This window comes from Eurosta solidaginis, chromosome 5 (genome assembly GCF_040869045.1).
Source record: "Eurosta solidaginis isolate ZX-2024a chromosome 5, ASM4086904v1, whole genome shotgun sequence".
Taxonomy (NCBI): domain Eukaryota; kingdom Metazoa; phylum Arthropoda; class Insecta; order Diptera; family Tephritidae; genus Eurosta; species Eurosta solidaginis.
The window spans coordinates 160165760-160216357 of record NC_090323.1 but is presented as its reverse complement, the minus strand read 5'-3'; the positions used below and the strand labels follow the sequence as shown (position 1 = coordinate 160216357).

Genomic DNA, 50598 nt, shown 5'->3' with positions numbered 1-50598 from the left:
GGGTTTTTCTGTTTGGTCGTTAAAACAAACTTCTGGTAACACTACGGGCTTATTCAGTCTATCTGATGTCCTCATGGACCGGCCAGTTCAATCTAACCTAACCTAATGATTTTTTTCTCTTCCCTTTCTAAATTGGTGTAAATGCTTTTTTTCATAAACGTTACGCGTAATCAACAACAAGGTATGGAAGTATTATGGACTTTTTTGATTGCAACAACAAATTGCCTCCGTTGTATATCCCGGTTGGTGTGTCGAGTCTTCGTAAATATGTATGTCTTTGATAAACCCTGACGCCAAATATCATATTTTCCAGCAAGGCTTCCCAGTATGCTGCCCCATTATGACTAACGCCCGCCTTAAACGGGGCAATCCTAATCCCTTATTTAATGCATACAAATGACTCCGAAAAGAGTCATATAAAAAGCAAATTATAAGTTATTTATGCGCGTAATAGGAGTCTGATCGGACACCATTTTAGGGGTCTGTTAGCTCCCATATTCAAAAAAATTTACCATCACAGCAATCCATCCCTTCGTCGATCGCGATGTTAGCAGCCCCGGCAATTGTGACACTTCTGTCAGTGTCAAACGGCAGTGTGCTAGGAAGAGCAGGAAATAAACAAATCTCACTTCTAAACCTACACAATGATGCGACTCAGGATGGAACTAAATAAGAGGGTACATTGCTATTTGACTTCTAGTTATTTAACTACCGTTTAGCAGTTAAGTACGAAAATATATAATAAACTGGTTTAATCGATTGCATAGATTTTTGTAAAGTAAATGGCCTGGTCTGTGGCTGCTGTTGTGTGATGATAGCGTGCTTCGCCTACCACACCGAAGATCCTGGATTTACGCCCCGGACAAAGCAACATCAAAAGTTTAGAAACAAGTTTTTTCAATTAGGAGAATATTTTTCTGAGCGGGTTCGCCCCTTGGCAGTGTTTGGCAATTGCTCCGAGTGTATTTCTGCCTCAGCTCTCAATGAAAATTTATCTGCCTTGCAGATGCCATTTGATGTCGGCATAAAACAAAAAGGTCCCTCCGGCCAATTTGTAGGAACAATTAAAAGGAGCACGACGCAAATTGAAAGAGAACATTGGCCTAAAATCTCTTCGGAGGTTATCGTGCCTTACATTTTTTTATTTATTTATTTTATTTAAAGGGCCTGGCAAAGTTGACATATTCTTAATTAACCGGGCCCATTGGCATTGGCCCTAAGAAATATGACAAAATCACAAAAAAGTTGACAATGTAAAAAATTACTTACAAATTGCACAAATAACAAGTAACGTAGTCAAAAAGTATCCAAAACAAAAAATAGAGTATCAGAAAAGCTAATAAACTGACAAACTCAAATATTTATAAATTATGAATATGGCGACAAACTACAAACCAATTGGTTGACTATGGTATTGTTATGGCTAGGGAGCTATGGTATATCACCTATTGATTTCCGTCCTTACTTAGTTACATCAAGTTGAAGCTTGTTCGCAGAGAACATGTGTGAGAGTGTTGTTGATAAAATTCCAACTGTCTATGTGCCCTTCGATCACGACTTGCACATAGAGTGATTCAGGAAGCTTCCAGATGCCTACTCGAATATTCAGGGCCGCATTAACCCTCAACGGGGCCCTAGGCCATCAATTTGGGGGCCCTTTTTTACGTCCGTTCCCTTCTTTTTTCGATTAAAAAATACAAACTTATATCTTTCATAAACATTTTATTGTCACAATGTAATAATATCAATAGAATTACTATCTACATTTTAAACATGTCGTTTTCTACATTTGTTTTCGGCAAATGCAGCAATTATATCATCAATATCGATTTTGTTCAAAAATCTGACTCATGCAAAGTATACCTAACATCTTGAGTCGCTCTTGTCGCGTTATAGCTCTTTCAGCAGCTTTGATTAATTTTAATTGCGAGAAGGATCGTTCGACAGAACAATTTGTGATCATTAATGTTAAAAAAATCCGAAGAGCTATTTCTGTGCTAGGAAATACATCGGCTAATTGATCTTCCATTAGAATCTTATACAAATGACTATGAGTTTTTTGTGCATCTGTGTATCTGGAGTTCACGTAACTTTGGAATTGTTTCATTTCAATGAAAAATTCTTCCAAATCCCTAGAATAAAAACGAACTAAGTTATTTATAGCTTCGTGGAGGTCTCCATCACTTAGTGAAAAGTTGATGAGAAATGCATATCTCTGTGAAACTTCGATATACACTTTCACACGTCGTTTGAAATCACTGTGAAGATTGTCGATGATTTCGAGGAAACCTTTTGTCCTAAAATCATCGCGAGGCGAAAATTCAAGTTCTGGACTTCTGGAACATTTCCGTTATTAGATTGGTTTTTCTACGACGAGTACGTTTTACGATTTCTGTATAACCTACACCAGGTAATAATTGTTTTGTTTTTTCCTCGAAATCATTGAACTTTTCACGGAATGAAACTAAACTCTCTTCTAACAATCCGTACAAAAAACCACACGTTTGCAAATCTGCTTTTTCACATTGCAATGACTTACTGACGGAACGCATAGCAATCAAAATAGAGTTCCATAAAATCAACATGAAACCAAATTCAAATTTTTGCTTTTTATTCGCGATACACGTCGCCTCATAACGAGTAACAGTATTTTGTGATTTATCATCAGCATGATTTCTAGAGCCTCTAATATGATATCAAATTAATCGTAAACTGCATTCGTCGAATTCGAATGTACTTCCCAGCGTGTAGTTGACAATGTCTTCAAAGTTTTCTCATTGCTTATTTTATTTTTTAATACGCCCCAACGTTATGTGGAAACGGAAAAAAATTATATAATGTCTGCATAATGGCGAAGAAATCTACTGCATAAAAACAGCACTTCACAGCATGCTCTCCAACCTAATTAAGGGAATGCGCGGAACAGGAAACATAGATCACATTCTCATTCAAACTCAATATTCTTGCTTGCACACCTTTATACTTCCCGGGCATGTTTACTGCGTTGTCATATTATTCTCCTCTACAATTTTGAATATCTAAACCACAGTCTTCAGCACGAAACTTTAAAGTTTGATTCGCTAGACTTTCACCAGTATGACCTTCCAACTGAAGAAAAGTTGTAAACCTTTTTAATTATTCAATATACTCTCCTTCCACTTCGATACACTTCTTTGCACGCTCATACAATTTGTCAAATGAGTCGGAAATGTCCTTTTTAGGAACCTTGTCTGGTTTGTCGGTCGCCGCCTTTTGAATGCCGTCAATTGAGTTTTATTTATTTGAGTAAAATTTATTTTCAGTTCTGATTATATTTTTCTTTCACTCTATAGTATTGTATGTTTGTAAGACAATTTTAGAAGTATTTTCAAATTTTCGGGGGCCCCCGATTTTAGGGGGCAACTGCCTATTCTGCCTACCTGTTAATCTGGCCCTGCGAATATTTATGTGAAGTAACCTGTTACTGTCAGACAATCAGAATTTTTCAACCGTGGCAGCAAACATTTCGTCTATCTAAGCTACTAGAAAATACACAAGTATACGGAGCGAAGGTACTATATCTCAGCTCCTCCAAACAATCATCAGAAATTGTGTTTCCAGATACGCCGCGAGGGAGTTTACACTACTACGCTACCAATTCTCATTCTCTCTCTTTGGTATAAATACCCTCTCTTCAAGCTGGGCATTTCGCTGAAGCAGTCTATGTCTGCTCATAATTTGTGTGCCATACTATCTTGTTATTTAGTACCTTTCTATAGACAGCCTACACTTAACCCTTTCATAGCTTAAATCTTTGCCTAACTAGCCTACTAAAAAACTCAGCTCCTGGATCCACGTTAAAGGTAGGCTTTGTTAAAGTGTTTATTATTCCACTCATCGAAAGTAGAAACCTTCTTGGGCCGCCCGGGTTTCACATCTACAAATTCCTGGAATTTGGTCACTTCCCGACTATAGGGATTCCAAAGGCATTAACCGTATGTAAATACCGTCCTTAAGAGGTATAAAGAAGAATTTCAGGAAAGGGAGCCTTCTCTAGAATCTGAGCGATGCTGAATCCAGAAATCTTCCCGACAAATTAAAGTCAGCGCAACGTCAAAAGAGCTCTCCTTAGGAGCTAGGAAATTTTTGAATTGTATATTAAGAAAAAAAACACATAGCGCGATTTACCTACCTTCAAGCAGATTTAGGCTGAGCTTCTCTTCCGATTTGCGTCCTAATTTTCCCTACAAATTGGCGGGAGAAGCCTTCATGTTTTATTCCAACTCCGAACGGCTTCTACAAGGCCGATAAATTTTCACTGGAAAGCTTTTCATGGCAGAAATAAGCTCGGATTTTTTCCCAATGCGCTGCCAGGCAGCGACTCTGAAATCTTGTTTCGAATTGAAAATACTTTGTTCTACATTTTTTTACGTTGCTTTTCCTGAGGACTTGAACCCAGGATCTTCGGTGTGACAGCCGGAGCATGCTACCACTTCAACACAGTGGCCGTAAAACTTGAAATTGATAGCTCAGCAGTTAAAAACCCTAAATTGGTATATAAAGGGCACCTTAATGTACACTCGTACAAACATACATACATATATCCAACCGCAAAAAAAGCAGACAAAGCGAGCGACGGCCGGATCTACAAAATTTTTCACGCTTCAGCAACTTTTATTTATTCCATATGCAAATGTTGATACGAATATTTTCCGGTTTCCACTTTTTTTAAAAAAAATTTTTTTTTTGAACTCTTTGTTTTATTGCTATGTATTATATGTATATATGAATATGTACATTAAAAAAATTATTAACTGTAATTTTCGTGTATTTTCCGTTCGTTGTTCTGCGCAGGCCAAAGTGATAGACAATACTGCACCGTTGCTCTTTACCACTAAAAGGCAAAATAAAAAATTGGTGATACCCTCCTGTGTTGGCATACTCAAATACCACCTACAATTTCACACACACTTACATACATATGTACATACATACATCCTACCAAACGTAAATTGGTAGTTGGTATGGCTCACTTTTACTGTTCTGTAATACGAATATGTACGTTTTAAATATTGTTATATTTTTTTTGTTGTTTAGATCAACCACCTTAATAATTATTTGAATTTATCGCCGCTTTGTTGTTGCTCTAATAACATTTTCACATTGTCAATAATTTACTCAATATTTTCAAGCCAGACGCGGAAGTTTTCCCATTTCTTACCAGCGGTAAATATGGGTAATGTGTTCATTTATTTTAGCAAATAAATACGTGATTGTGTGTGCTCATATTTTTTAACTATGCATGTGTGTGTGTGTGACTGTTTTGTAGTCTATGCGCAGGCGTTAGAACCAGGAAAGCTGTCAAAAGCCAGAGGTGGATATTTCAAAGGATTCCAACAAATTTCTAACAAAATATTTTGAAATTACTTATTAGAGATGCGATATTGGAGAGTTGGGCCGCGATTGGAGTAGCCTATAGTCCCGTTTATTCGTTAGCCACGTACCTACAATTTAGAAAATGTTGTAAAAACAATGAAAACTAACCCAAAAACTTACATTATTTATAATGTAGACACGTGATAAATTAAGGAGCTTAAAACCATGACTATATTTATTTTACGAGGGTTTTCACATAAAACCGCTAATTTTTATACTCAGCGTGCTTTGCACACAGAGTATATTAACTTTGATTGGATAACGGTTGGTTGCAAAGGTATAAAGGAATCGAGATAGATATAGACTTCCATATATCAAAATAATCAGTATCGAAAAAAATTGGATTGAACCATGTCCGTCCGTCCGTCCGTCTGTCCGTTAACACGATAACTTGAGTAAATATTGAGATATCTTCACCAAATATGATACACGAGCTTATCTGTACCCAAAATAGATTGGTATTGAAAATGAGCGAAATCGGAGGATAACCACGCCGACTTTTTATATATATAACATTTTGGAAAACGCAAAAAACCTGATTATTTAGTAAATAATACACCGAGAATGTTGAAATTTGACGTGTGGACTGAAAAGTTTTTAAAAGGGGTGTGACACCGCCCACTTGTGATAAAATCAATTTTACAAATATTATTAATCATAAATCAAAAATCGTTAAACCTAAAATTTGGCAGAGAGGTTGCCTTTACCATAAGGAATGCTTTGAAGAAAAATTAACGAAATCGGTTAAGCACCACGCCCACATTTATATAAAAGATTTTTAAAAGGCTCGTGGACAAATAAAACAAGCTATATCTTTGCAAAAAAAGAGCTTTATATCAATGATATTTCATATCCCAGGTGGATTTATAGCAATAAATAGAAAAAACTTCAAATTTAAAAAAATGGGGGTGGCACCGCCCCTTTTATGACTAAGCAATTTTCTATGTTTCGGGAGCCATAACTCGAAGAAAAATTAACGGATCGTCATAAAATTGGGTACCAAATTTTCCCTATAGTAGAAAATATTTCTAGTAAAAACGGACGGGATCGGTTAAAGACCACGCCCACTTTTATATAAAAGATTTTTAAAAGGGTCGTAGACGAAAATAATAAGCTACAACGTAGCAAAAAACAGTTTTGAATCAATGATATTTCATTAATCAAATTTTATTGTAAGAGGAAATGGGGAGACATTTTTTTTTAAACGGGTGGTGCCACGTGTTATGTAGAAAAGTAATTTATCTCAAATGAAATGTACAATTGAAGCTCACGCTGAGTATATAATGTTCGGTTGCACCCGAACGTAGACACCTTTACTTGTTTGAATAAGTATTTATTATTTGTGAAATTTTTTCGTAATATTTTGCATTACATCACATGTTTTAGGTAAAGGCACCAATAGACGATGCCAATTGATATGGAAAAGTAAAATTATTGTTATGCTTATGGCGTTTTGACTATGTCAACTTTGCGGGGCCCTTTAAGCTCAGATAGGGCGTTTCCGAAACGGTAGCAGAGATAGGGTGATATTACACTTAGCAGTCGATATTTTATCAAACTGGAGCACAAATAATTTTTTACTACGTGTATGAAATGTTTTACTTAGACGATTCACAAGAGTGTTATATTCATGTAAAATTTTAAGATTTTAGTTGTTTCCAATATAAAATTTTTGAATTACCTAACGGCTACGTTTTCCATGAGAAACATTTATAATAGGCTTAAAAAAAAAAGAAAAACTCAAATTTTAATATTTTGTCAAGATGCATGATTCAATTACTACAGGTTTCATGGTTCAACTATATGGTTGGCTCATCTGTACAATAACAAAATATGTCTGTTCAAATTGTCAACATCTGTGTATTGGTGTTGGTGCGAATGGTATGGAATGGAAACATAAAACTTAGCAATTTTTGTATGTGTAAGAAAATGTTGCCAATGTGTTGGTTTCATTTTGAGTTTGCCATCTCCTTTTGACAATCCCATCGACCATGCAATGAAATAAATAAAATCAACTGATGAGATGAGCCAACCATATAATTGAGCCATGACAGGTTTGTTCTGCAACAAAGCCGGCCAAAAGTTGCACATTGTGCAATTTCAGTTCGTATTTTCACACCGACACTAACGATGTGTGATCACGATCTACTTAGTTTTATTAATTTTTATAATTTTTTTTTTTATTGAGTAACTTTTTGTTTTGAAAATATATATTTCTATATTTATATTTACTTTGTTTTATTATTCTTTCTTAATGAAAAAAATGAATTTTTTAAGTAAATTTTGCATTGAAGAAACACCATACCTTCTTTTATAAATAAGTTTTATCTGGCTAGCTCGACCTCCGAGTTCTTAGTTATACGAATATAAGTAAATATAGTCAGGATTAGCTTGAAATCAAATAACCAAAGTCCTTTTTAATTTCAAACTTCACAGTCCACATTTTCTTTTAGCACACTGTGGGGAGTTGTAACTCAATTTCTACATACACTTATGCAATTGTTTTAGTATTTGTGTGGCCGGCTCTGTTCTACAATGATGACAGAGCTTTGACACTCCCAAGTTTAACAAGTAAGGAAGGCTAAGTTCGGGTGTAACCGAACATTACATACTCAGTTGAGAGCTATGGAGACAAAATAAGGGAAAATCAGCATGTAGGAAAATGAACGTAGGGTAACCCTGGAATGTGTTTGTATGACATGGGTATCAAATGGAAGGTATTAAAGAGTATTTTAAAAGGGAGTGGGTCATAGTTCTATAGGTGGACGCCATTTCGGGATATCGCCATAAAGGTGGACCAGGGGTGGCTCTAGAATTTGTTTGTACGATATGGGTATCAAATGAAAGGTGTTAATGAGAATTTTAAAAGGAAGTGGGGCTTAGTTCTGTAGGTGGACGCCTTTTCGAGATATCGCCAAAAAGGTGGACCAGGGGTGACTTGAGAATGTGTTTGTACGATATGGGTATCAAATTTAAGGTATTAATGAGGGTTTTAAAAGGGAGTGGCCCTTAGTTGTATATGTGAAGGCGTTTTCGAGATATCGACCAATGTGTGGATCAATCATTGCATCAATATTAAAGATAAATTTCGAAAAAATAATTAAATACTTGAGTATAAGCAAACATTTTCTTACAATTACTGCAATTAAGGTGTCCTAGATGCTATATATTCTAAAATTATAACATTTTATGTCTGTTTAAAAATTTAACTTCAATTTCCCTAAGATTTCCGTAATATGGCCATTAGTGATGTTTGTGTGTGTGTGCACATTCCACTCCATTCTTCATTCCACTCCATTCGAGTGCCTATTTTCACGGCCTGCGAGTGCCTTCCACTCTATTCGCAACATAACCTCGAATTAAGCTTCCAAACTATATAGTAAACAATGCTGAAATCAAACTAACTAAATATTTGACTTTAAGCTGTAGTCATTGGTGCCGTATGTCGTATCCATGGCGGAACGATACAAGGTGGCAACATGGTGACATACCTACAAACATAAATAAAAATTGCATGTACTTTGTTTTTGTAAATTCGATGGACAAATGTCAAAATCGTACTGCGCCGGAAGTTAATATATCAAATCAAATAAAAAAAGTTTATAATCAGCTGTCCCATGCTGCCACCTTGTATCGTTGCGCCATGGTCGTATCGCTGTAGTCGTATCCCTAACGTAATCAGCTGTTTATCGTTACGATGAATCCGAAAACCAATTGGTTTGCTACGATACGGTTACGACCTTAAGCGCCAAATACACGACACGAACATTTCCGCGAACATTCCGCAATCTTGTTCGCAGCTTTGGGCATACACCATACGAACTTTTGGCCGAACATTAGTTCTCTTTCAGACAGCGATGAATACGGACAACAATTGTGCAGCAGCAATATTGCTCGCTGTGGCAATTAAGTGTAAAAAAAGAGAGAAGATCGCAAAAAAAGAATTTGGTGCAAAGAATGGTTTAGAAACGAGCAGTTCTGGACAAAGTGCGCTTATTAAAGAACTGGAATTCACGTCACAAAATGATTTTAAAAATTACGTTCGTATGAGCAAGGCAACATTTGACCAACTTTTACAAAAAATGTTGCCACTCATAACGAAACGGGATACAATAATGAGAGAAGCGATTCCCCCTCATTTATAACTGTATCCTTTGTGGTATCAGGATCTACTTCTTTTAATTTTTCGATTAAAGTCGCATAATCATTATTCTTTTTAATTCTATTACAATAATCTTTGCTTTTTACTTGCAACAATGATGGCAAAGATTTATACATTTCAATAAATTCACGGAATTGATACAGGTGGCAGCATGGTGACATACCTACAAACATAAATAAAAATTCCATGTACTTTGGTTTTGTAAATTCGATAGACAAATGTCAAAATCGTTCTGCGCCGGAAGTTGATGTATCAAATCAAATAAAAAAAAAGGACGTGTGGCACTCGGGGACTGCCGCGGTAAAGCTATTGCATATTATCAACTTATGCAATTATAATATTTATGTAACATTTTGTTTTCTTTGATATTAATTCAAGTTTAGTCTTTGATATTAATTCAAGTTAACCTTTTTAAGCGTGGTGACCGATAAGAAAACAAATTTTTTACTTTTATTGAATAAATGAGAATTTAATATTTAACTTTCACTTTAACTTTAACTTTATTTTTAACTTTAACTTTCGCTTTAACTTTAACATTCACTTTAACTTTAACTTCAACTCTAACTTTAACTTTCACTTTAACTTTAACCTTAACTTTAACTTTCACTTTAACTTTAACTTTATTTTTAACCTTAACTTTCGCTTTAACTTTAACATTCGCTTTAACTTTAACTTTTACTTTGTGATCCGGGGTGGGCGTGAGCTTCGTCATTTTCTGTCAAAAATGTCTCATGCACATACAACTTGTATGAGAGCAACTCAAATTGAATTTGCTGCATGCAAACCTAACTCGATTTCCAATTTTTGTTCTGCGTGACATTTAGATTTGACGTTTGCACACATGCTTTACATTGTCGGAAGGTATGCTTATTTGGGTTAGGGCAAAAAATGCCGGTTGTTTGCGTGCGCTAAAAAAACGCAGTGCGGTTTTATTAGGTTGGCTTGTAAGCGACCATATATGTATACGATAAGCGATAGCACAATGGCTACTTCGTGAAAATCAACGACAGCTCTTTTAGTTTGATTTCGATGGTCGTACGTTGAGGAAGTGTCGCACGCGCGCTTAAATCAGAGTACCAAAGAGTGCGTGTGACACGTGTTCACCGTTCAAGCATTGAAATCAAACTAAATAAATAATTGATTTTGCTTTCGTGCTCGCTACGCGTTCGTGTTTACTAACCCATTCTCAATTTGGTAACCGTGTAAATGTACTGGGGCCCACCGCTGTTTATGATAGAGATCCAATTTTATGTATTTGGCCTGTTGCTAACACCGAACCTTTACGAACCTTTTCGAGCCTTTTCGGATCTTTTTTGACAAATATCCGTTACGGTTTTTTTGATTTAGTCGCCAAGCCCGCGTTAAAATCTATGCAATAGCTTAAAAGTTTATAATCAGCTGTTCCATGCTGCCACCTTGTATCGTTGCGCCATGTGTTCATAAGTAAAAATTATTACAGATTGTGTGCTGAGCAGTGAGTTACTTACTTTCTGTGACAAGCTCAAGAAAACCAGTAACTAGCGTTGGCAAATGTCCCGTATTCATTTTGCACACAAATCAAAAAACAAGATTGCGCATGTAAGCAAAAGATCAGCTGTTTTTTAAGGGCAATTTTTACGTCATTTTCCTTTAGCTCTTGTTTTTTTCTCTCTTTCTTTCATTCGCTCAAGCAGTCAAGTGTGACATAGATGCGCAGAACGAAGCAATTTTGAACTCGTGAATGCGCAATCTTCTGTGTATGATTTGTGCATTTTGCATCAGGAAGTGCTGTGTTTTAAAATAACGTTTTGAAAATGAATTCATAGAATATAGAATTCCCATTAAACACAGTAAACGTATTAATTGTTAGTCTGTTTCATAAAAATATTTGTTATAAATAAATGATTTTAAAAGTTGAATTCTATCTAAAAATGATTTCGCCGAATGGGGTACCCATACAAATATATAGGTGTTCTTATTTTTCAAATGTCCTGGGAAATTCTTAAAAACCCCGGGAATTTGCTCAAATTTGAGGTTTGTCCCGGGAACCCAAAATAAAAATCTGCAATCATACCCGTAACTGGATCCTGCTACCTATGTTATACTGAAAACCCCAAGCGAAGAAGAAAAACGCGAAAAGCTGCAAAAAACCAATGTGCCTGGTACATTCGGGAACAAATTGTATCTGTACCGTTTGCGAGGAGAAAAATTAGTATATGTCTACAAAATACAATATTTTTTGTTTCAACATTCATGTTTTCTAATATATTCTTACAATCCGTAATATAAATTTCATATTAAAATAAATGAATATTTTGATATTTGATGGGTACACGGGTACCCGGTTATGCGCTCGCGTAGGTGTCGACTTTGGGAACTTATATCTGGGGTACCCCTTAACTGAAACCTAAAAGCATTGACTTAAACGATACAGAAATACTGTAGTTTCCTAGATTAGAAGGTTCAACACTCTAGTGACAGTGGTTCTCTCACTAAATTAGTTTAAAGTCGCAACTAGGCACACGGGTACACGGTTATGCGTTCTACGGTTAAGGGGACCGGCACAAATGCGGCGTAAACAACTGTGTACGTGAACTTTTGTCTCCCTCTAACTTATTCAAATCGCATAATAATTAAGCATAGAGCCGGACTGCTCACTTCAATTCCTTTTCCTTGATCAGGGCTGACATTTAAACTATCACAACTATCATAATGAGAAAAATTAAATTTTACTGATTGTTACGAGTTATGGAAATAAGTCAGTGCTGACAGTGATACTCTCACTACTGACGAATGTCAAAGTCTGCAAAAAATTATATAATAAGCATGTTTTTTCACATATATATAAATATACATTTGCGGGTACAAAATGCTTATCATCACTTAGATAATATTTAGGAAACCAATGTAGCGGCAATTATTGAAGGCTCGCGGCAGTTAAATAACTCGCAACAAAACAGGTGTGCTTAACAGCGGTCACACGCACCTCTGTTAGTCAAAGTGTATAACCTAAAACTGTACCGGTTGCGATGAATCGCGGACACACACAATTTTCAGTCATAAAAATGGAGAATAGTGTAGAGATAAAATGGAGAGACAAATTTCATTTGCCACTTTTCGGTCATAAAAATGGAGAATAGTGTAGAGATAAAATGGAGAGACACATTTCATTTGCAACTGAGTATAATGCATACTGAAATTAATTTTTCCCTTGCAGTTCATATAAAGTTTAAGTGCATATGTATATACATGTAAAAAAACACCGCTTATATATCTGTTTCACATATATAATGAAATCTAATGTATGTTCTTTTTGTCTGCAGCAGGTGTCCGAAACTTCCCAGTTTCAGCTCCTTTCCATTTTTTAAAGTAGTAGTGGGTGTGTGCGTATACGTGTGTGCGAACAAGAGAACTACACAAATTCGGGTATCAATAGCTGCGTTTTTTTTTTACACGCGTATAAGTTTGCGCGTAAAAAACGCATATCCTCGCTTAGATAATGCTTGGGAAACTCGTCTAGCGGCAACTAGCAATGCAAAATTCCTAAAATACCTAAAAGCGGAGATACAAACCTCTGTTGTATAGCTGTGTATAACCTATAGCTAAATCGGTTGCAATGAATAGTGGGCAAACGCCATTTTTAGAGGTGATACATAGATTTAGTGTAGAGGTGAAGCATAAGCACTAGGGCGGGTCGATTTAAAAATCGCTCATTGCTCTGTGAAAATCGTATTCTAGGGATCAAAATAAGAAAATTTGCCGAAGAAACCATACCTCTAAAACGAACTCTGATGTCCCCCCTTTGGGTCGAACTTGGTAGCGGCAATTTCAATTCTACGTGCTGTGTCTTGTGGTGGCTTAAAAAAAAACAACACAAGCAATTTTACGATCGGCAATTGTGTCACAGTGATACCTTCATTTTTTAAAACGGTTGAATAAAAAACCCACACAACTATGTTTACGACATGCAAATGCATCACAGTGATGCCTTGGTTTTAAAAGGGGGTTGTAAAAATGCTAATTTCTAATAACTTTTTTAATTTCTTTTCTATTACTAAGTTAAATTCATTTTTTCATTTACATATGTTCTGACTAAATAAATTTCTAAAGAGAAAAATAAACTCCAAAATAAAAAAACATAGGCATTTCAAAGTGGAATTTTTCAAAATTTGCAAGTTCGACCCAAAGCGGGGGACATCAGAATTCGTTTTAGAGGTATGGTTCCTTCGGCAAAGTTTCTTACTTTGATCCCTAGAATATGATTTTCACAGAGCAATGGGCAATTTTTTTGCCTCCCCACAAATCGGCCCGGCCTAATAAGCACATATTTCAGTTGAATTTGAGTATAATGCGTATTGAAATTTAAGCCGGAGTCATTGGTGCCGTATGTCGTATCGCTGTATCCGTATCCCTAGCCTAATCAGCTGTTTATCGTTACGACGGTAAACCAAAACCCAATTGGTTGGCTACGATACGGTTACGACCTTAGCGGCCCAATAATCGATTGCATTGATTCTCATAAGGTTGGTCGAATCAGATGTTATAAGGTTACCGATACGGTTATCGATAAAGCACCAATGTCTCCAGCTTTAGTGGTACTAACGAAAAAAATTACAAACATATTCCACAAAAACTAAGTCTCTTAGTCATAAAGTATCCAAAACAATAACTAAAATATACAAAATGTTAATAAATTCACCAACTTGTAAGGTCATAAATGCAAACATGTTAATTAATTAATAGAATAAGCAAAAATACATCACTGTAAAGGAAGAAAAGAGAAGATGGGGACTTCCGGTTCATTATTGGATTGACGACTGAAGAATAAAGTATTAAGATAATTAATCCGGACGTTTCTGCTGTTTTATTAACCATCGAAGGTAGAAGTCCCTCCAAAAAACGCGAGTACTCTATAAATAATGTAAGGAATACCCCTTTGGGAGTATAGGACTGCTCCAAATCTAATCTATATTCATACAAAAAATGTGCTCCAATTAACATTGCGATGTCCTAGGAGAGGAGTAGGTGATCCCACTCTCGCTTTGTTTGTGAGTATTCCATAGAGTACATACGTGAGAGTACTTTCCAAAGTACTTTCACTGTAGTACTCCATGGAGCACCCACAGAGGATCATATGCCAAAGTACTAAAGAGGAATTGTGTCGGAAAGAATTATCGAAGCGAATTTAATTTAAAATGAAAATAAATGAAGAGGGGCAATAAAACTTTTATATTCGTATGTTATTTAGCATTTGCGTGAATAAAGAAACTAATATAATACGCATACGCATACGTGAATAAAGAAACTAATATAATATGTATACATAAAACCAGTGCGCTGTTGCATTTTATCAGAGTTGCCAAAGTAAGATTTTATTATTAGTTATTTGCATGCAATATTTTACTTTTGGCAACTCTGTTCGATCGTCATCGTGTCGTGATCACTGTCGTTAAAAAACGAGCAATGATCGGCTGATGGTGGTCCGCAAACGCATTGCAAAGGAGTATTGTTACGGTACTCCAACATGAAGAAAATGGAACACGTAATCCAACAAATTTTACATCTCAGGTGTGTTAACGAGCTTTGCGCACTATTATAAACAACTATTTTGTAAAATGGATGCTCGAGAAGGCATTATTAAAGTTTTAACTGAAAATAATGTGGATTTTCCTCCAACTGCCAACATTATACAATTACGCAGATTACTGCAAAATATAGTTGGCGTGGGAGATAATAGCTCCGCAAATACGATGAATACCACTTCGAACACAAATATATTGGAGAAAATTCCGGACGAAATGATTGAGATAAACGCTGCCGTTTCTATTGAGTCCTTTGCAGCCATCGATGTTTTGGTTGAATTCAATTCAACACCTGCCGTTCACGATGTTTTTGCTTCCGCCACTGCCGTCTATTCTGCCGCCGATACCGTCTGCTCTGCCGCCCCATCAAACTCTGCCCCAATTGACGCAAGAGCCACGACCATAAGTGTGGATGACGAACTGGTGACGCTACAAAAACGTATGGAAATGTTAAAATTAATGAAAAAAATCGACAAGCTAAGAGCTAGTACTGGGGTACAACAGCAACGTAGACTAGATTTTGCCGATATAGAGTATACCCAAGTTCAGTGGTGATGACATATCAGTGACGGTGGGACATTTTCTTCAAGATTTCGAAGAAGTAATGGAGTCGTCTAGAGTAGACGAACGATTTAAATTGCTGGCTTGATGAGTTGAAGGTATTAGTGAGCCGTTTTCAAAGAAAATATTTCAGAGTAGAACCAGACTAATATTTGTTAGAAATTAAGTTATACTGTATCGAGGTCGATTACAGTGTCAGATAAGCCGAGCGGTAACTCTGAACACAAAAAGTAGTGTTGGGAACTATCGAATGAAAACTATCGAGTTATTCGATGGTTCACTAATTTTCATTCATTCGATAGTCATTTGAAATTCGTTCATTACTATTTTTTCGAATTACTAGTTTTAGGTATGAATGATTCGTTTACTACTATTTTTTCGAGTTACTAGTTTTAGGTATGAATGATTCGTTCATTACTATTTTATCGAACTACTAGTTTTTGGTATGAATGATTCGCTCATTACTATTTCTTCGAATCGTTCGTTCTATTTAAATTTTTGCTGCGCATATATCAGTGTTAAAAAGATATTAAAATAAATTTAGCATACGTCAACCTAATCGACAAACGTTTTAAGCGTGGTAATTATTAAATATTTTTAACTGAGGAAGTGGTTTTAACGATTTAATTTGTGTAGATATTTATAATGCGGCCTGGATTGAAGAGATCTTCCGTTTGGGAGTTTTTTACCAAAAATGGCAATGAAGTTAAATGCCATATATGGAAAAAAATTTTTAAATTTTCTGGCAACACATCAAATTTAAATGACCATCTACGCCGTAAGCATCCATCTTCCTCAGAACATAGGAATCTAACTTCAGGAGAAATAGCGCCAGTAATTTCAGAAGAGGAACGTAGTTTCACTTCTCTTTCGTCAACTACTGCAGGGAGTGCAGCGCGCAGTTCGTTAACAGTACCTACCGAAGACATTTCCAATAGTAGATGTTTGAGAAGGACTGTTCAAACAAAATTATTTGTTGCCAGCACACGTTCTGAGCTCTCAGAGCAAGAAAAAAATAATATTGATGAATCTCTTTTAAAGATGATTACAAAAGACTTGCAGCCGCTTTCCATCGTTGACCACGTAGGATTTGTAGAATATACAAAAAAGCTTCAGCCATTATATTCCTTGCCAAACAGAAAAGTTTTATCAAATACAATGCTACCTTTTAAATACAATGAAGTAAGAAAGAAACTGCATGACTTGCTCAACATTGTAACACATATTTCAGTTACAACTGATATGTAGACTTCTGATAGTCAAAAATCTTTTTTGTCAGTTCGGGATAACAAAATGATTTCTGCAGTTTTATCAACAAAGGAAATCTTAGGAAATCATACCTCCCAAAATATAGCTACAGAATTGAAGTTAATATTTGATGAGTGGTCCGTTTTTGACAAAATAGTTACTGTAGTAAGTGATAACGGGGCTAATATTAAAAAGGCTATAATTGAAATTCTACAGAAGCACCACCACCCATGTGTAGCGCACACATTAAATTTATGTGTAATTGATGCCATCAAAGCTGTTCCACAAGTTACTTTGCTCATAACCAAATGTCGTGCCATAGTCACTTACTTTAACCATAGTTTTCAAGCGACGGAAAAATTAAAAAATATGCAAAAGCAAACGGGCGTTACTGAACTGAGGTTAAAACAAGATGTCCCTACCCGATAGAATTCCACCCTTATAATGATGGAGCGCATATGCTTGGTAAGAGAACCACTCTCTGCCATAATAACTTCTTTACCAAATGCTCCTGATTTCCTCAATTCATCAGAATGGGAAACATTGTTGGACTACAGTAATCTTTTCAAGCCCGTAGAGGCCATGACAACCGAATTGTTAGGAGAAAATTATCCCACGATGTCACTGGTAGGGCCCCTAATAAGAGGTCTTCAATACGCAGTACGAAATCGCAAAATGAAAACTGTAGAGGGAGAAAGTTTGAAGAGCAGATTGTTATAGGTAGTTTGGAGACGATTAGGGCAGTTGGAGTCTGACAAAATGTACGCCAAATCAACATTCCTAGATCCTAGGTTTAAAAAAATTGCGTTCGGTAATGAAATTAATGCAAATAATATAACAAAATGGCTAGTGGAAGAAGTAACTTCCCTAATACGGCAACAAAACACAAGTGTTTCTACCAACACCCCAAGAGAAGTATCGGTCGATAAAAGCGAAGTATCTCTCTGGGACCTTCTCGATGAAAGAGTTGCTGAAGCAAAAACAATTTGTCAAAACGCGCCCAATGTCAATGCAAATATTCAGTTGGAGCAATATCTAAGGCAAAATTTTATTGATCGCTCAAATAATCCCCTAGACTATTGGAATCGTAGCCAGTCAACATTTCCGGAACTATATATGCTTACGAAAAAATATTTATGTATACCCGCAACATCGGTTCCGTCAGAACGAGTTTTCTCGAAAGCAGGGCAAATAATTAAAGACAGGAGAAACCGACTTAAAGGAGATAAACTAGATATGATAATATTTTTGAACAGCAATTTAAACATTGAAGGTATTTTTCATGTCAACTCGATGTACATACTTGCATTATTTACTTTACAATCAATTTTTTAGGGGTTTAGTAACACAATCAGTTGCCATCTCTGCGGCGAAATTTTAAAATAGCCCCTCATGCACTATCCAATTTTGGCTAGAACAACTATAGCGACTTTTAGTATTTAAGTGCTTGAAATATTTCTTTTATGTTTCTTTTATAAGTGAAATTTAATGTGCAATTTTTATATTAATTAAACGTGACCTGAATTTTGAAAAAAAACAGTAGCTTATGTATAAGTTAAGGCAATCAATAATGCCTCTGAAACAGATTTGAATAATACAGATAAAAATCCATTTTAAGTAACCTTCTTTCCTGTTGTTGTTGTTGTAGAGGCATAAAATCTCCCCACAGGTTTGGGGGAGACCAAAAAAACTCAGTGAGTTGCGAACCAAGGTCATTTGCATATCATTCATGCGCTTTGCATAACATGTAACAAAGGCATTTAAATTGAATTCCCATAAGGTTGGTCGAATCAGCTGTTAAAAGGTTACCGATACGGTTACCGATAAAGCACCAATGTCTGCAGCTTTAAGCTGGATCAATGCAATCGATTATTGGTGCCGCTAAAGTCGTAACCGTATCGTAGCCAACCAATTGGGTTTTGGTTTACCGTCGTAACGATAAACAGCTGATTACGTTAGAGATACGGATACAGCGATACGACAAACGGCACCAATGACTCCAGCTTTAGTCATATTTAACGTTTTTGTTACGTTCCAATGTAGCGTGATCCAGATACGGATAGAAATTTAACATACAAATGCAACAGCAAATTGATCCATATGGTACACATTGTTGTCGCATTTGCATGTTAAATCTCTAGCCGTATCTAGATCACGTTTCATTGGAACACGACGGTTTTTGTCTTATATAGGTTTGTTCTTTAGCTACCCCGAGGGGTAACTAAAACAATCCAGAAATTGTTATTTTGGCTTCTGGCAAGCTAAAGAACAAATCAAATGAATGAATGAATGACTGAAAAAATTCGTTCGATAGTTAAAATCATCCAGTAACTAACTATCGATAGTTGAATTCATTCGATAGTTCCCAACACTAAAGCGCCAAATACACGACACGAACATTTCCGCGAACATTCCCGTTATGTCATGTTTCTGCGACCTTTTCTGTCGTGTATGGTGGTGTTTGCCAGTTCGCGCAAATGTTCGCCAAAAATCAAAATATTTTAATTTTGGGCGAACATTTGCTCGAACTGTTCGTGCGTGTATGGCGAAATAGCTCATAATCGTAGTAATTCCTGAACGGAACGTGAGCGGAAAAGTGAAATGGACAATAAAAAATTTCTGAGTGAATTTATTGAAATGTATAAATTTTGTTTACGCTTAATTGCCACAGCGAGCAATATTGCTGCAGCACAATTGTTGTCCGTATTCATCGCTGTCTGAAAGAGAACTAATGTTCGGCCAAAAGTTCGTATGGTGTATGGCCAAAGCTGCGAACAAGATTGCGGAATGTTCGCGGAAATGTTCGTGTCGTGTATTTGGCGCTTAACAAAAAGCGAATTGTATTAGATTAGGTATTAGATTTAGATTAGGTATTAGATTAAGAAATTGTTACGGTCTGCTGTTATAGTCTACGGTTACGGTCCACTTGGGAGCGTTTTCGTGCGAACACACCTAGTGACTGGTGATGGGGCGAAAGTTGCGATACAAAAGTATCGAAAACAAGGAAAAAAACAGATCTGCGATCACTAGCGAAAATTGTCACGAGTTTCCTGGGAGAAAAAATCGAGAAGAGCAGTACAAGTCATTGGGGATAGTTTTTTTGCATTTTTGTATTGCGGCCATAATTTTATAGCCCCGAATTTGGCTCGAGTGTGTTATTCACTGGCAAGGGAGTGGGTCCCACATAAAATCCTTAATCGTCCAGACTCTGCACGCAACCGGGCTTGGTTACATATTTTGGTTTGTTACGCAAGGACAAATTGGTGATTTGTATGAGCGTTTTTATATATGTAAAAAGAGGAGGCCGGGGCAAATAAGAAGCGCACTGTAATTGATTGGAAAGTTGATATAATAAATTCTACGCAGTCCCACCACATAAAACGATTTGACATTTTACAAGCAACGCACAAGTGTGGCAGCTTTTCCCAGTATAGCAACCAAACCCGCTACCAACCGCTATAGCGCCAATGAAACACCAGTCGGGCCCACCTTGCGTGCAAAACCGTGCACGGCCACTAGAAACCGCGCGCAACCATTAGCGTGGCGCCAACAACCCCACGAGGGCAACCACCACCCACTGCGCCAACCACCCTTGTCAGTGCCCGCCACCTCCATCGGCGCGCCTCCGCGCGCACGCTACCATATTTGACGCGTATCTTCGAGCGCGACAACCATCAGCGCACGCTACCCTACTCGACGGCGCCATCTTCGAGCGCAACAACCACCAGCGTGCTATCATCATCGACGGAGTCATCCAACAGCGCCAACAACCCCCAACCACTGGCAAAGACAACAACAGCAGGGCCCCATCCATAGGCCTGCTGTAGCATCGACTGTGGCAACAGCAACCATCAGACCAGCCGTGACATCAAGACCAGCACGAAAGCGGTGAGTTCGTTCCGGATACGGAAAACATTTTCAGAAAAAAAAGAAACTCTACAAACTTTGTTTTGCCCTGGTCTTTATATTGTCTAATTCAGTTAGGCCTAAGCCAGCATAGGAAGTGATACAATACACACATGTTTTATAAAGTGCGTCTTTTAAAATTTATTAATTCTTTTTCAAATTTACAAAAGCGAAATATTAAATTATACCTTCTTGAAGTTTTGAAGTTAGTTCCTTATCGAAATCGCTCTGAGTTTTCGAGGAATCGTTAGAATATTGTTTTGTTGCATCGAAACGCGACTTTATTAACAAAAGGAAGAAAAATAATTCCTAATAACTGGCAAAAGGAGATGAATTTGTTGTACCCACATGGATATATCTTCATAACGTCCAAAGACCACTTACAATAATTAATTAAATAAATTGAAAAGAGAAGTTCTAACTCAACTTCTGACTCATAATAAGACGTTGATACTGATGATGTGGGCGACATCTGTAAATCCTGTATATATAAAGAAAGTTACTATTCGATTAAATGAAATTTTAAAATATTTCTTAAAGTAGGTGTTTTTGAAACAGTTTTTCTGTAAATGCTTCTAAAATTTTACTTTTTTTTTTTTTTTTTTGTCTTAATAAGATTTATTTCTTTACTCAATGTTGTATTGTAGTTGCAATTACTCAAATGCACTTCCACACAAACGAAAAATACGCAAATCAATAAAGGTTTGAGTTTGCGCTGTCATCTTTGTTTAAAAGCTGTTGAATACTAAATAATTATTGTTTGAGAAAATTTTGTAAGAACCTCCTATTAAGGTTATCGTCTCAAGGGGTATATTTACGATACATACATACATACATACATATAAAGTGTTCAACAAAAAAGTGTAATAATGATTTTGATAAAATGCGCCTTTCCACTATTTTGTCTAGCTAGTATATACATATATACGTACATCAAATACCTATAAATTTAATTTGTAATTACTTGCTATGTATAAGTTACTTAACGAACATCTGCAAAATGATAATAGTAATAAAAGATAAAACAAGCGTTAATTTGGTAAAACTTAAATAGAAAAAAATTAGAATTAGAAACTAAGATTTAAAATAGATTTTAACTGGTAAAATAAATTAACTTGTTTGAATAGGAACAGGAAAGGAAAATTTAAAGTTAGAAACAAGAATTTTAAATGGATTTGAGATAGGAACATAATTAAACTTAATTAAATACGATTTAAGATGGATTTTAAATGAGAAAATAATTCAAACTTAATTAAATAAACAAGGAAAGAAAATTTTAGAGACAGAAATATAAGATTCGAAATAAGAAGTTAATTAAATTTAAATAAACACAAACAAAAGGGGAAATTAGAGTAGAAAGCTAAAGTTTCACAAATTTAGAATAGGGCAAACGATACTTAATAGAACTTAAGAAAAGTAAAGCTTAAACAAAATTAAAATAAGGTGGACCTAAAATAAATTGGTAACCAAAAGAAAGAATAAGACAATAATTTAAGTTTTCTTTGGCACAATATATATATGTCTATACAAATATATAGACACATCTATAAGCATAGGTAAAATGAACTACATTAAAATTACACTAAAATTACCGAAAATAAAATAAACTATAAGAAAGTAAAATACAATAAAATAAAACTTAATAAAATAATAAAGATTATAAATATTAATAATAAAAATACAAAATGAAATAAACTAAAATAAAATTAGATCAAATCAATTACAATAAAAATTTAACTAAATGTACCAAAAATAAATGAACTATAATAAAATGAGGTTTAATAAAATAGTAGAGATTATAAAATAATAGATATAAAAGAAAAGTAAGGTTTACGATTAATCTAAATCAAATTAAAATAAAATAAGATTAAAATTAAAATACATAGCTACAACAAGCACAGCCAATAAGGTATAGAATTCAGTCTGATGACAGATAAAACTTTACGTCCTACTTTACCTTGACCACAATGGTAAATGGAAAAGAAAAACCAACCAATAAAACAATTAAATTCCTACGGCACTGACTGTAGGAGTTAAAGTATGGCGTAAAATTTCAACTTATATCTTATATTAGTTTGACATATTGATAGACTTTTGGAAAACTTTTGAATTACCTCGTTGAAAGAACTTATCAAAGGCGGATTTCTTTCAAAAACTTTTTTTATATCCTTTCAGGAATTTGTTAGTTGTAAGCTGGGAAATTGGAAAATAATTGTAACCCTTTTCCAATTAATCTAACTTAGGGAATAAGAGCGAAAAAGGCAAACGTCCTAAAATTATGGAACTAGCAACCTTTCCTTCAAAAGGAAATGTTTTTTTTTTTCTAATACTACTTTCTTTACTTTTAAGTTGGTAGCATTGGATAACGATTGCACAGAATTATAAGGGCCTTGTTCAAGTACATTCTATGAACTTGTGCTCTAATAAAAGCTCCATTTAAGATTTTTTTTCTTTGTGATTGCTAAAAATAGTAAAACCTTGCCAAAATGATGAAGAAAAGGTTTGCCAAAAAAATTGAACAGATTAAAACAAACCGTGAACCGTGGGTTTTAAGGTCAAGGCCAGATTATATTTGAAAAGTGGTTCGCCAGGCTCATAATCAACCACCACTTTATAAAATTTCCCTAAATTAATCGCAATTTCGAAATTTAGAAAATTTTGGCTTTAGCCGAAACCTGCATTTCTTTTCTTTTTCTTCTGCGCAACTTGCAGTATTCGTAGTTGTGAATTCTTTAAACTCCTAACTTTTCGAATTCGTCCGAGACGCGTTCCATTGCCAGCACTTGCTTGTAGTATTTTACTTCGGTGGACTGGGAAGCCATTTATGAACGGCGCATATAAGCAATTTGGTTTTGCCCTTATAGCCCATGCCGAGCACTTTTTCTCTTAATAACCTTTGTTCATCTTAGTTTTACTTACGTAATGAATACTAAATAAAATTTGTAAATAAAATGGGAATGCTGGTGTTCTTGTTCATTTAGAAGGCACGTAGGGTTTACAGGTAAGGGGCCACCGAAATTTAGGTACGTCGGTGGCCATGGTTTTTGAGGGTGGGCAAAGCCCCGGGCGTCGCAACACCACCCGCGGCGCCCCCTATATATATTTGGCCCTCTTTGTTTATTTCCCTTTTGTTTTCTTTTAATTTTTCAGCAGTTTTTTTTTTTTTTTGATTTTGATTTTCAGCGTTAGTAACCGACCATGTCCGGTTCGGTAATTCTTTTTGCGTCAGTCTTTTTTTTTTTTTGAATTTGAATTTAAATTTTTGAATGTTAACGGTCTGTCCGTGACATCTTTATTTTGTATTGATAAGCGTTTTGAGTCGGTCTCTGCGCTTCTGTCGGTTTTTTTTTTTTATTTGAATTTGACAGCTCTTAGTTTTGATAGGCATGATATGACATTTTTTTCTGATTATGGCGCAGGAACAGTAAGGTTGGCAAGGACCCGCCCCAGCCGACTTTGACTAGCCACTGTGCACCACAACATCTTGCCGACCGCCTTCCTTACTGCTTCCACTGTAAATGCGTAACCATAACAAAATGTACGATAGTGAAGATAGAAATTAAGTTATAATGTATCGACCTCGACAGTTTCAGGGGCCCTATTCAGTAACTGTGAGTTTTAAAATGTACACTTTTTCTTCATATAATTTGTATTAAAGAAAAATGTACATTTCAAAACTCATTGTTACTGAATAGGGCCCCAGGCTGGCCGAGTTGTAAGATCATAAATGCAACCATGTTAACTAATTAATAGAATAAGCAAAAGTACATCACTGTAAAGGAAGAAAAGAGAAGATAGTGGACTTCCGGTTCATTATTGGATTGATGACTGAAGAATAAAGTATTAAGATAATTAATCCAGACGTTTCTGCTGTTTTAATAACCATCGAAGGTAGAAATTACAAACTCAAATATTTTTAGGTTATGTATATGGCGAGAAACCAAAAACCAATTGGTTGGCTATGATATCCCTGCTAGACAGCTGTCAGTCATTTGAGGCATCAATTGACAGATATGGCTGATCGAAATTTACATCACAGCGTAAAGAAAAGTTTCCATCAGGTTGTTAGAAGCGACATGACAAACCTGATGTAAACATTGTGTATACGTGTATGCATACACATACACACCATGGTTTTCCATACGAATAAAAGGAAAAATGTATGCGAGTGTATTAGTGTTGTCCAACTATTCTGTTAATGGGTTGGAGTTTCCGTCAGCTCTGGTTAGCAGGGATGATTATGGCTTTAGCGTTATGGTATGGCACCATTAATTGATTACATAGATTTCCATATGGTTGGTTCGATCACCTGTTTTATCTGGTTATGGATAAGTCAAAATTAATTGGCCCTTTAAAAAGCACAGCTAATGTTTACATCAGCACTGTCAATTGCCGTCTTTCAGTGAGTTTTACAGCTCCGGCTCACGCTCAATTCTCACGGGAATGCTCTGGATCATTGAGACTTGAGAAGCAGATGTCGTGAAATTTTCGCACACGTAAAATGTGATAGGCAGATGTCGCCGCTGTTTTTCATTTAACTCATACAGCGAAAGGCTACGCAGCGACATCTTGTTTTGAAAAAGTAGGTATATTAAAGGCCACGTTGCCAACCTAAAAAGAAGTAATTAAAAAATTATCTGGCTCACAAATTGAACCAGATTTCTATCTGGATTTATCTGGCTCAAATCGTTGTTGTTGCATTTACATGCAAAATTATTTATTTGGCTCAGGATTTTGCCACCGGATGATAGCTAATGTAATATCAGTTTTCTTGTAGGGTAAGTAGTTCTTTCAGAAAAAGTTCTGGTAATCTAATGGCAACCTTTTTTTGCCGGCACAGCTGACAGTAGAAGAAGCAGAATCTGCATTTTGTTGATCTTTGTCGGATTTTCTTATAAATTTTCAAATAATTTGCTAAAATAAAGGAATATACGTTGCAGCCAAGTTTAAAATAGGTTTCTCACAGGTAACTCATAAAAAATGACAGCTGTACCACCACCATCGAACGTCTCCACATTGCTACCACTGGGTAAGTATTGGTTTACTGTGACCATTTCGATTTATTCATAGAAATTTTATGTGGCACCTTCCAGAACTAGTGGACAAATGCATTGGATCACGTATACACATAATAATGAAGAACGACAAAGAGATGGTTGGTACATTACTAGGATTTGATGATTTCGTGAACATGCTGCTGGATGATGTGACTGAATATGAAAATACGCCGGAAGGTCGACGTATAACAAAACTTGATCAAATACTACTCAATGGCAATAACATAACCATGGTAAATCAATGATAATTTGCTCTATCAAATATGTGAAGTTAATATATGGCTGTTTAATGGTTTCAGCTAGTGCCGGGCGGTGATATACCAGAGTGAAGAGCGGCAACAAAACTAATCAAAATATGTAATGAAATATATTTAACTTTTACCTACAATGAATTCGAATGAAAATATTAATTTATAAACTTAAGAAAATGTATATATACATTACACAATGCTTTTCTTTTATTTCTTATGGTGGATAAATTTGTAAACAATCACGATGCAAATTACCCAATTGCCCTTCGTATATTATATCATTAATGGCTTTTTTGGCATAAATCTGTTGGTCAGGCGCCAACTTTTGTAATTCCATTGCCCATGTTTCTGCCAATTTAAGGTAATATTCTCCTAATATAGTACTTGATTTTGTGGTGGCGGTGGCGATAGTGGTGGTTGTGGGATTCACTACAACGCTTGGTAACACTATTGGTTCGCTTTTGTCTATTTTAGACGTTGTGTCAGGTTCTGATGATGATGAACACTCATTTATGATTTCTATATTAAGGTGTTCCTCGTTGTCGCTCAGAAATTGCAGACTCTATTGCAATAGAAAAAACAAGCATCATAATTTTGATATGACAGATATATGTACAAATGATTCAAGTTACCGACGTTTCCTTTGCACCCATCACGTCTTGTAAAAATTTCATTTCATAAAAGTACCATAACGTAGAATTGGGCCGCCCCTTTATTGACATATCCCTCAATTCTTTGCGATAGTTGGTTCTTAACGTATTTATTTTTTGAGTCACCTGCTTCCGATTTATATTCGGATATTTCTCACGGAATTTCGCTACTAATTTACAATATCCTTCATCTTTTTTCTTTTTATTGCGATATTCTGGCGACTTAACATCCCACAATGACGGCAAGGATTTATAGACTTTCAGACAATCTATAATGAAGGCCCTTTCTTCTTTTTTATTTAGTTTCCTCATTTTGTTTAAAACAAATATTTCCGGTAATTATTTATCATATATTTTTGTATTTTATTGTACAATAATGCGCCTAAATCAATTCTGCGATGAAATTGCACATTCGGATAGAGATGAAGCGATCATTGTTTACCATTGTTTACTATATAGTTTGGCAGCTTAATTCGAGGTTATGTTGCGAATAGAGTGGAAGGCACTCGCAGGCCGTGAAAATAGGCACTCGAATGGAGTGGAATGAAGAACAGTAGGAAGACCAGAGTTGCATTGGATCAATCATTGCTCAATATTAAAGATAAATTTCGAAAAAATAATTAAATACTTGAGTATAAGCTAACATTTTCTTTCAATTACTGCAATTAAGGTGTGCTAGATGCTATATATTCTAAAATTATAACATTTTATGTCTGTTTAAAAATTTAACTTCAATTTCCCTAAGATTTCCGTAATATGGCCATTAGTGATGTTTGTGTGTGTGTGCAAATTTTGAGCGATCAGCTGTTAGTTGCGCTACTTGGTAAAGTTTACAATGGGAGCGATACTGGTATATACCACAAAACACACACGGAAGATCGTGCACATTGTTTACTATATAGTTTGGCAACTTAAACAGAGGTTATGTTGCGAATAGAGTGGAAGGCAGTGGACTAGGCAGTCGAATGTCATAAAATGAAGGAATGGTGTTCGGAGTTTTTTCAAAATTAAAAAAAAAATTGATAAAAGCTTTAATAAAAATAAAACTACTGTTTTAATAACAACAAAAACGCCTTATATATTCTATGTACATAAATTCGTAAAGACTATCTCACTTTAAAATTTGAGTTAAATAATCTAAAATTTTGTTTTGAAACTGAGTCGAGAACTGTTCGTGTGAATGAGCGAATTTTCACCGATCAGCTGTTAGTTGCGCAACTTGGTAAAATTTACAATGATCGTGCATTCGCGAGTTCAAAATTGCTTCGATCTGCCATCAGCGTCACACTTGACTGCTTCAGCGAATGAAAGAAAGAGAGAAAAAACAAGAGCTAAAGGAAAATGACGTAAAAATTGCCCATAAAAACAGCTGCCCTTCAAAAAACGCGAGTACTCCATAAATAATGTAAGGAATACTTCTTTTGGGAGTATAGAACTGCTCCAAATCTAATATGTATTCATACAAAAAATGTGCTCCAATTAACATTGCGATGTCCTAGGAGAGGAGTAGGTGATCCCACTCTTGCTTTGTTTATGAGTATTCTATAGAGTACATACGTGAGAGTACTTCCAAAGTACTTTCACTGTTGTGCTCCATGGAGCACCCACAGAGGCTCATATGCCAAAGTACTAAAGAGGAATTGTGTCGGAAAGAATTATCGAAGTGAATTTAATTTAAAATCAAAGTAAATGAAGAGGGGCAATACAACTTGTATATTTTATACTACGAATATTCTTATGTTATTTAGCATTTGCGTGAATAAAGAAACTAATATAATACGCATACGCATACGTGAATAAAGAAACTAATATAATATGTATACATAAAACGCTGTTGCATTTTATCAGAGTTGCCAAAGTAAAATTTTATTATTAGTTATTTGCATGCAATATTTTACTTTTGGCAACTCTGTTCGATCGTCATCGAGTCGTGATCACTGTCGTTAAAAAATTGTCACGTACACCTACTTTCGGCTCTTTGGGGTACCCTTTACTAGCTCAGTATAACAATGGGTGGTGGTCCTTAACCCTACCCCCCAAAGAGCCAGACGGACACATATTCATATCTCCTCTTCGTTCATTTTTACCCACACACCTTCAAACCCCAAGAAGCCCACCCAACCTTGGACCGCTCGCCTCATTTTTTTGCGGTCACCCTAATTCCATGCTCCACCCACCTCTACTTACCTCTTCATCCTGCCATCCTCACACCCCGCCCAAAAAGAAATCAGCAAGCCATACTACTGCTCTTTTCAGTTCAATGACGTATTTTAATAATTAACATGATCTTCAACTCTACACACGAAGGAAATAAAATCTTACTCACAAAGACTCAAGCTTCGTTTAAATTAAACAATATTTTCCTTCAAACCCTTAACTTCCATATACATACATACATGCAACTTTGAATTTACCACATCTGGGTTTTTTGCTTTATCTCGCAAAAAAAAAACGTACATATATAAATTTACACAGATTTATAGGAGCAGAAAAATAAACGTATGAAGCTGTATTCCTGACGTATACAAATTTTATAATAAACCAAAAAAAATCACAATGTACATGTAAATTCCGTATATAATAAAAATATCTATGATCAATATTCTTTTGGGACTATGTTCCCGGGTCTTTCCGTCACCAAAAAATACCAAACTCTTGTCTAACCAGCTGGAGTTATGAGAAAAAAGGAATAGTTTTAAAACACACCCTAATGCCTACCTAAAAGAGCTCCTTTATGTGGGGATTGGGGGGCTTGTTGATGCAGGGTTCATAACCTCTGCCATAAAAAAAAAAGTAAAACAAAAAAAAACAGTCTAAATCGTTTCGGTATCTGTTGTGACTGACAGACACCTTACAATTTTCTAGAATTTCCGATATACTAGGAACATTATGTTTAAGACTAAAACGGACTATTGACTCGGACGCATGCCAAGGCACATCCAGATGATATTCAGATTTTTACAGCAAGTACAATTTGGGATACAAAAAGAACAATTTTAAGATTACCCTGACTTGTTTATTAATTCCTATCTCACCTAAAAAGCTTTTATACAAATTACACTATGGTGAACTTTTATGCTGCGTGCTATAACGAGGTAGGTCGCTCCAACGTTAAGGTAAATGGCGAGACGAACAAATAAATCCAATTGGATGCAGCTTTCCGAGATGCAAGATTTGTTGTAGGGTTTTGAATAAATCGGCGATCGAATGTGTAGCGGATTTGCCCGCAATAACGCCGAGTACGTATAAAAATGACGTCGACTACGTAGAACGAATAGGGACTTTGCATCAAAAATGGTGTTGAATTTTCTCAAAAGGTTGATACTCGCAACACTTTGACGTCGAAGTTGCACAAAGAATTGTTGTATTTTAAAAATTTTTGATGCCGAATTCGTCGAAATTCGTAGCTTCGTAAAATTGGATTTTTGTACGATACGTGATTCGCAAAGACTGTGATTTGTAAAAAATTCGTGATTTGTAGAAAATTCGTGGTGCGCAAAAAAACTGTGATTCGCAAAAATGTGATTCCCTGGCGCTTCCAGAAGGCTTCACTGGCCACTTCCGGTTCCCACTGCTTATTAATTATTCCACCTCTCTCTGCCGCGATGAATCCTATCCTGGTAGTTGGGTTTTGTGTTGCCCTTCTCCCTCCCGATTATCGACCGAAACCGCGTTCAGAACCGAAGGCACTTTGTCTTATGTCCAAACTACCGAATTGTTATTCTCGGCACTACACTGACCCTTTCTGGGTCTCCGCGCACAGGGAATGTTAAAAAACTTAAACCACACACAAATTTTTCGAGGATATCTTTCTTACAAAAAAGCGGCGCGCGCACTTCAGCTTGATATGCTGCTATACTTTACTTTTCTTTGTTCCCCTTCAGTTACCCCCTTTTATACCATCCGAACCGCTGAAAAGAACCGTTTCCTTATGCCGTTTCCCACGGTCTTTCTTTTGTCTATTCCAATCCTGACCACCCTATATCCATCCCTGTCCTTATTCTCACCATATCAAGCACGCCCATCTGGCAATCTTCCAAATGAAGCTTTTTTCATCATTGTGAACTTATGTGAGTTCAACATGGTGTTGTATTTTGGGACATTTCATTTGACATTTCTCGTGTTTACATTTTTTTGTAAACACAATTTTATAAAATTTTATTAAAGTTTTGAGTTTAGGTGCGAGGTCGACTGCTACCAAGAAGGTCGAAAGAGGTGTCCCACGACGCGTATTAATCTCGCGGACAATATACCCAAGGCGGAAATTAAAAATTGTATCTCTATCCGGAGATATTTGCGGTGAAAGTTTGTGCTCTTCAGGTGCTTGTTGTTAAATACCCACCAAAAAAACTGTGAACATAAGTGTGTTGTGCGGATATAGTTTTGGTCTCCAAACCGGTGTTGGAACCACCCAGGGTACTACTTTCTACGCGCGGCCGTAGGCCACCAACGTAAAGAGGTGTTCTGCGCAAACCTACTGTGGATACCACCCCTGGTTTAGGAGGGGGACCCGAGGGTAAATCTTTGGTTTATTTGTTCATATATTTTGAACAAGGAAAACTTTAATTCCATCTTGCTGTTTTTACCAGCGTACTCCACCTCGACATGCGAGGCTCCCTACATCCAAGCGGGCCAAGGTGTAAGTGAAGCCCAACGCAGGGACGACCCACGACCTGACACTGTCTCCTGCTTCGCGAGCTATGCCGGGCATTGTGTATATACTGGATATTGGATCTCTCCGGACGACTTGACCCTCATCGCCGGAGATAGATTTACGGGAAGTATTATTATCTCTACAATTCACATATAAGCGAGTTACTTTGTGGATACTTTGTTTATCCTTTCAGGTTGGCCGACATCATCGATCGGTTGTTGCTCTCCGGACGACTTGACCCTCATCGCCGGAGATACATCAAAATGGACAGGAGTCTATTGTTTTAAGTCTTTGGCGTGCCAGGCGCCTAAACTACGTCCAGAAAGTGTTTCTAACAGGTACATGTTCTTCCCGAGTGCTTTCGTTATCCTGCATTTCGTAAATTTTTTACAAAATTTCGCGCTAATATTATTTTTGAAGTCGCTTAGCACAAAATTCCGTTTGTATACTTCCTGCCCGGGTACGAAACGCGTTTCGCGAATTCTTTTATTATACCGTGTCGCATTTGTTCTATATGCCTCATGTAAGTTATCCTTAATTTTATCCCGCATAATCCGAAGTCGATCAGTATTGTTCAGCGATAGCAATTCGTGGTCATCAAGTGAACTCAGTTTTCGGGCCAAAGCATAATCGGCACCACTGGTGAACATGTGCATTCCGAATAGGGCAAAGTAGGGCGATACACCCGTGGCCGAATGCACTGCGCTTCGCAATGCGCATTCAATTTCCGGTAGGTAGATATCCCAATCTCGGTGGTCTGTTTTCAAGTATGCGCGGATTGCGGCCAAAACCGATTGGTTGACCCTCCGCTGCATTAGACTGAGGCGAATAAAAGGCGGTTTTTAGGTGTTTGATGCAATACGTCTCTACCATTTGGGTAAATTGCTTTGACGTGAACTGCTTCCCATTGTCAGAATGTATTGTTTCCGGTACCCCGAACTTGTAGAAGATTTCTTCGGTCAGGAATTTCACGACGTTGGTCGCCGTTGCTTCACGCATTGCCTTTAAAAAGGTAAATTTAGAGAAATGATCCACAACTATAAAAATATACGTGTTCCCGCTCTTAGATCTGGGGTACTTTCCTAAAAAATCTACATAAATCTTTTGGAAAGGTCGTTCCGTGATAACCTCTGACCCTATACCTGGCTTCAAAGTTACATTGCTAGGCTTACTTTCCTTGCAGACCTGGCAGTCACGGACAAAATTCCGGACTTGTACGACCATGTTAGGCCAGTAGTACATGCGCCTCAAACGATGCAAGGTTTTGGTCATTCCTCCATGTGCGGCTGTTTCAGCACAATGCGCGTTTTCAATTAGCGCCGATGTTAATGACGCCGGTACCCATAGCTTCCACTGGCTTTCTTCAAACTCGATATCCCTAGCTAGCATTTTCTTAAAAACAAAACCGTCCTCTACTTTTAGATCGAGGAATCGCTCAGCATTTTTCTCAATCGTGCCTATTAACCCTAAGTATTCCTCAGATTCGAATTCTATCGTATCCATGCCTGCTATTAACGATTGCGATATATCTTCTATACAGCGAGATAGCGTGTCAGCAACTATGTTTTCCGACCCTTTTCGATGTTCGATTTTGAAATTAAATGCCTGCAGATGCAGGGACCACCTCGCTAGTCTGCCGCTCAGATCTTTAAGTGACATGAGCCACTTTAGACTGGCATGATCCGTCACTACGGTAAATGGCATAAGTTCAATGTACGGTCGAAATCTTCGCACTGCCATCACCGCCGCGAGACATTCCTTTTCGGTTGTGCTATATTTCCGTTGACACTCGTTTAACTTCTGAGAGAAGTACGCGATGGGATTTTCAGCATTATCATCCGTCTTTTGATACAGCACCGCGCCAACGCCATAGTCAGAGGCGTCACATTGGACCCAAAAACGTTTTGTGAAATCCGGGTGCTTTAGTACAGGTGCGCTCGTTAGTGCTTTTTTCAAATTATTAAAGCCCTCTATGGCTTGCGATGTCATTTGGAACTTGTTCGATTTTTTTAAGATATCAGTCAGTGGTGCAGCCATCATTGCAAAATCCTTTATAAACCGTCGGTACCACCCAGCTGTTCCCAGAAAACTTCTAACTTGTTTCACCGTTTTCGGTAAGGGGATATTTAGGATCGCCTTCACCTTTTCAGGATCCGTCTTTAACATACCTCCGCCTACAATATAACCTAAATATGGCAATTCTTTGAAACAAAACATTGACTTTTCTAACCCAATAGTTAACCCTGCTCCTTTTAGACAACCAGCCACTTCTTCCAAAGTTTTCAAATGTGCGTCGAAATCTGGAGCAATGATATATAAAAACGTTGGACTTTAACCTCTGCGGTATGACGCGGTCCATCAAACGGCACAACCGCTGTGCCGCATTGCATAAGCCGAATGGCATAACTACAAACTGGTACAAGGGACGTCCCGGGACGGTGAAAGCAGTGTATGGTTTGCATTTATCCTCCAATTCTATTTGCCAAAAGGCGAACTTTAGGTCTACGCTGCTGATGTAATGCGTATCATCGATGCGACTGATTATGCCTTCTATGTTCTGTAACGGGTAGGCGTCTTTAACGGTCAAGGCGTTCAACTTCCGCGCGTCTAAACAAAATCGGTTTTTTCCAGGTTTTCGAACAACAGTCGTTCTGTTACTCCAGGGACTTTCGCTTTCTTCGATTACTCCTAGTTCTAACATTTTGTCTATTTCAGCATATACAATGGCTTGCATGGCCGGCGACAATGGATAGTGACGATCTTTCACAGGCACGGCTTCGTCAACTAACTTAATGGAATGTTTTTCGAGCGGCGTGCGACCAAGTCCATCCTGTTCAAACGTCTTAAAACTATCTTTGACTTCTCGCAACCGTTTTTGTTGTTCAGCGGTTAAGTCATGCAATATGCGCCGCTCGTGTCTATCCTCCACTGTCACCATCTGTTGTTCTAATCGCGAAAAATCAATCTCATCGATCCCTATAATGCTCGGAGCTAACTGAAATACACGCCAAAAGTCAATCCCCAGATATATATTTTGCTCGAGGTATGGACATAGATAGAATGTAATGTTATTTTCTAAATTATTGTATCTTACAGGTACGGTTAGCTTTCCCAGTACCGTATGTGCGCCACCTCCCGCCGTCGTTACACTTGAGATAAACCTTTCAATAGGTACCCCTACCTTGCTGACTAGCTCGCGGCATCCCCGTCCTAGAATACTCACCGATGCCCCCGTATCCAACAATCCGCGCAATTTCATCCCCTTTACCTCTATATCAGCGTATACTCGCGGGTCATTTCGCTCTGCTCTCTTAACCGTGGCCACAACTTCCCGACGCACAAGCTTTCTTCGTTGAAACCGTTCTCTAGCCTTTTGTATCCTGCGCGATGCCACCCGTCGACCCAGCAACACGCTGTCGGCAAAAATTCGTTCGCGAGCTTCTCGATACCTTCGCAAACGCTCCTCAAGCGAAAGCGTAACTGGACGGTTAAGGGTATTTTTGTTGTTTCCATTTTTCTGTCTATCAGGGTTTTGATTAATTTTACAGTTTTCTGCGACCTGTTCATTTTCACCTCTGGCGTCTTCAAAATCTGTGGGTGTGTTGGTTGACTTATCTATTCTTGCGGGGATTGTGTGGAGCGAGACACCCCCGTCGTCATCGCGTTCCGTTTCGCGTTTCCCGTCACATTACATACGGGACATTTAGGTGTTATAACATCCGACTTTCCGCATTTAAAGCAAAATATACGTCGCTGTAGGGACATGCACTCAGTGAACAAATGACCCTCAATTCCACAATTCCAACATACTATTTTACGGCTGGTCTGGTCGCGCGCTGGAGGGTGTTTCATTACGCGCTGATATCGGACTTCCTCCACAGAGACTTGACCCTCGTCTCTGGGAGCTTCCTGATCATCACTCTGTGTGAGTGTGACCTCGTTTACCTGATAAGATCGGGGCACGTATCCGCCTTGCGGCATACGTTCGCGATGGGGGAAACACCTCTCCACCTCCTTACATTCCATCCGCAACTGCTCAACGGAGTACACCGCGATGGGGTAAACCATTTTCGCCAACGATTCTCTTAAATTCCCCTTGACCAGACGTACCATTTCGTATTCGGGTATTTGGTTCCTTAGCCGAGAACGAAGTACCCCTATAGCATGAAAATATTCGTCAATTGTTTCTCCGGGCTTTTGTTTCCTTTCATTGATTTCCCTCATTAGTTCAAAATCTGTGAGTTGGGAGGCGAATTGTCGCTGTAACGCAAATTGCAAAGTTGGCCAATCTACGCTTCGGTTTGTACGAATGTACAACCAATACCACTCTCGTGCTTCGCCCCCCAGCAGACGATGGAAATCACGCAAAATATCTCCCCATGAACACCCATATTTTTCCTTTAAATATTCCAATCTAAATAGAAAATCCTCAATAGTCATGTAATCCCGGAATCCTTGAAAACTAATTCCCCACTTTTCTATGTTAAGTTCAGATCTACCAACTGCCGTTCTAACTTGACTTTCGACTGGTACGCTTTCCGAGAATGAATCCTGCCTAGCTGGCTGTGCTGCTTGGATCTGACGATGATGTATTTGCCCTGTAAACGCCGGCAAGGGACCCACCGCAGGCCTTACATGGTTAAGGGTGTCCCTATTATCTCTATTGCCATTGCTATTGACATTTTCATCGGCAATTCCATTTCGAGGAATCGACCGCCTCGACTCCATGGACTCACTGCTAATGTTGTGCCTCCTTCGCTTGTATGGAACACGCGATCTATTTCCTCCCCCAACAGCTCCCCCCTCACCGTTTGAGTTTCGCAAACTATTCATCATCTCCTGCATGTTGGTTCTCATTTCCCCTAAAAGGGCCTCTTTCGCTTCACCCATCATTTCTTTAATCATAGGTGCAACTTCGTCACGAATGTGCTGGGTTTTAGATCGCTGGGCTGTGGCGTGATTCGAAAAATTATGGAAGGGTGGCGGGCGCGGGAAAGATAATACGGGTGGCCGTACGAGCACGGATTGAGTTACCTGTGCTCCGGTGTTCTGCTTGGGCATCGTCCCGGTTATACTGCCTGTCATAGGTGTCGCACTGCTGGTTCCCTCCTTGTCCCTTTTCTCTCCCGTTTTATCCCCACTACTCTTCGCCCCTCCCAAACGATCTGACAAATCTATGAATGATGCATCCTCTTCAACCGCGGTGTTCGCGTTTGTGTCATTAGATGCCATGGCTGCAATCTTTGTTTTGGCTCGAGTGTTATGTGCAGGTGGTGTATTACTCATATACAAGAAATTATTTTCCGTGTATCTCAAAACAGAATAATAGAAATTTTACCGACTATGGACCCCTATATTTTAGCTAACATTTGTATAAAAAACTAGAATATCTCTGGTCGCCTATATGTGCTAAACGGCACGCCTTGTTCTCAAATATTTTAAAAGAAAAAACTCAAATATAAGTAGGACTAATCTTTCATAAATTCAAATCTATAACGATGTGCTAATTTGCGGGAGTTTGGATAGCATGACACCCGAAAAGGTTTTCCAATCGGAGGGTTTGGAGCATAGATTAACGTTCCTGGGTTATGTAGTGTGTGGCTATTTATCAACAAAAAATTTTAGGCATCACATCCTCTGCATGTTACCGCATGGTTGTGGTCACTAAACAACTTTGTATGTGTGCTTATGTATGAAGCATCACAAACTTAACTTCCAGTTTCGGTCTCCATACACAAGGACTAAACTGCAGACTCAAATCATCCAACTACGATAAAAATTTTGAACTCTAAATATGTATTGTGTTATGGTGGTGCAAATAGGTTAATGTGCCGGTAGATACCTATGTCACCGATTGACTATTGTTGGGAGGACAGATGAGTTGACCCCGACGCACTAGGGCAATTGAACTTTAGGAAAAGAAAACGCTTAAGCAAGTCACCTGGCTCGACAGGATGACAGCTTCCATCCACCCCATTGCAATGAACGATTTGGATAAAAAGGTTTAAATAAAATTTGTTGGAAAAGCAAGGAGTAATAATTTAAAAAAATGTGTTTATATATACCTAAGGCATACTGCTTAGGATTATAATTGCTTTGTTCATGGGCGCCAATTTAACCCCTTTCAGCGCTGATTTTATTTTAAAAAAACTAAGTGCTACTCAGCAGCACACTAGCGAAGTTTGCGTTTTAGTTTGGGCGCCATATATATATTGTCACGTACACCTACTTTCGGCTCTTTGGGGTACCCTTTACTAGCTCAGTATAACAATGGGTGGTGGTCCTTAACCCTACCCCCCAAAGAGCCAGACGGACACATATTCATATCTCCTCTTCGTTCATTTTTACCCACACACCTTCAAACTCCAAGAAGCCCACCCAACCTTGGACCGCTCGCCTCATTTTTTTGCGGTCACCCTAATGCCATGCTCCACCCACCTCTACTTACCTCTTCATCCTGCCATCCTCACACCCCGCCCAAAAAGAAATCAGCAAGCCATACTACTGCTCTTTTCAGTTCAATGACGTATTTTAATAATTAACATGATCTTCAACTCTACACACGAAGGAAATAAAATCTTACTCACAAAGACTCAAGCTTCGTTTAAATTAAACAATATTTTCCTTCAAACCCTTAACTTCCATATACATACATACATGCAACTTTGAATTTACCACATCTGGGTTTTTTGCTTTATCTCGCAAAAAAAAAAACGTACATATATAAATTTACACAGATTTATAGGAGCAGAAAAATAAACGTATGGAAGCTGTATTCCTGACGTATACAAATTTTATAATAAACCAAAAAAAATCACAATGTACATGTAAATTCCGTATATAATAAAAATATCTATGATCAATATTCTTTTGGGACTATGTTCCCGGGTCTTTCCGTCACCAAAAAATACCAAACTCTTGTCTAACCAGCTGGAGTTATGAGAAAAAAGGAATAGTTTTAAAACACACCCTAATGCCTACCTAAAAGAGCTCCTTTATGTGGGGATTGGGGGGCTTGTTGATGCAGGGTTCATAACCTCTGCCATAAAAAAAAAGGTAAAACAAAAAAAAACAGTCTAAATCGTTTCGGTATCTATTGTGACTGACAGACACCTTACAATTTTCTAGAATTTCCGATATACTAGGAACATTATGTTTAAGACTAAAACGGACTATTGACTCGGACGCATGCCAAGGCACATCCAGATGATATTCAGATTTTTACAGCAAGTACAATTTGGGATACAAAAAGAACAATTTTAAGATTACCCTGACTTGTTTATTAATTCCTATCTCACCTAAAAAGCTTTTATACAAATTACACTATGGTGAACTTTTATGCTACGTGCTATAACGAGGTAGGTCGCTCCAACGTTAAGGTAAATGGCGAGACGAACAAATAAATCCAATTGGATGCAGCTTTCCGAGATGCAAGATTTGTTGTAGGGTTTTGAATAAATCGGCGATCGAATGTGTAGCGGATTTGCCCGCAATAACGCCGAGTACGTATAAAAATGACGTCGACTACGTAGAACGAATAGGGACTTTGCATCAAAAATGGTGTTGAATTTTCTCAAAAGGTTGATACTCGCAACACTTTGACGTCGAAGTTGCACAAAGAATTGTTGTATTTTAAAAATTTTTGATGCCGAATTCGTGGAAATTCGTAGCTTCGTAAAATTGGATTTTTGTACGATACGTGATTCGCAAAGAGCTGTGATTTGTAAAAAATTCGTGATTTGTAGAAAATTCGTGGTGCGCAAAAAAACTGTGATTCGCAAAAATGTGATTCCCTGGCGCTTCCAGAAGGCTTCACTGGCCACTTCCGGTTCCCACTGCTTATTAATTATTCCACCTCTCTCTGCCGCGATGAATCCTATCCTGGTAGTTGGGTTTTGTGTTGCCCTTCTCCCTCCCGATTATCGACCGAAACCGCGTTCAGAACCGAAGGCACTTTGTCTTATGTCCAAACTACCGAATTGTTATTCTCGGCACTACACTGACCCTTTCTGGGTCTCCGCGCACAGGGAATGTTAAAAAACTTAAACCACACACAAATTTTTCGAGGATATCTTTCTTACAAAAAAGCGGCGCGCGCACTTCAGCTTGATATGCTGCTATACTTTACTTTTCTTTGTTCTCCTTCAGTTACCCCCTTTTATACCATCCGAACCGCTGAAAAGAACCGTTTCCTTATGCCGTTTCCCACGGTCTTTCTTTTGTCTATTCCAATCCTGACCACCCTATATCCATCCCTGTCCTTATTCTCACCATATCAAGCACGCCCATCTGGCAATCTTCCAAATGAAGCTTTTTTCATCATTGTGAACTTATGTGAGTTCAACATGGTGTTGTATTTTGGGACATTTCATTTGACATTTCTCGTGTTTACATTTTTTTGTAAACACAATTTTATAAAATTTTATTAAAGTTTTGAGTTTAGGTGCGAGGTCGACTGCTACCTAGAAGGTCGAAAGAGGTGTCCCACGACGCGTATTAATCTCGGGGACAATATACCCAAGGCGGAAATTAAAAATTGTATCTCTATCCGGAGATATTTGCGGTGAAAGTTTGTGCTCTTCAGGTGCTTGTTGTTAAGTACCCACCAAAAAAACTGTGAACATAAGTGTGTTGTGCGGATATAGTTTTGGTCTCCAAACCGGTGTTGGAACCACCCAGGGTACTACTTTCTACGCGCGGCCGTAGGCCACCAACGTAGAGAGGTGTTCTGCGCAAACCTACTGTGGACACCACCCCTGGTTTAGGAGGGGGACCCGAGGGTAAATCTTTGGTTTATTTGTTCATATATTTTGAACAAGGAAAACTTTAATTCCATCTTGCTGTTTTTACCAGCGTACTCCACCTCGACATGCGAGGCTCCCTACATCCAAGCGGGCCAAGGTGTGAGTGAAGCCCAACGCGGGGACGACCCACGACCTGACAAAATGAGCAATGATCGGCTGATGGTGGTCCGCAAACGCATTGCAAAGGAGTATTGTTAGAGTATTCCAACATGAAGAAAATGGAACACGTAATCAAAAAATGGTTGCAGGGTGGTACTCGTTACCTAATCGATTACTTAATCGTCACCGATAACGAAATGAAATGAAATGAAAATGAAATAGTGTACGTGTGACTCGCTTTCTCCCTCTTACCTACTGTGTTTTCGAAATTCCTTCTCGCTCGATGTTATTTACATTTTGAAGTTACTTCAATAAGCCGGAGTCATTGGTGCCGTATGTCGTATCGCTGTATCCGTATCCCTAACGTAACCAGCTGTTTATCGTTACGATGGTAAACCAAAACCCAATTGGTTGGCTACGATACGGTTACGACCTTAGCGGCACCAATAATCGATTGCATTGATTCTCATAAGGTTGGTCGAATCAGCTCCCTTCAAAAAACGCGAGTACTCTATAAATAATGTAAGGAATACCCCTTTGGGAGTATAGGACTGCTCCAAATCTAATCTATATTCATACAAAAAATGTGCTCCAATTAACATTGCGATGTCCTAGGAGAGGAGTAGGTGATCCCACTCTCGCTTTGTTTGTGAGTATTCCATAGAGTACATACGTGAGAGTACTTTCCAAAGTACTTTCACTGTAGTACTCCATGGAGCACCCACAGAGGATCATATGCCAAAGTACTAATGGGGAATTGTGTCGGAAAGAATTATCGAAGTGAATTTAATTTAAAATGAAAGGAAATGAAGAGGGGCAATGCAACTTTTATATTTTATACTACGAATATTCTTATGTTATTTAGCATTTGCGTGAATAAAGAAACTAATATTTCTCTATACATACTTTAGTATGTATACATAAAACCAGTGCGCTGCTGCATTTTATCAGAGTTGCCAAAGTAAAATTTTATTATTAGTTATTTGCATGCAATATTTTACTTTTGGCAACTCTGTTCGATCGTCATCGTGTCGTGATCACTGCAGGCATGCTTAACCAACGAACCGATATCATTTCGTTACGATAATTAACGTTAATAAACGAAACAAAGTCATTTCGTTTCGTTTATTAACGTTAAAAACGTCAAATTAACGAAATGATTTCGTTTCGTTTTCTGCCATATCAAAACGGAATCAAATCGTTTATGTTCATTATTAATTTCAAACTATGCTGGCAAAGCTGATTGATGGCGGAGTCATTAAAGGTGAAAGCAATAGCCAAGCTGATTGCAACTTTTCTCATGAATTTTGACAGTACGAACATTTCTCAGAGTGTTTTTGACATTACCACCAACGAATTACACAAACAAATTATATGGAGTTTGTGTGTGTATGTGCGCTCGTTGTTACCACCTTACGGCTTCACCATGGCTATAGCATTGCCAGCACAATTCAAACATAAAGTATCACGTTTCTGTTAACGTTTTTAACGTTAACGAAAGCTTTTCGTTTCGGTTAAAAACGAGATACAATTTATCTTGATAATTTTTTTATCGATAATATTTCGAAGTGTTTCAACGGAAACGGTGGAAATTTTTTGATAAACGATTAGCTTAACGTTAAGGTGCATCCCTGGATCACTGTCGTTAAAAAACGAGCAATGATCGGCTGATGGTGGTCCGCAAACGCATTGCAAAGGAGTATTGTTAGAGTACTCCAACATGAAGAAAATGGAACACGTAATCCAACAATTTTTGCAGGGCTGTTATAAGGCTACCGATAAACATTGTTTACTATATAGTTTGGCAGCTTAATTCGAGGTTATGTTACGAATAGACTGGAAGGCACTCGCAGGCCGTGAAAATAGGCACTCGAATGAAGTATAATGAAGGAATTGATGTTTGGAGTTTTTTCAAAATTTGTCTGAAATCCTGAATCAGAAAAGGGAGTGTAGTTAAGTACGAAAATGAAAAAATGTAGTTAGGTTTTACTCCTTTTTTAGCAGGAGATTTTAATTTTAAAAATGTAATATATAAACCAATGGGGCTTCACATATACTTTATAATAACATGATTTTTATTTTCACGATTTATTCCTCAATGAAAATAAATGAAACACCTATAAATGTAGTCATTAATCAAGTTTTTTACTTCTTACTTTATGTTAAAAATAACTCTGTGTTAAAAATAGCAGAACTAAAATCTCAATGTCGTACTACTTTTATATAATAAAAATTATTTTATGCATGCAAGCATTTAATACCTGTGCATTATATCTTAATAGTCCGGGAGCCAGCGACATTTTTTAGTGACCAAAAGTACAAAAGCTGAAAAATTGTCCTAAGCTTTACTTGGCATCGCTAGTAAGTGAATGGACCACCAGCTGGCGCACTTCCGGGGGGTGTAGCTGCGGCAGCCTCCCACACACGTAAAATAACAATAAAAAAAAACGAATACCGCAAAAGCTGAAATTTTGTTAATATGTTTATTATGTTATAAATAAATGAAAAAACGTGTCCAGCCGAATTTAGAGTGGGGGATTATGCTCCAGCTTTTCACGTAAAGAAGTGAAAAATATGCGCTGAGTAAACTGATACTACAAAAGCTGAAATGCGCAGCATCCTTCACTGCATCAGCTGGACACTTTTCCCCCACTAAATTAAAAGCTGGATGTTTTTTTCGTTTAAGTTATTAATTTAACTATTACTTTACAAAATTTCAGCTTTTGTAGTATCAGTTTACTCAGCGCATATTTTTCACTTCTTTACGTGAAAAGCTGGAGCATAATCCCCCACTCTAAATTCGGCTGGACACGTTTTTTCATTTATTTATAACATAATAAACATATTAACAAAATTTCAGCTTTTGCGGTATTAGTTTTTTTTTATTGTTATTTTACGCTACACCCCCCGGAACCGTGCGAGCTGGGGGTCCATTCACTTACTAGTGATACCAAATAAAGCTTAGGACAAATTTTCAGCTTTTGTAAAATGACTAACCCTAAACTGTCGCTGGCTCCCGGACTATAACTTTCTCGCTATATAAGTTAACAGCCGTTTTCACCATCTTCGGTTAACGCCAACAAGCAATTTATTTGAAAGAAATCGTTCAGTGATTTGTCAAATAAAGTGTCACTTCGAAAAAAAGCACGTTAAAAGTTTCCCAGCCGCAGATAGATCGACAATTTATTGAGTATTGCACTGCGACCGTTGGTCTGTTGTGCCCTCATCAGATTGCGTCGTATTCCAGTAGGATATGTTCCGCCGTCTCTGCAGATCGATCACAAAATCAACATGAATACAAAATTGTGTTTTTATTTAGTTGAACGGCGATAGAAACTCGGTTTTTTTTTTTCAGAAAACGCAGGAAAATTCAAGAATATATGGAAAACGCTAGAAAAACGTAAGTTTTTTAATTATTTGTGTGCTGTTTTGACGTTGGCGTTGCGTTGCTTATGGATTGAAAACACAGCAATTAAAGCGCATGTGTTCAAAGTCAGATGTAGATGCAACGCAAGCGCCAAAACAACGCAAAAGTCGCCTTAAGCTTCGTTGCTTCTCGTGTTATTTATCATTAGCTATCATCCGGTGGCAAAATCCTGAGCCAGATAAATAATTTTGCATGTAAATCCAACAACAACGATTTGAGCCAGATAAATCCAGATAGAAGTCTGGTTCAATTTGTGAGCCAGATAATTTGTTAAATACTTCTTTTTAGGTTGGTAACGCGGCCTTTAATATACCTACTTTTTCAAAAATAGATGTCGCTGCTTAGCCTTTCGCCGTATGAGTTAAATGAAAAACAGCGGCGACATCTGCCTATAACATTTCACGTGTGCGAAAATTTCACGACATCTGCTTCTCAAGTCTCTCAATGATCCAGAGCATTCCCGTGAGAATTGAGCGTGAGCCGGAGCTGTAAAACTCGCTGAACGACGGCAATTATTAATTCAAAATGTTAGATCTCGTAAAAAGTTAAACTTAGGCAAGACACACACGAGGCGTAGCTTCGTAAACTTTCTTTTAAGCGATAATTTTTATTTCAATTAATAATTTTGTTATGGAATCGCATTTTCTGTGAAAGCAGTAAGGAAGGCGGTCGGCATGATGTGGTGGTGCACAGTGGCTAGTCATTGTCGGCTGGGGCGGGTCCTTGCCAACCTTACTGTTCCTGCGCCATAAACAGAAAAAAATTCCTATCATGCCTATCAAAACTAACAGCTGTCAAATTAAAAAAAAAAAAACGACAGAAGCGCAGAGACCGACTCAAAACGCTTATCAATACAAATTAAAACGACATCCGGTCGAACCGGACGCCACGGACAAACCGTTAACATTCAAAAATTTAAAAATTCAAAAAAAAACTGACGCAAAAATAATTACCGAACCGGACATGGCCAGTTACTAACGCTAAAATGAAAAATTAAAAAAACAACGCTGAAAAATTAAAAGAAAACAAAAAGAGGCCGAATATACATAGGGGCGCCGCGGGTATTGTTGCGACGCCCGGTGCTGATCCCACCCTCAAAAACCATGGCCACCGACGCACCTATATTTCGGTGGCCCCTTCCCTGTTTTACCCTATGCCTTCTAAATAAAGGGAGACGTCAGCATTCCCATTCTAATTACAATTATTTAAGATACATTAAAAAATAATCATGGTTACAAAATTCATTTCAATTTTCCATCTACTCTACTAGCGAAACAGAGCCTAAATTCTTGTTGTACGCTTTTAGCTGTAGATTTTAGTTGTAAGCTTATTGGTAAGTACAATTGTTAATAATTAATAAAGGGGGCGGAAGAGTATATAAACAAAAAAAAATTGTTTATTTTTTTAGTTTATTTTATTTTATTATAGTTTATTTTATTTTAGTTTACTTTATTTTATTTTTGTTTATTTTATTTACGATTTTCATTTAATTAAAACTACAAGTTATTTGGCAATTGATGGATTTGATTTCATTTCTCACAGAATATATAGTCATAAAATGGCTATGTTTTCTTTCCTTTAATTAACATTTGTTTGTGTGCTTGATTTGTTTTGCAGGTTTGTGTTTCTAGTCTACTTAACGCACAGAAAAAATTGAACGCAAATTTCCAAACTCTTTAATATTGGACAGTGATTCAGAAGATATCTTATACGAGTAGTTATGTATTTAATAGTAAAATTTTTTTTTTTTTTTTTAATGTAAATACTAAAGTAGATAACCGTTCTATAAACGAGAAGTACGTAATAGTATCTCATTTAGCTGATCATTGTTATTATTAAACTTTGGCTTAAAATTTAATAATCCGAGACTTTCAAATTAGGTATACCGTAACTATTTACGCTTCTCAAAACATTTAAGTACTCTTTTCAATCATAATTTACGTTTTAAGGATAAAGTTGATTGCATTAATATATAATTTAGTTGGATTTATATGTTGAAAATATATTTACGATTTAGCGAAGTCTACCGCCTTGATATGACAATCTATTTTCTGGCAGATAATTCCAATGTTCCTTTTTTTTAATTGGCTTATGCACATACACAGCATGGTAGTATGCCGAGAAAAATATACATAAATAGAAATTGCATTGAATCATGTTTCCGAAATTTTACTTAAAATCCCAACCCATTTTTTTGATGGGTGTGAATGCAAGTAAATATTTGTAGGAAGTTCATTTCAATTTCATAATCGTTAATGCTGCCGTATTATGAATGTGACACATTACAAATAATAATTACTGGTGTCGTATTTGGATTGAATACATATAATAGCAAGTATGGGCGCGTATATGTCTAAATACATTTTGGGCACATCATTGGGAGGTTGTAATGTGAAAGCTATCACCTCCACCCGAGTTATACCCGCGCTGTCTTTTGATTTGTTTAAGACAGAAACTTTTCCTGCTCTGGCTTTAGGGAGGACATGTTAGCATTTTTCGGTTTTAGTTTACTGGAACCCAATTTGAATAGGTGCCAATGAATGCATCACAAGTAGGACAATGATGGGTTGCCTTCTGACAGGACTTCATACAATAGGGTACATAACGCACGACCCACAAGCAAAAGGCAAAGTATCAACGCCCAAAGATGCGTACGCGTTTTAGAGCAAGAAAAAAAACGGAATCACCCAGTGTCTGGTACTTACATAGCCGGCCAGAGTACATGCCGTGGGCCTCTGCCGGCGTGGTTACTGGTGACGTTGTTGTTGCTGGTTATTCCTTTGTGCTTGTTGCTTCTGCGGTTGTTTAACATTTCTTTGCTGAGTTATCGATTCGTTACTCCTACGCCACCTACTCGTTGCTGTGTACGACGCATTAGTGGCAATTGCGTTTGGCCGCGACTATTACTATTGCGGTTGCTACTAATGTGGTTGCATCCATTGCTCTGGTGATGCCGCACATCATTCGATGTACCCTATTTCCAGTTCTTACATATATTTTTTTTTCTTTATCATCATCATCATCATTTATTGCAAAAATAGTATTAGTACAATAAGATCTAGGATCTTTTATAGTACAACAAAAAGATAAATCGCAATGTAAAAAAGAACAAAAGTCATAACAGAGGGTTATGTAGGTTAAATAATCACATCAAACATAGAGAATTATCGTAATTTACTAGTATCTAAAATAAACAAATAATTAAATTCAATAACAAAACATTGTATACACTCATACATATTGATGGCGAAAACTCAAGAAGTATAATGGTTTCAACTAAAATGAACATAAAGAACATTTTGAAAGTTGCTTTTATTTAGACTACTACGTACGGATACTGGAATAGAGTTCCATAGGCGAATGGCATTGACAAAGAATAGCCGTCCAGATGTTAGATAGTTATAAGTTGGTACTATTAGGTCGTTGATTCGAGCAGACCTGGGGAATATTACCTTATCATATAGGTAACTAGGCTCCTTATACATGATAAGTTGACAAAGGAAAATGCTGTTCTTAGCTTTCAGATATTCGAAGATTTCGCAGCCCAGTAGACGCGCTCTCCAGCTGGATATATGATCAAATCTGGCTAAGCCGAATACATAACGTGTAACATGATTAAATGCTACATCAATTTTATGAGCAGACTGGGAGCTCAGTTTACTGTACACTAGCTCAGAGTAGCAAATGATCGGCATAATCAATTGAATTGCAAGTTTTCTTCTAACATTGACCGGAGTATAAATAGCAGACATTCGTAAGTTTCTTAAGATATAGTATACTTTCTTAACCACCGAATTTACATGATCATCACAGGACAACGTCGTGTTAATAACAAAACCAAGATTAGTCACTTTTGAAACGAGTTTGAGACATTTACTGGCAACGCGCAAGGGCTGAATACTTGAGAAACTTATTCGTTTTTTAGATATAGGCAACACGTATGATTTCTCACTGTTCATGCATAAGTCATTTTTCCTAGCCCATTCAAATATGGATGTTAAGTCATTATTCAATCTTGAGCATAAATCGTTTGTCCCCTCATGATTTCCCGACAAATATAGTTGGACATCATCAGCATATGCATGCATATGAGCATGCTAGCATGCATTAAATATGTCATTAATAAAAATAGTGGACCCAAGATAGAGCCTTGGGGTACCCCTGCCAATAGTGGTTTTAGACTTGTAGTTTCGGAGCCGACTTTGACAAGCTGGGATCTACCCGTCAGATAACTTCGCATGAGCCGCACTGCGGGGTCATTAAAACCAAAATAATTTTTTAATTTTGAGCACAGCAGGTCATGGTTCACAGAGTCGAAAGCTTTTGAGAAGTCAAGCAGGCATAATAAAGTCAACTGGTTTTTGTCAAAGGGTGCCCTGACGTCGTCTAAAATTTTTATGATAGCCGTGGAGCAAATGTGCGTTGATCGGAAGCCTGACTGGAATGGTGATAGCAGACTATGTTTGCAAACATGGTCTTGAATTTGTTTCGACAACAATATCTCAAAGACTTTCGAGAGTGCTGGCAAAATGCTGATAGGCCGAAAGTCACTAGGACAATCTGCAAACTTAGTTTTTGCAATAGGTATAACCGTGGCAATCTTCCACATATCAGGGAAGCAGGAGGTAGTAATACTGTGGTTGATAATATGCGTCATATTTGCCGCTAAATTTGCAGGGCTTTTGCTGCTGCGGTTTGTGGTATCGGATGGAATGGCTGCTGCAAGGGCTGTAATAATTTCCTTTTTAACCCTCTCGTTTTAATTTCAGTTCTTGGCTTTTTCTTTTCCAGCGGGAAACTCGTGCATTCGTGGTTTTTCCTCTTTTTCGCTCGACTTAATTTTTTTTCTTCTCTACCTCAGCCGGAAACTCGTGGTTATCTCCCCCCTAGTGACCGCCGATTTTTTCTTTGTTTCTTTCGATACTTTTGCATCGCAACTTTTTGGTCCCATCCCCAGTCACTAGGTGTGTTCGCACGAAAACGCTCCCAAGTGGATCGTAACCGTAGACCATAACAGCAGACCGTAACAAACCTGCTTTGCTTTGAAGACCTGACGATGAAGCGAACAGGAAACCGGACCATCTGTGGGAAGCCACTGCCGACGACAAGCAACGTGGGGCACGACTCAGCCCTGAGATAAGAGTCTCAAAGTCCTATTACGAAGCTAGACGGGCAACATAGGTCCATCAAAAAAAAGTTAAGTCAAATTGGGAATTAATTCTGTTTCCTAGTTTAAAAGGGCTTTACGGCAATTAGACATTTGTTATGGAGAACTCGTCAAAACTTTGAAATATGATTTCTAGTGGTTATCGCCCCACAGAAAGGCAAAATGAAAAAAAAGGTGTAGACATTTTGATAAGGAGAACTCGTCCAAACTCCCAAAGGCTAGTCCGACCTAAGCGTGGACTGCCAGGGTGTTCACGGTCCTTGGTGAGTACGCGTGTGAACATCCTGTGAGGTCAGTGCTCGGGAAGAATACTGGGCGAGATGTCCCCGACCGCCAAAACGCCCAGACAAAAAAAGTCCGATTGGTAGGTTTATATAAAAATAATCAAATTGTAGTTTGGCAAAAAAAAAATGTTCTTGTTGGTTCATTGTGGACGAATATCCGAAGCGTGGAAGCGACCTATCAATTTCCCGTTTAGGTCCTCGAAATCATACAGTGTATTGCCTATTTTTCGGAGCACGCGACACTTCAGGTATTTTGGCAGGAATTTTGCGTTAATGCCCTGTTTGAAGTTACTTAAGGCAAAGTTTTTCCTGAAAACTTCTTGGCCTTCCTTGTAGTTGACTTGCCTAGAGCGCTTGTTATAGGTGTTTATCCCCCTATCCTTGGCCTGATTTAATTTCTACGGATCTGCTCGCGAATATTAGTCAACTTGTCCGTTCTGCTCACTATCGTAACGTGGTCTTCCCGAAGGCTGCCGAGTTTCTCTAATATACTGTATGCTGAGGCATGTTGGACCATATTTTGGCCGTATAATGCAAAGTATGGAGACCACTGAATCGCCGTATGAAAATCACTTCTCAAAACTGATAAAATCTCGGGTATATGCTTATCCCAATCGGTATGGTGAGGTTTATCTTTCAGGAAAATCCTAATCTTCGAAACAATTTCTCTATTAACGCGCTCGGATGCGTTTTCTTGGGAAGAATATAACCCCGTCCTCACGTGCGTCACCCCGTAATTGCTAAAAATTGATTCATTTCCTTCGAGATAAACTGTTTACCATTGTCAGTATGAATAAACTCAGGGACCCCTACAGCTGGAAAAATTTCTGAAGCGAAGTGATTTATAACGTTTACAGTGGTGGCTCTCTACATGGGCTTTAGCCAAACGTATTTTGACAGATGGTCCAGTACTATAAAAAGAAATTGATTGCGCCGCTTAGATCTCGGATATGGCCCTAGAAGGTCGCAATATAACCGCTGAAATGGCCTTTCGGATTCAAAGGTACTCCCTATAGGTGGTCTCGACTGCTGATTGGTGGGTTTTACAGCTTTGCAGGTGTCACAAAGCTGGACGTAGTCCCTGACGTCCTTAGCCTGCTGCGGCCAGAAGTACTTCTGCCTAACACGTTCTAAGGTTTTATGCCACCCGCCATGGTAACTCCGGTCAGCGTCATGTGCCAATCTCACTGCTTCCTCAGTCAACCCTTTTGGCAACCACAAACGCCACAGCGAGTCTTCTTCCCCTTCCACCCCCTTCCGAAATTTAACTCGTTTGAAAATTACACCGTCCACTACTCATAAATCCGGAAGCGATTCCTCGTTTTCGGTGACGGTCCGAATCAAGTCTAAAT

The 50598-nt window shown here is 37.7% G+C and overlaps 2 protein-coding genes across 2 annotated transcripts; one reads left to right on the top strand and one right to left on the bottom strand.

Annotated features, from left to right (window-relative positions):
* The first annotated feature begins 25660 nt into the window (after positions 1-25660).
* LOC137253135 (U6 snRNA-associated Sm-like protein LSm5) lies at positions 25661-26358 on the top strand. Its single transcript, XM_067789576.1, has 3 exons — positions 25661-25882; positions 25947-26143; positions 26210-26358. Exons 1-3 carry the CDS (start codon positions 25834-25836, stop codon positions 26237-26239), a joined length of 276 nt encoding a protein of 91 aa, XP_067645677.1. The 5' UTR covers positions 25661-25833; the 3' UTR covers positions 26240-26358.
* LOC137253134 (uncharacterized) lies at positions 26259-27261 on the bottom strand. Its single transcript, XM_067789575.1, has 2 exons — positions 26794-27261; positions 26259-26723 (listed from the first exon to the last, which is right to left on the bottom strand). The coding sequence occupies exons 1-2, from the start codon at positions 27121-27123 to the stop codon at positions 26376-26378; spliced, it is 678 nt and encodes a 225-aa protein (XP_067645676.1). The 5' UTR covers positions 27124-27261; the 3' UTR covers positions 26259-26375.
* Positions 27262-50598: the final 23337 nt, after the last annotated feature.

Excerpts from the sequence above, each read along its gene's own strand:
- LOC137253135 (XM_067789576.1), top strand. The coding sequence starts at position 25,834 with ATGACAGCTGTACCACCACCATCGAACGTCTCCACATTGCTACCACTG. Across the intron at positions 25,883-25,946 it reads CTCCACATTGCTACCACTGG|AACTAGTGGACAAATGCATT; the intron begins GTAAGTATTGGT and ends GGCACCTTCCAG. Across the intron at positions 26,144-26,209 it reads ATGGCAATAACATAACCATG|CTAGTGCCGGGCGGTGATAT; the intron begins GTAAATCAATGA and ends TAATGGTTTCAG.
- LOC137253134 (XM_067789575.1), bottom strand. The coding sequence starts at position 27,123 with ATGAGGAAACTAAATAAAAAAGAAGAAAGGGCCTTCATTATAGATTGT. Across the intron at positions 26,724-26,793 it reads TGGGTGCAAAGGAAACGTCG|AGTCTGCAATTTCTGAGCGA; the intron begins GTAACTTGAATC and ends CTATTGCAATAG.